The sequence below is a fragment of the Lutra lutra genome, chromosome 4, assembly GCF_902655055.1.
Source record: "Lutra lutra chromosome 4, mLutLut1.2, whole genome shotgun sequence".
Taxonomy (NCBI): domain Eukaryota; kingdom Metazoa; phylum Chordata; class Mammalia; order Carnivora; family Mustelidae; genus Lutra; species Lutra lutra.
Genome location: NC_062281.1, coordinates 130,892,081 through 130,964,169, shown reverse-complemented (window position 1 = coordinate 130,964,169; position 72,089 = coordinate 130,892,081).

Here is a 72,089-nt window from a genome sequence, read left to right as displayed (position 1 = left end):
AAAAAAATTAATTTAACTGCAAAGCTAAAGAATCATGGGCTAGAAAGCCATGAGTTCCATGCTTTGCTTTCTCCTCCTCTGGAATTCTGCCGCTCTCCTTGGTATTGAAACTACACTCCTTGGTAGGTGAACTTGGTCCTGGCTGGGTTTCTTGCTGATCTTCTGGGGGAGGGGCCTGTTGTAGTGATTCTCAAGCGTCTTTGCCCCAGGCGGAGTTGCACTGCCCTTACCCAGGGCCGTGCTGAGTAATCCGCTTGGGTTTGCTTTCGGGGCTTTTGTTCCCTGAGAGCTTTCCGTAGAGTTCTGGAGGGCGGGAATGAAGATGGCGGCCTCCCGGTCTCCGGCCCGGAGGAGCCGAGAGCCCGGGGCCCCACTCCTCAGTGCGCCCCCAGAGAACAGCGCCCAATGGCTCCCGCCACCCTGGCTTCCGGCCGGGCTCCGAGCTGACCGAGCCTGCGACCAGTTCAAGGTAACCCTGAGCTGAGAGTCACTCCTCGGCTCTGTCTCTGTAGCCGGCTTCCCCGTTCTAATACCTGTAAGCTCTGCGACACTCAGACACCTCCTATCCTTCTGTGACCCTGCAGGACCTGAGGCCACGCTGACCCCGCGTGGGCTTCACCCCGGTTAAGCCTCTGGAGCGATGTCCCTCAGCGGAACAGACTTTTAAAAGTCCCGATTTTGTGCTCCGTTGCTCCGCTGCTCGCGGGGAGCCGGCCCTTCCCCCCGCGGTCTATCTTCCCGTCGCTTTGGATTCACTTCTCCGCCAGTCCTACCTTGCAGAAAGTGGTTGATTTTCTGTTTCTAGAGTTGCTGTTCTTCTTCTCTTCGATCTCCCGTTGGATTTGTAGGTGTTTGTAATCTTTAGATAAGCTATCTAGCTGATCTCCCGCTACCTGAAGTAGTCTCAGCCTGCTACTTCTCTGCCATCTTGACTCCTCCTTCTATCCTTAATTTTTTAAAATAACACTTCTTTTCCCATTTTCTCTATTTTATATTTTTGAAATTACCTTTAGACATATATCTCACTTTCTTCTGTGTTTCAACCTTTCTTTCATGATAACATCCCCTTCTTTGGCCTGTGTTCTTGCTAATTTATTCACATGCATTTTCTAGGGCCTGATCTCTTCATCTCTGTTTCGCTGTTTAATCCATCTGCTGAATTTTTTATTTCAACCTTAATACCACTCATTTCTAGAATCCCCAATTTAGTTCTTTTCATTATCTTTTTATCTCTTTATTATCTCTTTATAATTGTCTATTTTCTGTGTTGATGTTTTAGTTTTATCTTTTATTTCTTAAAACATATTAAACATATTTCTTATATATTCTGCATTGGATACCTTTAGTTTCTTCAGTGCTTGAGGCTCTGCTTCTATTGTCTGTTGTTGCTACAGGTGGGGTTCTCTGAAAGCAGATGCTGAGATTGAGGCACCACTTTTTATTATGGATCAGTTTGTGTGAAGAGCAGGGAGAGGTGGTCAAATTGCAGTGCAGCCTCCATGCAAACATCTGCCAGCATGCTGAGTAGTTGGGGAGCAAACATGGTCCTTTGGGGTCAGCTTGGGCAGAAATGGCTGGGCCTTCATACCCCCACCTTGCTCCGTCACCAGATGTGAGCTGCTCAGGAAGGGTGTGCCTTTGCATAAGGCTACTCTCTGAAGCTAAGGCGGATCCTGCAAGAAGCTTCTGCCAACCTCCTCCTTTGCAACTGGGCAGCATGACACTCCTTCAGGGAGTTCTGGGCATCTCCCTGTCTTACCCATTTGTTTTGAGTATTTTTCACTCATGTTGCCTAGTGAATTTGTATTTTGTTATTTTTGACAGTGAATGGCCAGTTCCCTTGGATCTTTAAATGAAGGCATTATTTCAAGTGTGGGTGAAATTTCTTCAGTTCTACAGAAGTTATGTGCTTGCTTTTAGTAGTCACCCAGGTACACGAGCAACTTGGGACTATTTAGATTTTTGCCAAATCATAAAGTTTTCTCACATTTCCAATACAAAAACACATGAGCCCTGAATTTTGGTTATAATTTCCAGAGTAGATTATTTTTTTCCCTCCAACAAAGGGCATTGTTCTGATACTCCCTTGTGAATGGTAGGTTTCTCATTTATATTGTTTCCCTTTAGATTTGCAGATTTTATGAGATTGTCTCCCATAAGATTTTTTTACTTTCAATGGGCCTAACCTTTTAGTTTTCATTTTGTATCTCAGTGCCCCAAAGCTATCAAAGTGAGTTTAAATTATTTTGTGTTTATTTGAAATCCTCTACTTTCTTATTTTCACATAAATTCTGGCCCCTCCCTGTGTGTTTTCTTCCACACACCTCTCATTCTCCATTAGGAGAATCATTTAGGGAGAATCATCATTGACTCTAATGCTGGAAACAATATTATCTCTATACTCTTTTCAAATAAAGATTGGTATAGCTCAGATATTACAACTTAAAAACCCAAGATAATATAATTCTAAAGTGTCAAATATATGTTTCCCATAATTTTAATTCAATTAGTTAAGACAATAATAGATTTTGATTATGATAGCAATTTTCTAATCATATAAAGCTGCTTTATTTACAAATGACAACACATTTTTCACCAGGTCAACACCAGCTAATTGATGTAATTCCCAGTTTGGGCATTATTTTTCATCAGCTACCCTACTTTGAATTTTATCATTTCCATATCTCATCATTGAAACTATTTTCCTAACTCACTGAATTAGAGCATGTGTTTTATATTCTGTATGTTCTAAATATTTTTCCTATTGAGATCTTAACAGAGAGCTACCTGGTGGCTCTTTAATCAAAAGAAATCTTTAATCAAAATGTAAAAAGCCTGTGGTTTGTTTTCTATATGTTACACCTATATGATATGACAAAAATCACTCTACCACCTTAGAGCCTTATGCCACTTTTATTAAATAGGACTAATTGCACAGATGCATAGCTCATATTTTGCTCTAAAAGCTAGGTATTAGCTAATTTTGTGTATTATTAACTCTATTGGACAAATAACTGCAGATAGTAACCAAAGAAAGAGATAATGGCTAAGTAAATAATAAATATAGGTTACTCGGTGCCCTTCTGCAGAATGACATCACCTGCGAAATTGTGTTACCTGTGCATATCAATTGGCCTCTAGTCATGCCTGAGGTGTGTAAGATTCTGTATTATCCTTGTCCTCCCCCTCCTAACTTTATTGACTATTGTTTTCCTTTGCACTGAGTTGAAAGGACAGTAGCATCTGCCACCAATAAATATATTCAGCATTTCTTTTGTACTTACCAATTAGAGATAGAAGGGAGAAGTCTCAGAGTTTAATTTATTATTTTGCTGGCTGATTTCTCATTAGGCTTTTTTCCTTTTCGGGAAGTGTCTGGGTATAACTCAGTAGGTGGACTACTGACTTCTAGCATGGCTGGTAGCAGAGTATTATTATATTAATGCTATGAACAGTTTCCTGATTCTAGATATGAAGGGAAAAGAGGGATCACTTGTTGGTGTAAGGTTAAGGCAGGGGCATCACGGGCATATTGCTAAATTTAATGCAGAATATTTTGACTTTTGAAAAATCACTTAACCTCTGCTTTAGTTACTCTAGTTGTAAAGTGGGGTGTTGAAGAGGTTATATAATTAATATTTCTAAAGTATTCTTAAAATGAAAAATGCTATGCAGGTGTTAATTATCTTGTCATATTATTATTAATAGTAATTTAGGTAATACATTTTAAAACACAACCATCATGCCATTTTGCAGCCCAGTGAGCTGTTTTCCCTGAACAGCAGGCATATTAGTATAATACAGATTTTAACATTTATAAAACATCTCCTTTTTAATCTCTAGAGGTAATCATATCTAAACAAGTTGTAGGATTACATTACATTAAGAGGGGAAAAAAAACCCTAAAACAGATAATAATACATGCACTGTAAAAAACACACTGGAAGAAAATATGCTGACTATGTGTGTGCATGCACATATGTGTTCTGTGCCAGCCAAGACAGACAAGGGCTGGAGGAATTTTATCCTAATGAAGGGTACAGGTCAGTAATCTCCAGTTTGACAAATTCTACTTTCTTTTCACTTTTTTTTTTTAATTTTGACAAATTCTACTTTCTTCTGTCAATTCTCTTCCCCGGAGACCGAACAGGAAGAGAACTTCAAATAGCTTTACTGGTTTGTGCAGTCAATAAACAGAACATACGGGAAGATAATGCCACAGGGTATTAACAGCTCGTGGGTCACATAAAGAAGAAACTTCTATACATAACTCTTGCATTTGTGTTCTCCAGAGAAACAGAATCAACAGGATCCACACACATGCACACACAAACATATACATATATATATATACATATACACGGAGAGGAAGAGGGAACAGGAGAGGAAGAGGGAGAAGGAGAGAGAGAGAGATTTGTTTTAAGAATTGGCTTTCACTTACATAATTATGGAGGCCTAGTAGTCCAATGATGGATCTGTGTCCTTCTGGTACCTAGAAAACCAAGGAAGCTAGAGCGTAATTCAAAGTCCAAAGTTATGAGAAGCCAGAGTGCTGATTCCAGAGGACAAGAGATGTATGTCCCAGCTTAAACGAAACAGCAAACCTGCCCTTTCTCTGCCCTTTTATTCTATTCAGGCCCTCAGTGTATGCAATGATATCCACCCACACTGGTGAGGGTAATATTCTTTACTCCATCTATTGATTAAAATGTTAATCTCTTCCAGACACACCCATAGTTAAAGTTTGACCACTATCTGGGCATTCCTTAGTCCAATCAAGTTGACACATAAAATTAACCGTCACACTCTGTGTGTTATAGACATTAAGAAAAAATTAAAAGTAGCTAATATTCAGGGGAGTCATGTGCTTTCTGTATCTGAGAAGAAACACCCTTTGATCTAAGAAGAAATGCCCCCTCTTAGAATTCCTAAGGACATGTAGTGGGTAGGCTATGGGAGGACCTTGAAAAATTTACCAGACACTTCTCATCAGAAGGGTATAGATTTGTGTAGATTAAGATTTGTATAGGTTAAGATACACGGGTAAATACTTATGGAATGTCACTAGAACCAAATACAGAACCCAATACTTTAAGCTTCCCCTTAGATGAATTTTTGCCTTCTATGTCCTCATATAACATTTATTTGAAGCACAAATTTTTATTCCTAAGATCCTACTCTATGCTGCTAATCATGATTGTCCTTATGGAAAAATAAAAGATTATATGATATGGATCTTAGCCACAAGCTCCTTACTGCCTAGCAGTGGAGATGAAATATGTGGATAGATTATTGTGTGGTTCGGGGGCACCTGGGTGGCTCAGTTGTTAGGTGTCTGCCTTTGGCTCAGGTCATGATCCTATGGTCCTGGGATCGAGCCCCGCATCGGGCTCCCTGCTCAATGGGGAGCCTGGTTCTCCCTCTCCCACTTCCTCTGCTTGTGTTCCCTCTCTCACTGTGTCTCTCTCTGTCAAATAAATAAAATGTTTAAAAAAAAATTATTGTGTGGTTCGGATGCTTGTTTTCCAAACCTACCATATCAGGTAGCTTTTGTTGTATAATAAATTACCCCAAAATGCAGTGGCTTAAGATATCAGCCATTTATTTAACTCATAATTCCAAGGATTGAAAATTTTAGGCTAGATTTAGCTTATCTAGACCAAGGATAACTCATGCATCTGTAATTTGCTTTAACCTCAGTTCTTCTCCACAAGAAGTCTTGTCCTCCAGCTGGCTAGCCCAGTCTTTTTCATATGGTAGAGTGTTGCAGAAGCATAAAGAAAGAGACAAAATGAAAAGTGTTAAGCTCTCTTCAAGCCTATGGTTGTGTCACATTTGCTATTCTCCTATTGGCAAATATAAGCTAAATGGTCAACCAGATTCATCTCTTAATGCAAGGAGCCACGGTGTAACATTACAAGGGCATAAAGGAAGGTAGGGAGGAATCTGAAGCCATTATTTATAATTTACCAACACCGAGGGAGAAAAATTGACTCTCCTTGGAATGTCAGATGACATTGCCAAGAACTTTGCCCATCAAAAACATACTTGCATAAATTAATGTAATTCCTCTTCCTTAGATCCCTTTCTTCTTGAGATTACAAGAAATTTCCAGGGTGTATAATCATGGCACAAGGGTTATTTCTTGTTGATATCTCCAACAAGTTTTCTGGATTTGGAACTAAGTTGTACTTCCCTGAAGTTAGAGAGTGTCCACAATCTCTTTCTTCCAAAATAGGTGGCCTCCATCAACACTGAATACAGCTTCCACACACAAAGCTTCTCTTCCTTCCATGGGTTGACTTTTGGATTATATCATTGCAAGGTAGATAGAGATGAGCTCCCTGCTCTGAATGCTGTCTCTGTTTTTTGCTGCAAAATTCTTGAAGTTGCAGGTGAAAAGAGACCACTGTCTACGCTACTTCAGAAAAGGATGCTTAAATCTTAATTCCCAAATTGGTGTTTGTACTTCCAATGTTATAACATTTTATATTTACTTACACATGCATATCACCAGAAAGCAAACCTACTCTCTCAGAATTTCAGAGATATCATGACCTTTTTTTTTTTTTTTTTAACCATTAAAATTTCTAGCTAAAGTTCAGGAACATCATGATGGTTTTATCTAAAGTGTCCTATTGCTCTGACCTGTATCTAGACCTGGTATGGGATCATTCTGGGTCATCCTTATAGGTTGTTTGTTTGTTTGTTTGTTTGCTTGTTTCTCATTGACTGGCCTGAAAAAAACAGTATTTTAGGAATGACCAAAACTGGTTGATAATTAGAATGAAGACTTTGAACCCAAAGAAGAGTGTGTATCTGCAGGAAACCCTTCCAGCTACATTGAAGTCTGCTTTTTTAATAACTGAATTCAGAGATGATGTGGTCTTGTTCATTCTTCCCCAAATTTCCCCGGGGATTCCAAAGCCTGTTTTCCAGACCTTCCCAGTAGCTTCCATTTTGTCAGTATATCTCCCTATACCTCTTACAGCCACAAAACCAATTAATATAAATATCCACATGATTAACCACCCAATGCTATAAAAGTATAATGGGTTAAGTTGCAAAAGAACTCATAGCAGAGAAAATTGTTCATGGTAGAAATAGATTATTTGAGACGAGAAATCAGGAAAGAGTTCATGAAAATTGTTATTTCATTTGTTTTTGGCTTGGAGGATGAAGGGATGTATAATCTTTGGTTATTAAGGAAGAGGGAAAAGGGCATCCCTTGAGTAGGTAAGTTTAAGCTATTTGGGCAGAAGAAAGTTTTGGAATATTTTGGAATATATAGTTTTTAAAGGGATAAAGCAGGTGATAATTATTGCAGTATTACGTAGCAAAACCTCTTCTAGTACTTTGAGTGGTAGCCTAAGAAGCTGAACTTTTTCCAAAAGGAATGATGATGGCAACAAGATTAGAAATATAAATTTAGAAATAGCTTGAAGACTGTAGTGGACAAAACCTGTGGATGACATGGAACTGAGCTTTAGGAAAATTATAAAGATAATGCAGGCAAAAAACTTTTTGACTCCCTTATTTATTTAATGGGAAGAAGAATGTTTCCTTTACTTATCTTAAGTAGTGAATAAAATATTTTACTTCTGGCACCTAACATTGTGCTTGGCACTTAAAAGAGAAACTGTGATAAGGATAAGTTGCTACTTGAGGTTTCAAATTACCCTAAACAGAAGGCAAATCTTATTTCCAAAAAAGTCATTTAAATTTCTTTAAGGGAAACTCTTTCTTTGACCTTAAAGACTTCTTTTGCTTTTTGTCCTTTATTTTTGACAGAATTTTAAGTTCCTAGAAAATATTGGCTGAATGGAAATATGCACTCGTGTACCACACAATTTTTAAGCAAAAGTATCCATAATTTGACACCAATTCAGATTATTCCAATTGTGAGCAACATACACTTTAAATATTTTAATCTGTGCTACTATCTGGATTTTCTAAGGCCCTCCATTGTTGAAATAACCTCACAAATTTAGACAGTGGATAAAGTCAAAAGAAGTTCCTTAACTGCCTCATTCCAGCACTGAACCAAATTTCAGAGTCCATTGTAGTTTGTTTCATCCCAGGCCTTCTGCATAGGTTCAGCAGAAGTAAATTATCTGCAGGAAGTCAAAATATAACCCCACATCCTTCGGCACATGTCAAAAACTGGTCTGGCCTGTTTCTTTATGCTCTCTCATCTGCCCTGACTTTTGAGACCCTATTGATGCTTCTAATCTGTCTTGCTTCTTAGATCCTTGCTTAGGTGCACTTTTGTGACTTTGTCCTTGTTATGTCATTTGCATACCATTTGCTATTTGCTCTCTTTCTCTGAGCTTCACAACTATTATTCTTACTTCCTTTGGACACCCCAGATGCATATGCCCCTCACTGGTTGGAACAGTCCCATTGATCTTCTACATGGGGTAGCAGAATCAGAGACCATTAAAGATTTGGATCTGTGTTAGAGCAAGAAATAGGAGAAGTGCTAGAATTAAGAGTTGAGGCATTAGGCCACCATGGGTGCCAGTGGAACTTCTAGGTGGCAGGACACACTGACAGAAATAAGCTTGGCATTGGCGACATGCCTCAGAGGGTGTTGCTTATTGGTTTTGTATGCTCTGGGCACTGGATTGTTGATTGTGATCATAATTCAGAGCCTACCCATACTAAATATGGCTATCTTAGGTTTGTGTATGTAGTCCAAATGTTTAGCAAACTCATTTGCCTACAGAGACCATGCAGTTATCATCAATAAATGGGTATTGTGTCAGAGCAAATGGCAAGTGGAGAGCACTGAGATGAACCAAGAGGACAATGCCATGGAGAGCTGCCAGCCTCTACTCAGCTCCAGCTAAGTGTTCCACAAAGAAATATAAGTATAATATAATAATATAAATATAAATATAAGTATATTAGAATATACTTAATTTTTGAATTTCTCAAACTAAAATAAAAACCTGCCATTTCATATGCCTTAAGTATATTTAAGACACTGTAGGACCAGCATTCTTTATGAACTCTCATCCAAAATAATAAAGAAAAGGAGTGGGATTTTACAAAAAATGATACTCTATTAATAATTAGGGATATTAAAATTAAATTCTGTAGAATTTATTCAACAGTGTAAGCACGAATATATTTACAAAAATTATCAATATTATACTATGGAATTTGTTTTTAATGCCAATTATTTTATCCCATAATGGAATAATATTTGGGAAATGTTAATATAATTTATTTTTTTCCCTCCTAAATAGTTTTCCTCTGTGGTGTTCTCTTAAGGACAAGCCAAGAGGCTTAACTCTGGGAAAGATGGATATATCAATTAGAACAATGAAATTATTACTAGGTTTTGACTGTCAAATAAATCACTGAAGTCACTAAGAATTTCTGAATCCTTTGTGAGACAATATTCTGGAAAGCTAGGCATTACTGAGAGAAAAGAGGATTTGCTAAATTCCTTAAGCTCCCATTAACATATCAAGAGCCAGTTCTATAGAGTCAAGCTTGAATAGTTAGTTTTATTCTAAGTCACATAGAGAGAGAACTCTGGATATGATATAATAGAAATCCAACCTGCCAAAATAGGATGTGGGAAGTTGTCAGAGTAAGAAGTGAGAGAAATTCTGCTAAACTTTTAGTGAAGGGAAGTAGGAGCTAGTTTAACATTTTTCTTCTTCTTCTTTTTTTTAATTTTAAAAAGGTTTTATTCACTTCAGAAAGGGAGACAGAAAGAGAGAGCATAAGCAGAGGGAGAAGGAGAAGCAGGCTCCCCAGTCAGCTGGGAGCCCAAGCACGGGGCTCAACATGGGGCTCCACATGGAGCTTGACATAGGGCTCCATTTTTGGACCTGGAGATCATGACCTGAGCCGAAGGCAGACACTTAGCTCTCTGAGCCTCCCAAGTACCCCTTGTTTAACATTTTTCTAAGGGAATCCTCAAGATTATGAGTATATGAGAAAAATATGGATTAAGACAGAGGAATCTGAGAAAGGACAAAATCTTCCTTTAATAGTACCACATTATTTTGGTACCATATCTAACCTAGCAAAAATTTTGCAAAGGCTTATGTACTTCAGTAAATAATCAAAAAGTAGCATTCCAGTTTCCTCACAGACTGCATAGGTAGAATTTCAATATAGAATATGTAAGAGGATCAGAAGATTGATATCTTTTTGCGATCCAGATGAAGAATTCATGGTGTAAAAGGTTCATGAACAGAGGCAAATGGCCACCAACTTGAACTTCCACAGCAGATATCTGCAGAACATCACTCTTCTGCTGGCTGGCATCTTGGATAGTTTGGAGGGGATGAGGGAAAAAATCTTCAAAAGACTAAGCTTTTACCTACAACAAATGGAGTCTATCCAAAGAGACTGAGTTGACTGTTAAGAACTAGAGCTATTTTCACTTGGTAATTTTCAGTCTTAAGTCCTTTTGTCACTACCCAGTAGGTCTGGAACTTACAACCCCAATTAAATAGTTAAAGGTAGTAGTTATTTTCTTGTTCACCTTAAAAATTGTTAATTACTGACTTTACCATATCTTTAAGGGATTAGATAATTTAGGGTTAATGCAATTGTTTTTGGTGGGAAATCTGGTATATTCCTCCTTTTTTTTTTTTAACACCTGTTTGTCTTATGTTTTGCAGTTGTGCCCAATGCCAGTCTTACCTCATTTCTGCTTTGAGATACCAATTTCTAAAATCAAGGCATCTTGCACATAGCTATATGACAGGAGCATCAGCAGAACCTCATTTTGGTTGTTTTTTTTTTTTTTTAATTTGGAATGTGGAGAAAAACTTCACATACAAGACGGACTTAAAAGTCCCTGTTTAAAACTGAGGGTTGATGGGGGGAGGGGGTTGGGAGAGGGGGTGGGGTTATGGATATTGGGGAGGGTATGTGCTATGGTGAGTGTTGTGAAGTGTGTAAACCTGGCGATTCGCAGACCTGTACCCCTGGGGATAAAAATATATGTTTATAAAGCTGTAAAAAAAAAAAAAAGAAAAAAGAAAAAAGAAAGGATGAATACCCAAGTTTTGTAGCAACATGGACGGGACTGGAAGAGATTATGCTGAGTGAAATAAGTCAAGCAGAGAGAGTCAATTATCATATGGTTTCACTTATTTGTGGAGCATAACAAATAGCATGGAGGACAAGGGGAGATGGAGAGGAGAAGGGAGTTGAGGGAAATTGGAAGGGGAGGTGAACCATGAGAGACTATGGACTCTGAAAAACGATCTGAGAATTTTGAAGGGGTGGGGGGTGGGAGGTTGGGGGCACCAGGTGGTGGGTATTATAGAGGGCACGGATTGCATGGAGCACTGGGTGTGGTGCAAAAATAATGAATACTGTTATGCTGAAAAAAAAAAAAATTATAAAAAAAAAAAAAAAAAGAAAAAAAAAAAAAAAGTCCCTGTTTAGCGTTTTCCTTCACTTGACTCAACCAAAACAGTTTGGTCCTGATATATGGACATTATGATGCTTATATAGTGACAGTATGAAAAGATTCTCTTATAGTAATAGCAGATTAAGAAATTTCTATGTTGTCAATTCCTGACTACATTATGTAGTTGCTGTTAACATGACATGTGATTATGTTGAGCTTCGGGCTTGGGTGGGGAACAGTAGGATATTGGGATGTTTGAGAGAAGTGGCCCTTCAGAATTAGAAAATTGTCATAGTAGAGAAAATATGAGTGGGAGAAGAAAAAAAAAAACAAGCAATGGGCAACCTGTATGAACAGACACTTTACATAAAAGAACGTTAGAATGACCAAAGAAGGTGAAGAAAAAGACATTATTGGAACTAAAGTTGGTATGACAACTCTGAAGAGTGATTTTATGGAAAATAAGAGTGTGAATATGTGTGTACTCTATGTCACAAAATTTACATTGCCACCTACAGTACATATTTTAGAGACATTCACACATATGATTAGGGAGACATATACAACATATTTTCATAATTGTTTCTATTAATAAGAAATTGGGGGAATATTTTCAAATTATGAAATGGAAAACTAATGTAAAATTCTAGATAGATAGGTAAATAGATTACTTTTTCCATATATATATATGTCTATGAGTATTTGTGTATGTGTGAGTGTGATATATATGTGCATATATATGAAAATTTGACAAAATAGTAATAATTTCCAATTTTGAATTATTGGAACATGAGTGTAAATTATATAACTTTATTTAATATCTATTTTTTAATTCCTAAAGGTGATTGGTGGAATCAAATTTCTAATGTTTTTCAGCTTTGGAAAAAAAGAATAAATCAGGATTACATGCTTAGTATCTTCCATTTCTTTCTAAGGAAAATTAATCTTAAGATGTTTTTCAAGATGCGCCATAGTAACAATAATTCTACTATTTTTTGTCTTCTCTCCCAAAGAAACGTGTCCCAAATTCCTTAAAAAGCAAAGAAAATGAATGTGACGGCTTTATCTCCACACTTCATCGTAGGCTGGGGTAGCTGCTGGCATTCTCATTGGTCAGTAATTAGCTAAGGCAGCTCCTGCAAAGGTATATTCAAGTGACTGTGGTTCTGGATAAATGTAGTAGCCAGTCACCTCTCAATAGCTTTCAAAAAACCACTTGTCTCTATTTTTTAAAATGTATTTGCTCCTGTTTCCATGATGTCTGTAAACTCATTCAGAATTCAGAACACAAAAAAGAATATGGGTAAATGCCTTTTGGACAATAAAACTTTGAGAATTGTGCTCATGTGTCTATGTACTTCATACTTTAAAATACCTTAGAAATGTATGGAAGCAGTTGGTTTGCTAAGCTTCATGGGGTTGAGAACAGTGTATCCATCTAGTAGTGGTAGTTAATAAGTATTTGTGGAAAGAGGGAAAAATGGTAGGAAATTTATTGTGAATAAATGTGGAGGCTAAAGTTAGATGTAGTCCAGCTAGCCTCATGTACAAAAAATGAATTGCCTTGTAGCTTTAAAGTGTAGCACCTACCTTAGGCAGCCATCTTGAAAATTTGTGTTTAAATTACTCTCAAGGTATGGGCCTGGGAAAATTGGATGGGAGAGTGTTTGAAGGGAAAGTTGTTGGAAGAGATACAGAAGGGAGAAATGATCATCTGGAAGCTCCCATAAGGCCAGTTAATTTTCATTTCATCTTATATCACTTAGTTACGGCAGGTGGTGATCCTCTTTTCTTTAAAAGAAAAACAAATTTTGGTTGTACTCCCTAATGAATACATGTATGCACACGCACACACACACACACACACACAGATGTGGGGTTTTGGGTACATGGAGGACAAATGCCCTTATATTCAAGTGACATACCTCTCTAGGGACTGAACTTTCAATTCTTCTCATGTTGCGATTCATTGTCTTTGGATAGAAACCTAGGAAAGTCAAATGTGAAGCAGGGAGCATGGGTCCAAGGAAACATTATTTTAATGCTGTATAGAATTGTGACTTCCTAAGCAGAAGGTCTTGTGACTCACACAATATTGGGCCTGAGTCACAAGGTCCAGGGCTTGCACATAGAGATTTGTGGCTACAAGTGCATATAAAACTTATTTGCTGCTCCTCTCCAAATATTCCTGGGATGAAAACAAACAAACAAATGAACCAACATAAATGCGTTTCTTTAAAAGTAAGGTAATGCATTTTCCCATTGCATTGCTACAAGAACTTGGAATGTGATTAACTGCCTCAAGAGACCTGAGCATTCACAAATTCAAACTTCACAGCTCTGCTAATTTCTTCATTTTCATGTTTTCATCAGCATTATACTAAGGAGAAAAAAAACAGTTACCATTATCCATATGAATGTCACTTCATTTTCCCTATTATAACTTCTTACTTAGTCCCTAACCTGTCATTAAAGTGAACCGAAATTGCACATGAATATAAAATGATCAGAAATCTAGGTGTGAAAAATTGGATAAAGGTTATTTTTCTTTCTAAACTCGACTTTTCGAAATAATAATATTTTATATCTGTTTTTTCTCATGGTCCTTTTTCTTTTTGCTTGCTAGTTCAGTTAGTGGGCAGGCTGACAAACAATGGGGCTTTTCTGTCTGAAATATAGGAATATCCTGTGATTCCCAGTCACTGAGATTTGCCTGCTACACTGAGTTTTAAAGAGCAACTTACCTTGACAGTACCTGTTCCATATTAAATTTTATGTGTAACAATTAAATTCCCTTCTGAGCCATCTGGTTTATTGGTTCTTTGAATTGATATTTTTCAACTTGTCCTCCCAATTTACCCATAGTGGGATCAGATTCTCTCACTCAGTTTTTCATAAATGCCCTGCACATAACCAGTCCAGCAAACTCCCTGCTAATGGGACTGTAATGTGACTCATATGTTTAAAGCTAAATATCTGTACATTAGACCTCCCGAGGAAGCATGCACATCTCTAGTTCTGTTCACTCAAGTGAGTTGGGTCATCATACAATTTTCAGAAAAATTACGTTGCTGGAAATGAGCTTGACTTTGAAGTTAGTTCCTCCTGGGTTTTTTGGTTATAATGGTACTCTGATAAGAATCCTCTGCTCTACATGTTATAAATATCCTTCATTAAGTCTTTAAACTGAAGCTAGTCCTTTCATGTTTATTTATATAAAAAATAAAATCATTTTTAAATGGGTGATAGAAAGAAAATCGACATTTTCTTCAAGCTTTTATTTTAGGGGTTTCTTTAGGTCATCAAATTGAAGGAAAATATTCAAGTACAAAAACCAAAGTATTTTCTGATGAAATTTATATAATTTCTTATTCCTCATACACTTAAGCTAAATAATAGAATGCATAGCATAAATAATATATCAATTCAATTAAAAGGAAAGCTAGCTAGACCTTCATGTTAGTGAAACAACAGGTCGGAAGTTTAATATTTCATTAAAAATAACTTCAAAAAATAACTTCAGGTTTTAATTTTTGTGCCATGTAATTTAAATGCTAACAAAAGAAAATCAGTCCTATTCTACATAATTTATAGTCTTCAAATGTGTTATATTTTAGTTAATTCTTTTATGAAAATTTAAAACAATTATAAAATGCAAAGAAAAATAATCACTTATATTCACAGACTACCTGGAATTAACAATTGTGAATTCTGTGTCATATTTTCTTTCTGCTTTTAGTAAGATGTTACATATAATATAAATATAAATAATATATAATTTATATATACATATTATACATACATGTTGAGGCACTGTTGATGAATGACATCAACAAAAATCTTTTCCGTCTTGGGAATTATTTCTAGTAGGGAGGAGATGGAAAATAAGCAATAAGTGTAATAAATACATAAATTATATAGTATCCTAGAAGACTATAGATTCTATCAGATAAAAGGAGATGAGAAGAAGCGAGAAGGAGGAGGAGTGGTTTTGCTATTTTAGATGGGATGGGCAAGTGGTTGTAGGTCCATGATGTGAGAGAATAAGCCATGCAAGTAACTGGGGAAGAATGTTTCAGGAAGAACACATAGCTAGAAAGGGCCCAGAAGAGAGAGGATTGTGAACCAGGTAGAAGGAAAGTTATGTGTAGAGTTGGCCATTAGAGAGACATAGTAAATAGAGAAATAATGAGGGGCTCAGATCAGGTAAGATTTTATAAGCCTTTGTAAGAACTTTGGATTTTACTGTTAATGAAATGGAATGATAATGGTCTTACTTAGATACTAACACTATGCCTCGTGTCCCAGCTCCAGTCCCTTCCTCTTTTCTGAGGCAATCACAATAGTGATTTGTTGGTTGTATTTATCATTTCCATTTTTATTGTTTAAACATTTATATATCCTAAAACAGTATATAGAATTGTTTATAGTCTTATATACTTACACACAGAAAATTCACATTATTAACTCAGGCTTCTTACATAAGATCTGTCTGCATTAGTAGGGATAATCATAGTATCTACAATGTAGATATGGTGTAGTGTATAGAGACTGCTTGGACGAAGAATCTTAAAATTGTACTTTATGTGGGTTAAAGTTATGTGTGTTAGAGTTTGCATACATGTAAAATGCTTACAAGAATAGCATGTAAAAAAGAGTCAAAGAATATCAAGATTATGATATTACTAATAATATTAACATCATTGTATTATCATTATTATTACACTGAAGAGTCCACTTTCTAGGTCTTAGGTTATTTTCTGGGTAAGTTATGCAGTTGCTTCTATTGTACATTGCTTGCTCATATGCTTTGCCCATTTCCTATTTGAATGTTTCTTATTTGTATTTATTAGAGTCACACATTTTGTCAATATCTTCTAGTCTTTTGTCATTTAAATTAAAATATGGCTCAAAGGGGCACATTCAACTCAATGTTTACAGCATTATTATCACAATAGCTGAATTATGGAAAGAGCCCAAATGTCCACTGACTGATGCATGGAGGAGGAAGATGTGATATATACACAATAGAATATTACTCAGTCATAAAAAATAATGAACTCTTACCATTTGCAGTGATGTGGATGGAACTGGAGAGCATTATGCTAAGTGAAATAAGTCAGAGAAAGACAAATACCATATGATTTCACTTATATGTGGGATTTAAGAAACAGAACAAATGAACATAGGGGAAAGAAAAAAAAAGAAAGGAGGAAAACCATAAAAGAGATTCTTAACTACAGAAAACAAACTGAGGTTGATGGAGGGGAGGGAAGTAGGAGGATGAACTAAATGGGTGATGGCTGAGCACTTGCCTGATGAGCACTGGGTATTATATGTAAGTCAAGATTCACTAAATTTTACTCCTAAAACAAATGTTACACCATATGGTAACTAACTAGAATTTAAATAAAAACCTGAAACATAATAAATATATAAATAAATAAATACACATCATTATAACATCTTTATCTTTCTTATATAATCTTTTGTTATGCTGCTACAGTGCATTTAAACAAGTTTTCCTTTTAAATAATCTTTATATCTTATTTAAAACATTCTTCTTATTCTAAGGTTAAAAAAATTTTTGACTTAGTGTTCTAAAAGTTTTGAATTTTCTTCCTCACTTAGATCGTTAATTCAGGAGAAAATTTCTTTTCTTCCTCTGTGGAAAGCTCATTTTTGTAACCAGTTATTGAAAGATCCTTTCCTTAATGATTTGCAAGACCACTCCTCATTTACTCAGGTAGCTCTTTTTTTTTGTAAACAAACCGTCCCTTTTGTTTATGAAGCTTTTGTGGGCAGAGAATATTAATCTATCTTTCTATCCATAGTGGTTGCCTGGGCCAGTTAGCAATGAAATATTTTAAAAAGAGATGTCATTTAAAATGGATCTTGACAGAAAACTTATAATTTATGAAGACAAAATGTCTAGGACATATATTTTCACTAAAACTGGTTCACTAAATGTGTCTGAAAGTCAATACAAAAATGTGAACTGTTGTCTTTTCCTTTCTAAATTTCTTTAAGTACTTAATTTTGCTATTTTATGTGTGAATAACTTTTAGGCATGCAACCTATAATGTTGTATATCACATGTTAAAGATGATTTTCAAGTATTTACTTATTTAAAAAAATTATCCAGTGCTAATCTACGATGAGCTGTAACTCAAGACATAGGATATAAAAACAGTCAGGTCGTATTACCTGCTGTCACACAACTCAGTCTATCCAGGAGGCAAACACATGAGAACATAACTTTGATATAATTAATACTATAGGAGGGGCACATATGAAGGGCAATGGAATGCAGTCAAAGAAGGATGAATTTTGCAATAAGGAGTCAGAGAAGTCTTCACCAAATTGATCATGTGAGTTGAATCTTGGTAAGAAAATTTAAGTTCACTAAGCAGAAAAAAGAAATGTGATTTCTTCCTAGTAGGAGTGATAAGCACAAAGGCACAAAGGCATGATGGAGAATGGCATGTTCAGGAAATAGCAGCTGACCTTTTACAACTAAGACAAAAACATCAGGAGTGCAGAAAGGAGTTGGAGATTAATCTGGAAAAATATATTGGGGTCAAACTTTGGAGAGATTGATAGGAAGAGGTTCAACATAATTCTGTAGGCAAGGAATAACCATTGAAATTTTGAAATGGGCAAGTCACGTGATCAAACTTGTAGTCCAGAAAAGAACTGATGTCAGGCAGAAGGATGGACTGAATGGCGTGTAGACCAAGACTTACTAAAGTTTATTTTCATAGATCAAACAAGAAATGGATTTCTAGGTTTTTGTAATAAACTCTTAAACTGGTCTTCTTGCTCTGTATTTGCCTCCTGTAATATAATCACAACACAGCAGCCAGAGCCATTCTTTAAAAAAAAAAAAAAAAAAAAAAAAAAAAATCGGGTCATGCCATTTCTCTGCTCAACTCTTGTAACTGGTTCTTCAAATCATTCAGAGTAAAATCCTTGTGATGCATAGTTTACAAGTTCGTATCACCTGCCTGTCCTCCCTCACTACTCTTCCCTAGGCTCTCACCATTCCAGCCCCCCAGCCTCTTTGCTGATCCTCACACATACTGGACATATTCCCATCTTAGGACCTTCGCCCCACAAATGCAGGGTTAAGTTCTCTACAGCTTTTAAATCTTGGCTCAAGTGTCATTTTCTTATTGAGGACTTTTCTGGTCACCCTCTTTAAAATTGTAAACATCTGTCTTAACCTAGCAATCACAGCCTTCTGTATCCTGCTCCATTTGTGTGCCCCAAAGCATTTGTCATTCTCAAACATTTATATATATTATATATTATATATATATATATAGTATATTTATGATTTATTTTATTATGCTTGTTCTTCTCTCTTGCTAGAATTTAGGGCATAGATCTGCTCTTTTGTTCAATACCGTAACCGAAAGTGCCTAGAACATTGGCACATAGCAGGCTCTCAATAACTAAAATTTGTAATGAATGAAATGATGACAGCCCTAAGACAGTAAGATGTCTACAGGGGAATAGTTGGAGTGAACAGTGCCAAAGTGAATTTAGTGGAATTTGAATGAGACTGGTTTAATATGGCCATTAAGAGAGGCACAAGATTAGAATCTGACTCCTATTTCTCTTGTTTGAATCAGTGGATCATAGTGCTATTAGCCTACGTTCTTCTCTTATTTCTAGTATTAATTTTAAAACCATGTGGGGATTCTGTAGAAATAAATTAGGGACAAGTTCAAACTTAGAAAAAACTCTTATAATCTCTAGTTATTAAAATATACATTGTTGTGGGGTTATGGACATTGGGGAGGGTATGTGCTATGGTGGGTGCTATGAAATGTGTAAACCTGGAGATTCACAGACCTGTACTCCTGGGGATAAAAATACATTATATGTTTATAAAAAATTTAAAAGAAAATAAAAAATATACATTTTTTTTCTTTAAGGTCTGATAAATATTTCACCTTGAAAGAAAAGAGAGAGAATGAGAGAGCAAATGAGAGAGGGGCTTTCAAATTATCATCACCTTCTTTAACTATTATGTCAAGGAATGGGGAAATTAGATCATTTTCGAATTTATCTCTAATTTAAATTACCCTCCAGTGCTTGTGTTTCCTTTTCTTTATATGGGACTATTGTCCTCTTGATACTGGTTGCATTGATTCAGAGCTCTTATACAGGTGCAGTTACTTGCTCTGGCCATAGTCTGGTGTCCTCCAAGAGCATAGAATCATGACTGTTATACTCTGAATAGTGTCCCCCTGTGGGGAGAAAAGGGGGGAAAAAAACCACCAAAAAACAAAAGCAAGTATGCTCAGGCTTAGACTGAGTAGAACTGTTTTCTTTTGTTGTTGTTGTTTTGTTTTGTTTTTAATTTTAAAAACCTAATGATAGAAGGGCAATGTTTAATCCACTTGACTGTGATTTATAGGCATGAAACCAGCTTGGTACCCAGTGAAGGAGCTGTGAAAGGAGACTCATATCGCTGAGCAGAGCTCCATGGTTCTTGTTTCTGGGTTTACTTGCTTCCCTAATAGCAGTTAGAGAATAGGTGGGTTGACTTTTCTGTTGAATACACACGTATTATCTTGTTAATTAAATTTTTGCTCTATTTGGCTGTATGGGGCCAATGACAAGAGAATTTGAGCCAAACAAAGACTGCCCAAAGAACAAAATAACCAAAGGGAAATATGGAAAATTGTGTTTAAAAAATCCATCTGTAAATAATTTTATAATCTAAGTAGAACTGTTTTTAAGTTCCAACGTTGTTAATGTATAAACAATGTGTCTGAAATAAATTATTGAACCTCATTAAGAATCATTCCCTTCACCAGTAAAAATTATACTGTCTTACAGTATTGTGTGGAAATGAAATGCAGTGTTTTTCAAAATTGTGAGGTTCAATAAAAGTGTCATATGTAGTCACCATTCTGAAGAGCATGGTATCCAGTGGAGAAATTCATGACAAGGTGTCAAGTAGAGAAATTCATGTTACTTGGTCTCCATAAAACTAGCTGGTGAAAGGAAAATTAGTTTTACAAATTCTTTTTTTTTTCCCCCTAACCAAACTTGTTCCTAGGGTATAGAGGGTTTTTGTTTTGTTTTGTTTTGTTTTCCCCTACTAAACAGCCAGAGACCGTGTTATCACATTTATATTTTTGTTTCACAACTTGCCTTGGAGTATGATGACTTAGAGACCCTTCTTAACTTCATGTGAGTTCATACTAGGATATTTCCTGTGTAAATACACTGCCCAGTGAGCATCTCTAAAGGAGTTAAGTGTTTTAAAATTTATCAGCGACTCTAATTTCACCTTCAGAGTATTTTCCAGAATCTGATAATGTGTAGTCACTAATATAACTTCATACTACTTATTATTAAATCTAAGATTTGAGTTTTCCATCTTGATTACATGCTGGAAGATTTCCATACTTGGTAATCACTTCATTTTTTCCCCTGCAATTTTCATTGCTAAAGTCCTTCCCACATTACATAAGTTAAAGTCAATGGCAATTTTTTCTCTTTTTTTGTACTTAGAAAATTTAATAATTGGAGTGATAAAATATTACAGGCAAGAGAGGACTATTTTGACCCTCAAAGAACAGGGTATTAATGCATGACAGTTTAATGTAGGAGTAAGAACACTGAAATGAATCACCAAAGATTAAAATTTGGTTCTGAATCTGTCATTAGGTCCTAGGCTAATCATTTTACTTTTCTTTTCTTTTCTTTTTTTTTTTTTAAGATTTTATTTATTTATTTGACAGAGAGAGAGATCACAAGTAGGAAAAGAGACAGAGAGTGGGTGGAGGGGGGTCCGGAAGCAGGTCCCTGCTGAGCAGAGACGCCCCCCCCCCCCCATGCAGGACTCCATCCCAGGACCCTTGGGATCATGACCAGAGCTGAAGGCAGAGGCTTAACCCATTGAGCCACCTAGGCACCTCATTTTACTTTTCTATACCTAAACTCTCTTACCTAAAAATTATGAAAATAAACCACATAATTTTTCAATATCTTTTAGATACAAAATTCAATGCATATTCTATGAATATCTGATGTCCTCCTGGAATTAGATGACAATTAGTGTGAAAGGGGTTTTTTAAAAAATCTGCTGATGAAAAATTAGCCAGAGATGCATGGCACAGACATCATCCTGGTTATTTGTAGTCATTAGAGAAGACACTATTTCTTAGTTGTAACAGAACTCAAAATATGAGCTTAGAGAACCAATTCAATTATGTTTACAGTATTCCCTGTGTACGTAGTAAAGAGTCTAGTAGCCAGCAATATTCAACAGCATGCATTTCCACTGGATTCCTCGTGAAACTACTTTTGATTGTTTGTCAGATGAGAATTGTTGCGCTTTATATACTTTGTTTATATTTTGTTTATATTTACTTTGTTTATAATTTGTTTATACATGTATAAACTTTGTTTATAATTACTTTGCCCATTTCAATGTTCCTGAACAAGTCTTTACAAAACTACAATGAAAGTTTTACAAAACTTTCCACATCTATTCCTCAAGGTTGTTCTGTTTATTCTGAACCAAAGAAAAAATCTGATATCTCACTCAATAATAACAATGCAGGCAATGTATTAATTATTCATCAGAACATCAGAGAGTTTTGAATAACCAGGCAATAAAAGCAATATATCAAGGAAAGATGAGAAAAGTAACAGCAATTTCATTTTGTACCAATTCTGCTAATGTTATTATTCTTTCTGGAAAAGCTACCTCACCAAAGATTGCATACTGAGGCATTCTGGCAGAAATAAAGTGGATGGCAGGTACAGTTAAAAAGTTGCTAAGCCCATTTTTTTCCCTAGGACACCAAAACAATTCCCACACTAATAGCTGTCAGTCTGACTTGTGAATAAAAACATGAACAAAAAAATCAGAGTGACAGTGTGGGTTGTTTGTATTTTCTTTTATAGGGTCATTGTTTCATTCAGGAAACATCTATTGACAACTTGCTACGTATCAGGTATGGCGCTCTAACTTGGATCTCTTCATAAGTTTGATCTGGTTTATTACTTTAAAGGCTGCTCAGTACTTTTACCTAAAAAGAATCACCATTTCCCCGGCTTCTTCACTTCAGCAAGTGCTATCTATCTATTGCTGTTTATTTCTTGATGGTGACTCCATGTAATGTCAACTTTATGCTGTACTTCTCATAAACTGAAAACATTTATTGATTCCATCTTGCTTATTACCAACACATAAGCTCTCCACGTATTTTGCTATTATATATTGTTTCCGATTTGTCCAGAGCTTTATATCTGAGATGCCGTAAGCACAGTTTCATAGCTTGCGGACTTGTCACACTCCTAGGATTAATTGTAAATTATTCTACCTTGTCAGGTGATATTAATTACAACTCACAGTGGGTGTTGGAGACATTGCTCAGGAAGTAGAAGTGCTTAATAAAACTCCTCTGAAAAAAAGATTGGGAGTTTAGAGGTGAATTGACCTCACAATTTACAATTGCATGAAAAAAGTCTTTTAGCCCCAGCTTTCTGTTTTGACAAATTTCAAACCAAGAGCAAAGTTGAAAGAATAGTATGATATGAACACCCATATATTCTCCAGCTACCTCTACTAAATTGTTAACATTTATCACTTTAATTCTCTTTTCACACACAAACATACCTACATACAGAAACACGCACACATTTTTACTGGACCATTTTTAAGTAAGTTGCATAAATCATGACTCTAAATGCTTCTGTATATAGAAAAACTTGAATTAAAAAAGCATGAGAATACTTTTCCACATAAACACAATAATTGCATAATTAGAACTCTCAAAGATTTTCAAATTGATAAAACAATATTATCTTATGTGCAACCCATTAGCAGATAGCCTCAGTTTTCCCAATAATGTCCTTTAAATCTACTTTGTTGTTGTGTTGAGCCAAAGTCGACTGAGGATTCCATGTTGCAGTTGACTGATAACTCTTTATCCATTTCATCTAAAATAGTGCTAGTAATACTAGTCTTTAAAAAAAATCACTTATAGTGTTGAAGCTTATGAAGAATATAAACCAGTTGCTTTTGTGATATAAAATTTGTTTTTGTATAATTGTTGTCTTATGATTTAATTCAAATTAAACATTTGTGGTTTGAATGTTACACATCACATGTAGCTCAGTGTAACTTACTAGAGGACACGTAACGTCAGTTCAATCTATTGTTTTTTCAAGATTTTATTTATTTATTTGACAGAGAGAGATCACAAGTAGGCAGAGAGGCAGGCAGAGAGAGAGGAGGAGGAAGCAGGTTCCCCACTGAGCAGAGAGCTTGATGCAGGACTTGATCCCAGGACCCTGAGTCAAATGCAGAGGCTTAACCCACTGAGCCACCCAGGTGCCCCCAGTTCGATCTATTGATGATGTTTTTTATCTACTGTAAAGGCATTTATTCTCATTGTAAATATTTTTAAAAAATTATGTTTAAATTCAATTGCACTACTGGGTATTTACCCTAAAGATACACATATAGTGATCCAAAGGGGAATGTGCACCCCAATGTTTATAACAGCAGGGCCCACAATAGCCAAACTATGGAAAGATCCTAAATGTCCATCAACATATGAATGGATAAAGAAGATGAGGTGTATATATACAATGGAATACTACACAGCCATCAAAACCCCAAAATCTTGCCATTTGCAATGACATGGATGGAACTAGAGACTATTATGCTAAGCAAAATAAGTCAGTCAGAGAAAGCCAATTATCATATGATCTCACCGATATGAGGAATTTGAGAAACAAGACTGAGGATCATAGGGGAAGAGAGGAAAAAGTGAAACAAGATAAAACCAGAGAGGAAGACAAACCATAAAAGACTCTTTTTTTTTTAACCTCCATTCTTTATTCTATGTTTTTTTTAAAATTTTAATTTATTTTTTCAGTGTTCCAAGATTCATTGTTTATGCACCACACTCAGTGCCCCATGATGTGCCCTCCTCAATACCTACCACCAGGCTCATAAGAGATTCTTTTTTTTTTTTTTTAAAGATTTTATTTATTTATTTTACAGAGAGAGATCACAAGTAGACGGAGAGGCAGGCAGAGAGAGAGAGAGAGAGAGGGAAGCAGGCACCCTGCTGAGCAGAGAGCCCGATGCGGGACTTGATCCCAGGACCCTGAGATCATGACCTGAGCCGAAGGCAGCGGCTTAATCCACTGAGCCACCCAGGCGCCCCTCATAAGAGATTCTTAATCTCAGGAAATAAACGGAGGGTTCGTCAAGGAGGGTTTGTGGGAAGGAGGGGGTGGGGGGGTGATGGTCACTGGGGAGGGTATGTGCTATGGCAAATGCTGTGAAATGTATAAGACTGATGAATCATAGACCTGTACCCCTGAAACAAATAATATATTATATGTTAATTTTATAAAAAGGAAAAAAATAAATTTTGTTGTTTCTTTTTGAAAATTTAATAATGGTTTAGAGAAAAAGTTGGTGACTTCTTTGCAATCTTGAGACTCTTTGTATCTAGATATATTCATTACTCCTCTTGCACTGGGCAATTAGTTACCAGTAAGTCTGTTCTTCCATGGTTCTAGGTAGACCCCAATAATTTTTGGATATGCAGTTGTGGAATCACTTTAAACTTTTGATTGAATGTAATATCTATTGAATTTTCTTTTCTTTTTTTTCTTCTATTGAGTTTTCTTATAGTGATTACTTCAAGCTGGTAAAAATCAAGCTAGGATGAATTACTCATAATTCAGCAACACTGAATTGGAAAGTAGTTGATACTATATTACTAATTCTAAATATATCTGCTACATGATACAAAATTTAAGCATATTTCCCAATTCTTTTTTGGGGAATTAAATCTTAGTAACAAACAAACCCAGGACAGCTTTAATAGAGAGAATAAAGAGGCAATATGATTATCTGATGCTTTCCTTTTTTTTTTTTTTTTTTTTTAAAGATCTTATTTATTTGACAGAGAGATCAGAAGCAGGCAGAGAAGCAGGCAGAGAGAGAGGGGGAAGCAGGCTCCCCGCTGAGCAGAGAGCCCGACGTGGGGCTGGATCCCAGGCCCCTGAGATCACGACCCGAGCCGAAGGCAGAGGCTTAACCCACTGAGCCACCCAGGTGCCCCTATCTGATGCTTTCTTAAGTGGTACTCTTTCTGACCTGCTAGTGTTGTAATTTCTAAGTTGTTCAGCTCAAATATCTTTTTAGGGCGAGACAACGTATTATTCAGTAGGTTCTACACATTCTTTTCTTATTTCTCAAGTTATTAGTGATTAAATGGAACTTGAGTTTTGTTTTGTTTTGTTTTGTTTTCTTTCCAGACTTTTGTTTGCTTGTTTGTTTTTGTTTTTTTAAGTGAAGACTTTAAGGAGTTGTTTTGTTAACACATTATCTTTCTCTTTAAGCCAGCTTTCAAAGCCTGGGAGCATGCCTGGGAGTTTACCATACTTTACTGCTCTGACCAAAAGAACAACATCTAGAAATAGGTTACAGTATTACAAATAAAATAATAGAAATACAATAGGTATTCTCTTTTCTGTAAACATTCTCTATTTTGCCAAGAACTTCATTATACTAGGAGAAAATATAATGAAAAGATTTCTGAAAATCCTTGTTCCTTAAAGGCATTCTCTTCTTGTCCATGAAGATGAACTATTTTCTTTCTTTTTTTTTTTTTTTAATTTGGGAAGATGGCCAAATGCCCTACTCGGTTTGATGCTCTCTATTCCAGAGAATTATCTGGCTTCAGGAGGCCAAATTGACCATTTAATATGTCTTCCTTTGATAAACAGATTATAATCATGGATTATATAAATTTACTTCTTCAGCTTTAAGGTGGGGAATATATCTTATTTAATTAAGAATAAAAACAAAATTTATACCACCTAATTTAATCATGATATATGGTGGAACAATTTTCCTAAAGGACAGGGGATATTAATAAGAAATGGTACAATGTGTACAGATCAACATGAGGTCCATGCTTTAATATGATTCCTCACCATTTGATATTTGTTGTTTTTGAATTAACAATCTCCAGAAATGACTAATTTGACCAAGTTTATGATATTTCTCAAGTAATCAAATCACAGCCAGAGTTAAATTTCTATACTGTACTGGTATTGATAGTGAATTGTTATCTTGAAACAGTGAAAAGTAAGACGTATTTCAGATGCACTCAAGTGATCTAGGATTAATAGACCAGGAGACCTGCTTCTATTCTGTGCCTCTTCGGTATCAGTAATTTATAAGCTTGATCAAATGACCTGTGAGTTTTGGTTAAGACACTCAGTGTATGAAACATAAAAGATTCCATACACTTTGTGTTCTAGGGTTTAGTAAAAAATAGGCAAATTTGCTTGGGGCTAATCATCTATCCCCATTATTGGGGATAGATGTATGTTTGTCCCGTAGAGAATAAAAGACCCAAATAGAAAACCATCATGGTTATAGGGAAGATTGTTCCAGAGTCTGTATGACCGGTGCTCTGTGAGAAATCAAACTCACCTGTACCAGTGAAAAGTGTTGGCTCCCACCTGCTATTGTATCATTCAGGGACACTTTATAAAAGCAATTCATGACTAAACATAAATAAGTGTTATTACTTCTGTCCTATCCAGGTAAAATTATGTAGTGAGACATGCTATGACAGTTCTCTCTTTTGCCCACATACTTTGCTTTGAAAACATTTTTCTTAGTCACTTTTCTGTGTTAGATTCTTTAGTTCTTTATGGGAGCACTCTGAGTGGTTCACTAAATGAAAAGGATTTGTAGGAAGGGGCATTATAATGTTAAGTATAATGGGAAATCACTCTTTAAAATGTTAAAGGGTAAAATTTTAGGATTTTCTATCCTATATTTATATCCCTCAACTAAACAGCTAATACTACCAGTTCCTGAGTCTGTTATTAACAGGATTTCTTTTTGATATGTTCTTTTCTTTCTTTTCCTTTCTTTCTCTCTTTATAAATACAATACAGGGTCTCTACCTAAAACAAAAATGGGTAAATCATAAATATGAAATATTTTCCCCAGCCATGAACTTCAAAAGCTACCAGTGTTCACTACAGAGGCTGAAGTTTTTATATTTTAGGAGCACTTGAAGTTAATGATATTTGAGCAGCTCTGAATAATTTGAGCTAGTATTTTTTACTAATTGTTTAATGTCCCATAAATGAACTATTGATTAAAATAATGTCATGCTCACTTCTAATTTTTAAATAATTTTTGCATGGATGATGCTTGTAATTTAAACAATATTATATAAATTAACAATCTGGGGGCTAAAACACTTTTCAACCATTTGTTAACATCTCTGTTACGGATGTTAAAATAATTCTACCTTTTTTAGATGAGGCTTACACAGCAATAACAGAATATCATTTTATTTTTTCTTGAAGATAGAAAACTGACAGATTGAGAATAGTTTGCAACTGTATTGAAAGGCTATTTATCTTTTTCAAAGAAAGTAATATGAATTCCATTATACTCCATAGGCCTTGTTAAACTATTCAACAGAGGACCAAGGACATTTTTTTTTTTAAAGAAAATACAAAGAACACCAAGAGTACTGTCATTAGGAGTCCAAAATGTTGTACACTTTTTTTAGATCATTAGGCAACTTGTAGTAAGATTAAAAAAAAAAAAAGTCTGAAACAATTTGTCCGTAGTTATAAGACTACATCCGTGGTATTAAAAGCTCCTTAGTGGGCAGGGTAGTTTCAGAATTCCCATGTGATATATAGCACTGCAGACAAGGTACTATGAAAATTTCTACAGATGGCTGCTTACTGTGTAAATTAATGTGACTCAGTAAGGATCATGCCAGTCACTGGCAGCTATAATTATAGATCAGAATAAAATCTTGCTCTACAAATTTGTTCAACCAGAGAACTGTCGCATAGACACAAATTTATTTAAATACTTTAATTATTTACTGTCAGAATTTGTGACACATCTGTGATTCAACTTGCAAATACTAATAGGAATGACATAGCACCATGTTACTAGCATAAAACAAGCAAGGTAATTAAAAATAAAATTCAGGAAAGAAACACCACAAAGCAACAAAACCAAACATCCATTTCCAAATACAATGGATTTTTCAAAGCAAATGGATCAAATAACAGACCAGTCAGCGTGGGCATTTTGAAGGATCCAATTAAATATGAAGCTGATACTTCTTTACATTTTTATGACCTTAAAATTAAAATTAAAATCTAAGTTACTCCAATCAAGCCCTTATTAACTAGTTGAACTCAGAAGTCTATTTCAACTTCAAGGTAACAGCTGAAAGTTTACTTAAGACAAGCATATTTACACTTAATGAGATTCATATGAATTTTCAGCTTTTATTTGAAGAGTTTAGAAAGCACCAACCTTGAAAAGCACATCTGTTCCTGTTACTAGTCCTAGAAAACAATCCCCTTCCTCTTATTAACTACAAGAAACAGAATTCTCTGGGAAAAAAATACATGGTAATTGATAAAGAATCTTTTATTTTTTTCCCCCAAGGTAAGCTTTAATCCTGTCCTTACTCAATTAAAGTAAATCCTAATTAAAATAAACTAATCTGAAGCTCTCATTCATTCACAATGAAGGAAAAAGGGGTAGACTAAGATGAGATCTGCTGTGATAATTTCAAAGTCACCAGTGTTCTCTTTGACAGAGAGGGTAACACTAGCCAAACCCTCTGCCCAATGTTAAGAAATGTGGCCTTCTCTCTTTTCATGCCAGCCTGTCAATGGAGAGATGATTAAACTATACACATCTTTCTTCACATTCATTAAGAAGTTGGGTAGCACGATGTAAGGAACACAAGGCTAGAAGTCATGACCTTGATTTCTGCTAGAATAAATGATTGTCAGCAAAGCACTTAACCTTGGTGAACCTCAGTTACCTCATGGATAAAATGAGAGGGTTGGCCCACAACATCGAAGATGTCTCTTTCAGTTCTAATAGTCATTCTATAAAACATGTATATAAGAACGAAGAGAACTGACTCGTTTCTCCAGATAATTCTGGCCATTTAAACAAAGCTTATCTCAAAGGTAGGGATGCATCAAGCAAAATATTCTGCCTTACTTTTCCATTTCACTTTAAAGACACATAAAACCGTACTTCTAGCTAGAAGAGGTATGTGTCTTTGTGGTGTGCTTTGAGGCACCAGGGAAATCTCTATAACTCACTAAAGGAAATTTTCGGCTTTAGAGTTACTCTTTCATGTTTAGATGGCAACATTTTTCTGTAGGTTTTGAACTTGAAGTTGGTTCACTGTTGGTTTGTCAAACTGGAAAAGTGAATGTTCATTGCAAAGGTCACTACAAAAATGCAAGTACAGATTTCAAGTCATCTGACAGGGAACTGTGTTTTGGGGTCCCATAGAGAAGGATTCAGATGAAGAGGGCAGGGAATATTACCCTAGGAAATAAGACTCATTAGGAACACAGCATTAGGCATGACTGGACATTAACCCAGAAAAGCAGAGATAGGAACTCTGTGTTTCAAGATATTGGAGGTACACACAAAATGATGATATCCTATTGGGGTATGGGTTATCAACCTAGTCTGAGGAAAACTTAATTTTCTCTGCTGATTGAATCATAAGCTTCTAGCAGGATTTGATTGTACTCCATTCTCTAGTCTTCTAATTAAAGCAATGGTAGAAAACTGAAATGTGACCGACGTAAATGTTTTAGCAGTAAGGATTTTTTTAAGAAAACAATAAAGCCAGAGGAAAAAGGGGGTTGATGATTGCCACCTAACACTTGGGTTTGGCATAAGGAAGAAAGCAGATTAATGGAGACAATGGCAAATGACTCATTTAAAAGGGGCTATTTGGGTCTTCAGTTTCAGCTAATGGACCCACATGATTGCTGGTTCAATGCTGCCATGTCTTCTGAATTTTCACAGGAAACCTTAAATCCAGACTTTCATAAGCAACCCTCCATTTTTTCCCTCCTTTTTTTTTTTTTTTAAATTTTGGCAGCTATTTCAAAAAAAGAAAATGTTTGAAATACTTGAAGGTTAAACAAAACACATCCTAGGCTGCATTTGGCCCAAAGGCCAGCAGTTTTCAACTTTTGAACTAGAGCTCTATCAAACTTATATGTATATATTGCTAAGACACCAATACTTCTCATTTAGTAGAAAAGAAGTCTAATGCCCAAGTCAAAAATTGCCTAAGGGCACACAGTAGGATATCATAGCCTAATAATTCCCTGGGTTTTGGACCGGTACTTAATTCACTGTGACAGGCTTTCACCAGTTAAGAATTTTTTAATTAATAATATGAACAGAAAAGTATATACAAATTATAGAATCCAAGTTCACTCATTAATACGAATAAAACATAAGACATGTTAATAGAGAAAATGCCATACCCTCAAACATTTAAATATGGGTATTTGAATATTTAAAAAATACTATCACGCATTGTGCCTTGCTAATATGTGCCATACGACTAAATTCTTAAATATATTTGGAGGTTAATTAGTGGTTTCTTTCTAAGCCAGATAATAATAAGGTTTTAATTTTTGTTCATCTTCTTCTCATCAGCCATAACGGGGAGGTATTTGGCATATATTTTCTTTTGCAGATTGCCACGAGACAGATAACATTAAGTCTGATTATGCCATTGCTCTGTAGCTGCTCTAAAATCAAACCACAAGAAGAAAGAAAATAGAATTTAATTAACTCATAACTCCTAACGGCATCAATAATGTGGAAAAAATTTCAATACTCTTAAAACGCCCCTAAATCAAGTGTGTTGAGTAAGGGATATTACTCCTTAGTTTTCATATTCTTTCATCTGTCTCATAGAATCTGTGTATACCTAAACTAATACTATAGGGTAGTGGCACCCAAATATATTTGCCTAGTTTCCCATAACTAAAAAATACACAACTTAAAAAATATATTATTATGTATCTATATGTATATTTATTGAACAATTATTTGCATAGCACCTAGCACAGGTCAGACCACAGTTAAGTAAGATAATTATACCATCTTCTGTCATGGATTTCATAATTGGGTGATTGATATAAGCATTAAACAAATAATTGTTGAAAGACTTGTTAACTGCAGAAATTGGTAATTAGGAAAGAAAGAGACAATAATACAGGGTTAACCATGTGCCCATTAGGGTAAGGGCTAGCAATTGGGGCAATAGAAGGCTTCCCTGAGAAAGAGGCATTTCTGTTAAACCTAGAAGAGAGAAATGCTAGCCAGAGCAGGGACTGATAGCAGGGCATCCCTAACAACCATAAACCAGAGATGGGATTCTGAATAATTATTCATTAATGTGGCCCTATTCAGTATCCTCTCAGGCCTATCAACAATACCCCATTCTACTATTGCTCTGCAAAATGACAGAGCAAATGAGCAAAACCTTGAGCTGTAAAAACTGGGTTCAATTCTACTCCCTGTATAAACATAAAAATTGTGTAAAGTCCCTAAATCTGGTTTTCCTGTTTATAAAAAGAAGGCATAAAACCTTATTCCTTCTCCAGAAATTTTTAGGATTAAATTAAGTAAAATACACTCAGTGGCTCAACTTTGATATATAATAATTGTTAGTATCTCACATATTCTTTCCCATAAAGATGAAAAACCCTATAAAGTAAGACATTTGTTAAAATAATGCTGATAGACAATGAAATAAAGTTAGAAAATTTTCAATACAATGGGATTTTATCCTTAAGGCATTTGTAAACTCTGACTGTCCTGTTTTGTCCTTAGAAAGGAAATCTGCTGAGAAAAACAAAAGCCATCATTTATTTATCGAAAGACATTGTACTGGGCAATTTCAGAAATTTCATTTAGTCTACCAGACTGGATGTTAGGTATCCTTGCTTCCATTTTACAGATGAAGAAACTGAGATTACTGATGTTAAGTAATCTGCCCAACGTCAAAATCTAATCAAATAGCAGAGGGAGATTTAAATTTAGGTTGCCTATACCAAAGGCCATATTCTTAAAAGTCTGGGCTCTATTTCATGAAGCAAATATTTTAATTTTGTGTGCGTGTGTATATAAGTTGAAAAAGCCTAATAAGTTTTACAGTTGAATTTTATATTTGAAATATAAAAAATATTTATTTTTATGATATAAACCTTAGACACTACAATTCAAAAAATATTTTCTCAGCTCAGTATCAGTATTTCCTCAAGGAAGGTTTGGAAGAGCTGAGTTTCAAGGTTTTTGTTTGTTGCTTTAAAGAGGATATTTATTTATTTATTTTTAAAGATTTTATTTATTTATTTGACAGACAGAGATCACAAGCAGGCAGAGAGGCAGGCAGAGAGAGAGAGAGAGGAGGAAGCAGGCTTCCTGCTGAGCAGAGAGCCCGATGCGGGGCTCCATCCCAGGACCCTGAGATCATGACCTGAGCCGAAGGCGGAGGCTTAACCCACTGAGCCATCCAGGTGCCCTGGGGATATATATTTAAAAAGGAAATGAATTTGAGGAACACTGACATGGAGGTTTTCCTCAAAAACAGAGTAGGAATTAAGACAACAGTATGTATTTATTAATACATACAAATTTATTAATTTTTTTACTATTCCTGCCTCTTGAGCTAGCAAATTCTTTGAAATATAATAATATCTGCAGCTAAATAAATTGAAGTGAAATTTATTTCCCATTGTTTAAATAAATTAAAATTATTTTTCTAAATGTTCTTGGAAATACATCTCAAGAAATATAACAACATTGAGAACATTTGCTTTAAGAATTCTTCTTTCATCACTCAAAAAGAAATGATAGAAAATGTGAAAAGAGTTACATACATGAAGATTTTTTTTCAATATTATTTATAAAAGTGAGCAACTGGAGTCAACACACACACACACACAACAAATAAATGATTGAATGACATATAACTAATTCATTGAAATGGATATCAATTATTTAGTCATTTAAAATGATAGTCCTGGGGCGCCTGGATGGCTCAGTGGGTTAAAGCCTCTGCCTTCGGCTCAGGTCATGATCTCAGGGTCCTGGGATCGAGCCCCGCATCGGGCTCTCTGCTCAGCAGGGAGCCTGCTTCCTCCCCTCTCTCTGCCTGCCTCTCTGCCTACTTGTGATCGCTCTGTCTGTGTCAAATAAATAAATAAAATCTTTTAAAAAAATTAAAATAAAATGATAGTCCTAAAGCTACTGGCAAAATAGGTAATACTTAATATATAGTTTTTTGGGGGGAGGGTGAGGAAGCAGGCTATAGAAGTACATGTATTAAGATTTAACTATATAGAAATAGAAGAGCAATAAGCTGTCAACAAAATAATAAACAGTTGTACTGTTGGATGAATATATAGGCACTTAAATAACTTTTTAATTTTTTATAAAGTAGCCAAATTACCTTTAAAATTTTAAAACTACTTAAACAAAAAGCCCACAGCGAATCTTAGGTATACAGAGCAATAAGGTCTCCAAAATTGCCTATCAGTTGTTTAGTTATCTATCAAGCTGCTCTTTCTCCTTTTACATATATCTAGACAGTAGGATTGTCTTATTTCAATACATTTATCTATGTGTCTAGTTCAGATCCCAGCCTATTGGCTAATTAAGAGCTGGGGTTGTATCATAGCCATCTTTGTACACTCAGTGCTTAGCACAGTGCCCTCCATTTAATAAGATTTCAATGCATTCTGTTTAATAAATGAATGAATTACTATATCTTAATGGCATGCATATGTTCTCTAGTGTAGATACAAGGGCTCAGTGACAAAAAGTAAGTTTTCTATGTAGTGGAAAATTAAGTTTACTGAATATTTTGCCCCTAACAAAATAATGGATTCAGGCAATGATTATCAATCAGTAGCTAACAAACACAAGAAAAGGCAAGGAGGTAGATCTTATTTATCTCCTAATGATAGTATACACCTTCAACAAAGCATTCCTTCCTTAAAGTTGAACCTGAAACAGATAAAATCTCAAGACCGAATTACCAGAAATATAAAGAATGAAAGCACATTAAACAACATCATAGGGATTCAATTACCAAAATCCAGAACATAAGAACTCTATAGGAGAAACGACAAGTTTCCCCAACAAATAAATTGCAGAATAAAGAAAATCAGTGGAATGTGTAGATTAAAAGAGAGCTAAGAGACAAATCAATCAAATGCAGACCGAAGAGTTTGGATCCTTTTTCAAGCAAACAAACAAGTAGACGAATAAAATGAAAAGGGGCAATTTGAAAAAGTAATCTGATAATATTAAAAGAGTAATGCTAATAATTGTAATTGTAATTATAATTGTAATAATTGAGTCATGGTTCCCTTAATAATTTTGGTTTATTCTTCTCTTTTAGAGATGCACATGGACATATTTATGGATGATATGATGTCTTGAGTTGGTGGGAGAAGGTGGGAGGTTATGCATGAAACAACATAGACCATGAATTCCTGGTCACTGAATATGGGTTATGGCTATGGGAGGATTTGTTAAACTATTCTTCACTGAGACATAGTTGAAATTTTTATAATAAAAGGTTAAAAATGGTTTTAAAACAATTCAAAATAAAACAAAACAAAACATCCTAAAAAAAAAAAAAAGCTGGCTTAGATGGGAGTAACTAATTGATTCATCCAATGAGTTTATTGCTTCCCAATAAACTGGCTGATAAAAACAGTTTTGTATATGATTAATATATTTCCATCTGATGATTATGATTTCTTTCAATGATTTAGCGCACTTAGGAAGAGTGCAGAATATATCCATACGAGTGTGCAAATGAATGGATAACTGTTAAAGAATCACTGGTCTTAATATCACAGATTCCTCTTCTTAGGAAAGAACTAACACTTTGATTTCTTTGGTATTCAATTATTTGCTGCTCATCTGCCTCTTTAGGTCCTCAAAATTTATTCAAAAGATTCCCCAAAGGCTTCCTGTAGAACAGTCATATCTGGAGTAGAGTGCAGAGTTAATTAGGTGAGCCAAACAGAAGACAGAGATTAGCATAAAGTACAGTTAACCATGTCTACTATATGGCTAGTTGTGTTTTCTTACCACATATGAAGAAATGATTATATAGTAAGTTCATGTTCAGTTGTACTATAATTTACAGAAGGGCCACAATGCAAATGGTGTTAGCCTTGACAATATTTTATTTTGTATTTCAGCTTGGCTGGGCCACAGTGCCCAGATATGTGGTCAAACATTCTTATGGATGTTTCTGGGAGGATATTTTTGGATAAGACCTACATTTAAATTGATGGACTCTGAGTAAAGTAGATTGTACCCCATAACCCCATAAGGCCTCATTCAATCAGCTGAAGGCCTGAATAGAACAAAAGATTGACCTGTGCCGAGCAAGAGGGAATTCTGCAGCAGACACCCTTCAGACTTGAGCTACAGTATCAGCTCTTTCCTGGGATTCCAGCCTGCCAGCCCAGTCTGCAGATTTTGGACTCGTCAGCCTCCATAGTCCCATGAGCCAATTTCTTAAAATAAATTTCTTTATATATACATAGATATAGCCAATTGGTTTTATTTTTCTGGATTGCCTTGACTAACACAGCTTCAGACAAAATTTCAGACATAATGGAAGTTACAGTTTATGACTAAACATATTAAACATTTTCACAATAGGAATCAGTAAGATAATTTTAGCTGTAGACTGTAGCAGCTCTATATTATAGAATTCCTACCTTCCCTTTAATAAATCTTACTTCTCATTCTCTTCTGAAATATTATAGTGCCCCATGATTATTACTTAGTCTACAGATTTTTCTATTTTTGTTATGTTGGTTTTTTTTTTTTTTTTGGATTATATTCTTTTTAAAGCAAGTCGCATTTTGTCCATTATGAATTGTTAAAAATACTTAAGATTTGATGTACTCTTAAGATATGCAAGTTTAAAGACTGGAGCAAGTAAGGCACAGTAATAGCTCACAAATGCAAAATTTAGAGGATTACAGTTTTTGAGTCAATCTATGTAATTTATTTAAAGAATATAATTAGCTTAAATACCTGATATATGTATATATGTATATACATGTATATGTATTTATATAAAGGCCATCTTAGTCAGTTCAGGCTGCTATAACAAAATACCATAAACTGGAGTGGCCTGAACAATAAGCATCTATTTCTCACAGTTCTGGAGGTTAGGAAATCCAAGATCAAAGTGCTGACAGATCTGTGAGGATGTTCTTCCTGGTTTGCAGATGGCCTTCTTTTTGTTTGTTCTCATATGATCCTTGGTGCATGCTCAAGAGAGGAGAAAGAGAGAGAGACAGATCTCCTGTCTTTTCCTCTTTTTATGGTCTCATTAATTTCATTGAAGTTCCTACCTCCAACTAACATAATTTTGGGGATTAGGGCTTCAACCTGTGAATTTTGGGGAAACACAAACTTTCAGTCCAGAGAGAAGGTAAATAAAAATTCAAAGCAATCAACATAGATCAGTAACTTTCAAATATATACTAATTATACTAATTTCTTATCTCATGAGACACTTTAATGCTTATATGATGGTACTAGATAGATAATAACACACACACACACACACACACACACACACACACACGGAAGAGAGCCTTCATTCATCCATGCTGGTATCCTGATCTGGAAATTACAGGCTCAGAACAGAGCAGCTGAGAAAGATTTACACTTACCTCTTCCCATCTTTTATGAGAAATAAATAAATAAACAAAATATTATTTTGTTATCTGGGCTCCTACCACCATCCAGTCCTTTATGATCTCTTAGCTGATTAGAGTAAGTTGCCTTCATAAGTGAAATTCTGGTGCTAGGTGTTAAGATACTGATTTCACCTCATTACTCAAATGATGATAAAACTACTTATGTCATAGAATTTTTGTATTTTTTGATGAGATAGTGCTTGTAAGGACTTCAGCACTAACCATGATAGAGTAAGTTCTTTGTATATGTTAATTATTTTTTCTATTAATACTATTACTATATAGATAAATAACCGTGGTTACATCCAGAATGGAAGCCTTCCTGGTGAGAGAGAAAGAGAGACAAAGAGAACTGAGAGAATGCGAAGCTAGGTCTTATGCAGTAAAGAGATAAACATCAGAATACCAGGCTTTAATTACTTAGCTCAAGGTTGTGTATGACTCAGCTCTTTGTCTTTGAAACCAGGAATATCATTAATTCTTATTTCTTAGTACTCTTGAAAGAAAGATTTTTTCAATATGCATTAAAATTACTGAAGAGGCACAGACGCTGTGTATGACTGGAGAAACAAATTTATTTCCAAAGTATTTCTTGCAGCCTTTCAGGAAGGTGGTGGGTGGTAATTGGGTCAGCGGGTAGAGCGGTAAGAACCTTGACTGAACTCAGTCAGTAAGCTAATTTTACTAGGTGGGTAAAATATGCAATCACTTTATTTAACTCATGAAGAAATAGAGGCTATTTTCCTCCTTTCCAGACTCCTTCCCATCCTTCCTCTCTTCATTCCTTTCACCTCCACCTCAGCCACCTTTCTCATGAAACGAGTGTCATATATGTCAAACAATAATAGGAACCAAAAATACACATGATGAATTCTTTATCTTCAGAGCTTGCTATCTAGAGGTAATCATATGCAAGGAAAAATTATATCCAGAAGTGAGAATTATAATGGAATTATGCACACAGTACCAAAATTGCACATGGCAAAGCACCTGCATTAGCAGAAGTTAATAAGCCATTCCTTCGAGGAGGTGATGTTGAGCTGAGCTGTGATGTGGAAATGAGCGAGGTCGGATGGGAGAAGAAACAAGAAGCGGTTTCCAAGCAGAGGGGGCTAGCTGAGCAGTTCCACCCCATCAAGGGAAGTCACTTTGCACAGTGGAGGGTGTAAAAAAAAAAGAGTTCTACAGACTGATTTGATGAGTATGAGAGAAAAGGGAGGATTTGAAGCTAGAAGATTGGACGGGGAAAAAGGGAAGATCGAAGGTAAGGGCTGGCCCTTCAAAGGTCTTCCATGCTGCACGAATAAGCTTAGAACTTACCTTGTAAGTAATGGGAATTTAAATAAATATTTAAGAAGGAATGTGTCATATTTTGTATTTCTGAAAGACTGTTCGTTGTACAAGAGAGAGAATGTTAAGACAGAACAGACCTAGAATCAGGAAGAATTACTAGAGTGCAGATACTGTAACCAAGATGAGAAACGATGAGAGAGTGCATCTGAACAGGGAGACTGGGGGCCAACACTGAAAAGGAGGATGACATCTCTGTTGTTTCTCAGTCAGATGGCATTTTTACTGGATATATATTATTCTATTCACTGACAGGGGAAGAAAAAAGCAGGGGAAGAATTGACTGGAGGGGACGATAACTGTATTTTTGAGGACATTTTGAAAAAATTATTTATTTTTGAGAGAGAGAGAGAGAAAGAGAGAGAGCACAAATGAGTGGAAGGTCAAAGGGAGAAGCAGACTCTCCACTGAACAGGGAGCCTGATGTGAGGATGTGGGCTCCATCCCAGGGTCCTGGGATCGTGACCCAAGCCAAAGGCAGACACGCTTAACTGACTGAGCCACCCAGGTGCCTGAGGACATTTTGAATTTAAGGAACGTGCAGAGTTGTCTGGGGGTACAGTTAAAGGTCTGAATACGACACAGATTTAGAGCTTTTACCTCACCCAACTTATATTATTTTTCATCTGATTATTTGCAAATACTTATTGAGTGATTACTAGATATGAGTTACTTTTCTCTGGCTCATGTCCAGTGCCAGTGTATATAGTGCCTTGATATTAGTGTAACGACCTAAACATTAGAGAGTTAAAGTAGAATAGTCCTCCACAGAGGATAACATAAATAAGTCTATAATAAAAGTACTGATTGAAGGCAGTAAGAATTATTTATTCATTTATTCCATTCCCAGATGTATTTTTGAAAATGTCTTTTCTGTTTCACTGTATTTTCCAAATACTTGCTTAAATTTCATTGTTTCACAGCTGAATTATAAAAGCAAGTGGATATCCTAGATCTAAATTGTAAACTTTCTGGCTCATCTTTTAGTATCTATTGAATTTTATGTAGAGAAAATGGGATGTAAAATAATTGAGAGAAAGAAAAAGGAAAAATAAATGAATAGTAAGAAGCCTGATTATCAGAGACCATATTTCTATACCATCACTTGATTTCTCTCTCTTCCCTCCTTATTTTCAATAATTCTACGATCTCGAGTAAGTGCAAAATGATAATATTCATTTCATTATCTGTCTGAGTACATGACCCCAATTTATAACAGCATCCAAATTTGCCATCCATACGCTTTTTTTTTTTTAAGAGATGCAAGCCAAACATTTCTCTTTATAGGTTAATGCAAGTAGTCCATTTATACAAAAGGAGCTTTACAAGTCCTCGAGGAAACCCATTAAAGAGGTCCAGGGATATTACACTGCAGCTTCCTTCAAACACTGAATTTCCATTGGCACTATTACCCTGACAATAGTTTTAAAAATGTCTTATGCAGCCCCAGAGACCTTCCAACATACTTAATAAATGAGCTAAATAATGGTTAGAATGTTTTAACTAAATAAATACCTGACAGGTGCTCTTTACTCATTGGCAAGGATCCACAAGTCTAGTACTGAGTACAACAGAAAGCCAAATCTCCCATTAATCCCCCACACTACCTATGTTTTCTCAGAGTTTTCATTAAAATGAACACTTTTAAAAGTTAAACCTTGCAGCTCTTACCTCTATGGTTTGTAGAAATGATTCTTTTATTTATGGGAGATCAAGGAAGGTTATATAACACCAGTCATGCTGTCACAAGGGCTTTTGAAGTTTAGTTATATTTTTAGGCTTCTGTTTCTTTTCTTGAAAACGCTAAGTTTCCAATAGCATGTAGTATATTTCTTAGAGCTGCATGAATTATTTTTCTTTTAGGAAGGATAATACCCTCATTATATCTGCTTTCTTTCATGAAGAGATACTGAAATTATATATATTTTAAGAGCACACTTAAAGTGAGAAAAGAAAGAAAAATAGAGATTCTTCTAGATCCTTAATGTTTTCAGTGTTTCATCATTTTATCTTGCAAAGTTGGTAGAGGGATGCTCAGGAAAAGCCAAGTGTTATATTGTGTGTGTGTGTGTGTGTGTGTGTGTGGTATGCATAAAAACAAATAAAATGTAGTAAATATTGTCTTCAGAAGAACTGATCTAGTAATTATCAACAAAACTTAGGAAACATATGAAAAAGAAATAAATTATTTCAGGTAACTCTTGGGCAGAAATCAGTGTGCTTGGTATCTCCAGTTGGTTAAAACTTTCCTTTCACACATTCAATCTGTCAAAGGCACCTGTCGTCAGTATGGACTCCGCTGTGAGTCAAGCATCTTACTTGAAGTCCTGGGGCGAATTTACTTTACTTTAGAGAAGTGTGATACCTTGGTATTATTTTGACTTGCTCCTGTATAAATGACGGATGCCTTGCCAAGTTGTTATCAGAACCTGCAAGATTCTCTAGAGGCATAGGCGAAAGTTAATATCTATTGAAAATCAATCCAGTTAACTTTTCTGAATAATACAGAAGAAACGGCTCATTGCTTTTCTAGGTTCAAAAGACAAGAAACCATGGTTAGAAGCCAGAGGCAAAAGTTATAAGCCTTCTCCTCAGAATGTTTTCAAAGACTTCACATTTCATTTTCTTGAAGGTCTCCAAGCAGCTCCCCAAAAATTAGCTATTCTTTTTAAATACCAGTTTTAATTGATGTGTCCTTTCATCCAAAGAATCCAAGGAAAGAGAAAAGCAATATCAAAATCACTTACCTTCATTTGAGCCCAGTTCTAGGGAATGCTTGATAAAATTGGAGAGTAGATGATAGAGTAGCAAGCTGAAATAAAGATGAAACAAATATTTTTGACTAAAGTATGAAAGACAACTGTAAAAACACAAAAACCTAGGTTTTAAAGATTTCTCAGAAAGGTATCCAAGTATATCAAAAAGAGGTAATGTTTTTGTAGCTCGCACAGAACTATAGTCAGATTATAAAAACACATCTCACTTTAATATAATTCTTTTCACATTGGACATCTCAGCATGCAACAGCAAAAATAATACATTTTATGTAAATATATAGTGGATTCATGCTTTTCATACACTTTGCCTTATTTTAGACAGAGTGCTAAATGTCAGCAGTGTTGGTAATTCTCTGTGTTTGCTGATTGAGTCTCATCTATGAGGCTTTCCTTGTAACATGAAAAGCATACCATGTGAGTTGCTGGTATTTTGGACCAATGGCCATAAACTCAAATGCCTATAGGAGTCAGAAAAGGAATTATGATAAGACTGTGTGTTCTGTGCCACTTATCAGTTTATGGCCTCTCGGTTCTAAATCCACCTTCTGCAGCCCTTCCTTGGTGTTCTCCACTCAATTTGCCACGGTCACACCCTCTGCAATAGGAAATCTGGTTGGTGGGGGTACGAGTGCTCTCTCCCAAACTTGTTTCTTCTCTGGGTACTCTGTCTCAGTCCTGGGATACTGGTTGCTGCATACATTTGCTATTCCCATATCCTTGAGGCTTCCCTTCTCCACCTCTTAGTAGTTTATCCCTGGTTACTTGCTAATAATTTCCATATTAAAGTCTTCTTGGGCAAACAACTGTTATGGTTCTTCTCCTCGGACTTGCCCCTTAAAGATACAAGCTGCATCACCTCCAATTAACTGTTGCCTGGGTAGGACACACGTTAGCAGATAATCAGATTTTTCACAGAAGCTGGGATGTTTTCTGTGAAATCTTTTAATTGAGTATATTGGCAACTCATGCAAAAATCACCATGTGGACAAAATATTTTGTAAATTTGACAAGTTTCTGATCTTACTACAGATAGATGAGGAAACAGATAGATGGACGTAGAGTATGAGATAGGCAAAGCATTGGTAAGGATGAAGGGAAGGTTCAGAGAAACTAAATGGTATCCCATAAGAAGGATCTATTAAAACAGAGACTGGGAAGACCAGGCTTTTAAAGAGGATATTAGGAAGGAAGATTTCTTTCACACAAAATTACTGCCACTTAAAATATCGGTAGGAAAGAGCTCCACAAGATGTGTGTGTGTGCGCACGAATGCGCGCACGCGCGCGCGCACACACACACACACACACACACAATATTAAACCATATAGGGAGTTGAAGTTGAGTCATTTGAGGCTTGAATGGAAATGATATCCCATTTCACTTTAACACGAGGAGAATCTTGAGACTGCCTAGTTTTAAAAGAGCAAATTGGCACTTTTCTGCAGACAAGAATTTTAAAGATGGGAAGGTCTAGAAGGGGGAAAGTATAAGCCATTTTAAAAAAATGCATGTATTATTTTTGGACTACTACAATTAAATGCGATATGATTTTGTCACTTTTACAGTGATCTAATTGCATATTCAGGAATGCAAGCCAGTTGCAAGGATTTGTTCTAATTTTAGAACTCTCTTTCTTCACATTAAAAACGGAGAACAAAAGGGACAGCCAGGTGAATAGTGTCCGCTAATCTAGATACTGGCCACTCAACCTTGGCATAATGGTTAACACACGCACACTGAATATTTGAACAGTTTAGCATACAGAAGCATAGGGTCAATGCATCTTTATTTTTCATCTAGGCAGCTGGGCAGAAAATTAGCCAATTGAACTCCATCTGTCTCTATCTTTTCTCATTAGGTTTTTGAGGAAACATAACATTTTGCAACGTATATATGCTCCTTTGGTTTTTTAAAAAGTGTATGAATTATCCTAATGCAAAGGTATGGTGAAAAATATTTTATGTCATGTCAGGAGGTTTGGGTATTTTCTACTAACGCTTGATTTATAGTGATCTCTCCCACAATAACATAGACAAGCTGCTAAGAAGAAAATGCTATTTTCATGATACAATATGAATAACATTAACAGTAATTTGCAAAAGCGTTAAAAAAAAGGTTTAATAATAAACATATTTGGGACTTACTATGGAAAGGAAATAAAAAGCATGTAATCATTAGGAAGACAAGGTCCCTGCATTTAAAGGGCTCTGCTTACTGGAGCTGACAAACAAGTATCTGATAAATTTTAATTCTTAACTAGATTGTTGTGTTATAAGAGAAGAATAAGCAAACTGCTAGGCACCTGGATGGCAAAGATGATAAATTCTTCTCAAGCATACAAAAAGGATGGATTGTGATGTGAAAAATGATTAGGTTTTCCGATGTATAGAAGGTAGCAGTTGTTACCCATTCAAAGGAAATTGTCTGTGAAAAATATAGAATATTTGGAGATAGCCAACGGTCTAGTTGAGCTAGAACATGAAGTATTGAAGAAATACAATAAATGGGGCAAAAAATAAAGGGATTGGTGCCTTGCTAAGGAATTTAGATGTCATTATCTGTAAAATACTATCACCAAAAATGTTTTCCAGCATCTGAGTGGTTATATCGCTGTATCTGTGTTTTAAAAGAATAATGCTAACAATATAAAGAAAGTATTCTGGAGATAGAATGAACTAGTTTCTGGAGGCTTCGCAGATAGCCCCTTGGAATAATTTAGGGCATTTGACAATTAGAACTTGAACAACAGAAGGAATGGTGTAGATGGAGCATAGAGGACAAATTCCAAAGACATTTCAAAGATAAATTTGAGAGGATTTGGTTGATTCGATTTAAGGGGTCAGGAGAGGTCGCAGTCAAAGATGATGGAAGTTTGCTAGCCTGTGTGACTGGGAGGAGAGGGGCCCCATTACTGGAGCAAGGGAACACAGAGGAGCAGTGCTCTAGGGCGGGGGTGGAGAGATAATGAGTCCAATTTGGAACATCTTGGGTTTTGAGTGTCTGTGGGCCAGGCGTGCCTTGTATTTTCTAAATATGAAAGGGCTTTGGGGGCAATCATCTAAAATAATTGTAATATTAAAATATAATTTATAAATGTCACCCTGATGTAAAAATATTTAGCAATGCACATCATTAGCTCACAAACCATGCTATTTCCCAGAGGCCTATGTATACACATTAGGTCTAAGGTGTAAAAGTCTATCCATTAGAGAATGAGGCCCAGACAATTACATTTGATTTGACCTACCTCCTTGTACATTTCGGAGACATAGATTAAAGAAAGAAAATATTTTTTCTTTTATTTTCAATCAAATATTTTGGATATCTCTTATCTATAGATAATTGGCTTTTTAAAAATAAGATTTAGACAATAAGGGACCAAGAAGAGAATCCAGTGGCTTTAACTAATGGAAATAGAATGAGCTATGTATTTAGTCAAGACTATTCCTTTTAAAATGTCTAAAACCAAAGTGCTCAGAAATCTTTTCCATTAAATTACTGTATTCCACCTTCTAATCGACTCCTAAGTATTTGGATTGGATTGCAGAACAGAAAAAACAATAGGATGAATACTAAATTACAAGTCCATTTTATATAGTATTATTGGATTTGATTAAATCAAGGGTGCTTTAGCAATTAGTAAAAGGACATATAAGATGTTACTAGGCAAACAGTCTGTAAAGCATACTAGCAGGCTCTTAAAACTGGGAGCTAGAGTAAAAATTAGCTGTTAGTTATTTAAAGTCTCTTTTCTCACATGCTCTTCACTTCACCCAAATAAAAAACTGTCTAGAATATTCGACCAGTTTGGTACACATAGTAATTGGCTCATCACCAACTGATCAGTACTTTCTACTTTATTAAAACTTTGTCATTCACATAGAATGCTTGGGGAGCCTCATTCACCAGCCCTCCTGTTATATGCTTGTCAGGTGACTGGCTCATCCCAGTGCCTAAGATTTAGAAGAATTTAAAACTGGAATCTAAATTGGCCATAAATAGTGATTTCTTCCTCCTTTACAAATCCCATAATTCCTCCCTAATACCCCATCACCATTTTTACACATATTTTCAGTGACAAATAGCAATGCATATCTCTTATGTGTCATCACAGTTCAAAAAGATTTTTATGTATTTTTCTCATATGATACCTTCAATGGCCCCAAAGAGTTATCTGAGAGGCATTATTTGACCATATTTACAGAAGAGGAAATAGTATCCATAATTTGCTTAAGTTCATGTTGTTAGCAAATGATAGAAATAACCCCAGAAATCAGAACCTCAAGTTATTTTCCTTATCTAAAATATACTTCATCAGGGTGTGATGAAGCTTGGGTGGCTCAGTCAGTGAGCTTAGGTCATAATCCCAGGGTCCCGGGATCAAGTCCCACATCAGGCTCCTTGCTCAGTAGGGAGTCTGCTTCTCCCTCTGCCTACCTCTCCTTTTGCTTGTGTGTGTTCTTTCTGGAGCACGCTCTCTCTTACAAATAAATAAATAAAATCTTTAAAAAATAACATAAACTATACATCTCGGATTTAGAGAATCCATAGACTGCCTGAGTGAGGGGATAGCTGGGAATGTCAGTTACAGAGAAACTTTCCTCCGTGGAGGTTTGTTTGTCCTTGCTATTGTAGGCGGAACAGCTCTCTCTCTCCAATAAACTTAAGGCAGAAGATTCCTAGTCCAACAGCTGAAAGATGCTTGGCTCCTGGAGCACTCTAAAATAATATTCTCCCTGTATAAGTAAGCGTAGCTTATCTGTGTAGATTAAGTCTTGTTTATACTCAATGTTTAAACTCATTACAAAAGAGACTTGAACTCTCTAAAAAGCCATTTCTGTCAGCAAAGAAAGTTTGTCTAGGTGTCAGCATGTCTGAGCAGAGGGAAATAACGACTCCGGATATGTCCTCCAGACCATCTCCGGGAGCATCGCAGGGCAAAGAGCAGGACTTTGACAGATGCAAAGGAATGGACTCACATGGGTATCCCCAGCCAGCTCCATTTTGCATGAACTAGAGTCCTGGGGATCAAAGTGGGCAGAAAATAATCATCTCTCTATTTACTTCTTTTTGTTTGGCTTTCCTGTGTGCTCTCACTTTCAGTGAGAAACTAGTAGGGAAAAGAAACAGGACACATTCTGCCTCATCAACAGTGTTCAGTGTAAATAGTGAAAGCACACTGGATATAATACTGCAGCTTAATTAAAAAGCTTTTACAGAAAACTCTGAAATTCCTATGGAAAGTCGTGACAGTGGCACAGCCAGTTCTCTTAGAAAGCTTTTAACGGAAGGAGATATGCTTCTATAAAATGAAGAAGGTGGTTGTCATTGTTCTGCCTTTGTTGACAGATTGGGGTCTCTCCTCAGTAAAAATGTACAAGACTCTTAGTGTACCACCTCTGTAATTATTGCCAAATCTCACAGGTCTTTCTTTTTTTTTCTTTTTTTCTTTTTTTTAATTTAATTTAATTTTTTTTCAGAGTTCCAAAATTCATTTTTTATGTGCCACACCCAGTGCTCCTATTTATTTATTTGACAGAGAGAGAAAGCGTGTGCACAAGCAGGGGGAGCAGCAGGCAGAGGGAGAGGGAGAAGCAGGCTCCCCGCTAAGCAGTGAGCTGGCCACCTAGCTTGATTCCAGGACCCCGGGATCATGACCTGAGCCCAAGGCAGATAGATGCTTAATCGAATGAGCCACCCAGTTACCCCTCATAGGCCTTTCTTTATCTGTTTTTAATGCTTTATTTTTGTTTGGCAAAACATATGTGAAAACGTATGAAACCATGTAGCCTGTATTTTTGATCTGGATTCAAATTTCAACTCCTTTCCTTTCTAGTTGTAAAATTTCAGCTACTTGTTTAACCTTCTCAGCTTCGGTTTACTGATCTCTAAAGAAGCATGACCGGCGTACCTACCTCACAGGGCTACGATGAGTATTCCATGAAATGAGCTCTGTAAACTACTTAGCATGCTGAGATAGAGTTCCTTTGTCAGTGTTATCATTCCTTTTATTTACATCCATCTCGTGGTTATTCTGTGATCTCTCGGGAATGCAGCAGTAGGTCAATGCTGACTCTTCACTTAGACCACAGCTACCCACTGTTGTCATTGACTTCTGGGGACCTGTGTGCTCACATGTCCAGAAGATGCTAACTGTGACACAGATTCCTAAAACATCAACAAAAGTTTGTTTTGTTTTGTTTACCTTTCAAATTCACTGCTACAAAGGGCTCCACGAAAAGGGACAGTCATTTGCACTTTGATCCATTATTTCTGAATTCGACTCAAGGATTGTAGGGAAGTGCAAAGACTGAAAAGACAAATATTGGAATCAACTTATATTTCCTTTTGCTTACTACCCTTCCCACTCCCTCGAGCCATCAAGGGAAGGCAGAAAGGAGAGCTGTCTGTGGATCAATCTGACGGGCAGAGGTGTGGTTTCCTAGCTCTTGCTGTGTCCTGGGCAACACATTTCCCTTTCTTCTAGCCAGTCCGGCCAAACGGTGGGTGGGGGGAGGGGAAGAACACACCTCCACATTGGGCAGGAGGCTGTACAGGGGCTGTCTCTGAATCCTGACAAGTTAATCACTGCCAGGGAAAGGACACTTATTGAATTTATGGGACTTTTGTAATTAGTTGAAATTGTTTTACTATGTTCAGTTATTAATTTTATCATATATAAGCCATGATCCTATTACATTTAAGTACTACTGTAAATGGCAGAGCCGTTAATTTTGAACTTGGGTATATTGTTTTATTGCTGAGTCCTCTCTGTTTGCCATATTCAAAGATACTTTTATAATTTATTCAGTTAAATATTTTGTTTATTCGAAATCAAATCTAATAAAAATTTCTGATTTGTTCAATCAAAATATTGATTCAGTGCCTACGTGAACTCAGCAAAAGGAAAGACTCATAACTAGCGAGATGGGCCTCTTTTTTGGACTGTGGTATCCATAAGGTGCAGTTCTCCAATAAACACCTGTTATTTTGGTAGAGGAAATGGCATTTTATTAGGTTCATTAAACCATGGGAGCACTACTTATTGAAAAATTAACTATGAATTTTATGAAATAATCCATAAGGATAAGTAATATGGAAGGTTCAGATTTACCCACATGTGCCAATTTGGTCCTTTTGTTTTTTGTATTTTGGCAAAAATAAAGTGATTTGCTAAAATAATAAAAAAAAATTGACCTGCCCTTTTATCTTCCCAATAATATTTTTTAATTAAGAGTTCAACAGATACATACATTTTATACTTAAATAAACTGTCTCACCTTCACCCATTTGGTGTAGCATGAAGTTAAGTAGCACCATAGTCAAGGTTAGATAGGGCTACTGTCCCATTTTTGTACTCCAGAGTACACTTAGTTTTTGCATGGCTTTGTGTATGAAGCTAAATTCTCTACACCTCATTCATCTCATCTGTCTAAAGGGATCCTACCAAAATAGGATTGTTGTGAAGAGGAGATAGGATAAATGCAGTAAATAATTCAGTACCGAGCTCGGCACATAATGATCAGTCAAAAATATGAACTGTTGTTATTAAATGTGTACTCATTTACTAGTGAGTACATATCAGGAGTGGTTGTTCTCATCTGCATATTCTCATAAAAACCAAAGTTCCACCAGTAGGTAATTTCTTGGGGGAGTCATTAAACACCAATTGCTTTAAAAATGTGCTAAAGGATCATATTGGTGCCATGTGGTTTTGTTCTTGATTTTGAAAGCTGTTTCATTTAAGGGAGAGGAGGACGAGAGAGAAGGAGAACAGAAAGATGAGAAAGATGGGAAAAAAGAGAAGCATTTTCTGTTCCTTCTTGGGTACAATGTTAATTTTGGAGAACAGTTTGAAAGATGGGAAACCTTCTTTGCTGTCCTTTTACGTCAACTTTTCATGAAAGTTCACAAAGCAAGCTTTTCAGATCTGTACCATGGACATTCTCTAAAAAAAATCTTAAGATTTTTCACAGTAATTCTATTACAGTAGTAGAAACATCAGGGAGCAATAAAATAGAGAAGTAAGAAGGCTTGTTTATTTATTCTTTGCTTGAACTTATTTCTAACCTGAATGTTGCTTTTACATGGCATGTTTTTACATTGGAGACTTTCTGTACTTAAATTTATAAAGTTGTATGCACAATGTATATTTGTGTGTGTTTTATATTTCAAGAGTGTTGCAAGGTCCTAATAAGAAAGGTATCCTGAAGTCATTTTTATCAATAAAGGTTATAATAAAGCTATCTGGAATATACTTAAATGGAGAAAATATATTCGCTAAGGTGGATGTTGAATTATTTTTATAAAAATTTCACGGGGAGTTTTTCCTCTATTAATCTGCTGGCACACAAAGGATAAAAACCAGTGACTTACAAATTGAATGCAGAGAAGAACCCATGCAAAATGAGAATAGAAGTTGCAGACCTGGATAGTAGCCCTATACATAGGGAGTTAGTGCTGTCCTGAAATGTTGTCCAGAGCATGAATTTCTCCACATTGAAACCCTTTATCTTTCGTTCTGTTTACTGGACTGAATGCATTTTGCCAGGGGCTGGGAAAAAGCCATAAAGAAAACAGATCCTGGTTTAGTTCATGATGTCAATTCCCTACTCATCACCCAATCTACTTCCTAATATCCCTCCTCTTCTTCCTTAAATGGACACCCTGGGGGTAATGCCCTTCAAAGAGATGGCAAAGGGTTTCCAGAGAAACTTCTGGAAGAGCCTCCAGCCTAATTAGGATGAAGATAATTTCTTGTCCTGGCCCTGTTTTCTTTCCTATCCTCAACCTAGTTTCCATCTGTGTCTTTCCAGAGATCCCGAGAGACTTTTGTCTCTCCCCTACAGCGAATTCTCCTTTATTTCCTATATTCCCGGGAGTGGGTATAACACTCTTGCAGCTGAAATTTACCTAGGAACTGTTCATTTAGAAACAGAAAGAGCAGCAAGGCTATTCTGCTAGTGGGCATCGAAGCTTAGAGTTTCTGTTCCCTTGAAGATCATTCATTTGGCCCTAGGAAACATTCCACAAATGCAGAGTTGGGGTAATGCATGCCTGAAACTACACTCTTGATTTATAAATCCCATAACACAAAATGCTGTACACAAGGTCATGAAGCAAAAATCCTACATGGACACATAAAATATTCTGGCTTTATTTATTTAAAGAATTAACCTTTCTCTCACAGACAGCTGGAATTTCTATCAGTTCTACTTAACTAAGGTATTTTGTATGTAATTGCCACATTGCCCCACTCAAATAAGAGACACTATCAATTCCCTCTGTAGCCTCCAGTTGTTTCTGTCACAAAAATAGGACCCTTGGCTGCTTTTGCTTCATTTTAACAAGTATTTGTTAATTTTTATAATTTGCAGAGTTTAAAGAACAGCAGTTCTGTTTGTGTAAATCACAAGATTTAATTAGAGAAGCGGAATCCAAATGGTGCAAATAAAAGTCTGTGCATAATAAAATATTAATTGCCTTTAAAAATACAATAGCGCTCCAGTATTCTATTACACTCTGGCGGGAAGTGCTACAAGCACCAGAGCACGGGGCCGCAGCCTGGCTGTGATCATGGCGGCCTTGGAAAGCCTTTGGGGACCCAGAAGGGCTGTGCCAACAACCAACTGCCTTTGTTGCATCATGGATGAGGGTGCCTGAAGTCTCACTCTTGTTGGGGTGTGGGACATGTCCCGTGTCCTCGTTGTACAGTCTTCTTATCTTTCTTGCCTCTTCCTGCACATTTCTGAAATCTGGTTCTGGGAAGAATTTAATGTCTTAGGGTTTTGCTAGGTAAGAATTGGTTGGAGGAAAGGAAGCAAAGCGAAAGACACAGAGAGGAGTTATTATTTCAGTCCTGCCATAGAGGGTTTGCCTCACTCACGGGCCCTGTGACCTCGGGTGCATAGCTTCCCCTCACCAGCCCTCTGAGTCTTCACCGGTACAGTGGAGAAAGGGAAGACCTCAAAGTCCCTTTGGTGTTTGAATCATTCTAGTATTCTAGTGAGTGTCTTCTTTCGTGGTGTTTTCAGGGGAAGGTCAATGTAGAATAAAAATAAATAATATGTTATCTGACAATAAAATGTACTTTCCAAATAGAGTGTACAATAAATATATGTAAGATCTAAAGTAATACCTTGTAATTTAGCATCACGTTTTATCGTTTCAAAGATTGGTTTCATGTATATTATTTATTTGATTATAGCAATTGTTCTAAAAATCTCATAGGATTAAGTAATATTCCGTGTAAGAGGAACTTGTAAAGTTTAATGCTGAATAAGTATCACTAGTATTATTATTAAAGCCAACAGATTTAGTTTTTTAAGGAAGATTAGCACAGAGAAATGTCAGTTAAAAGCTGAAATCTGTATTAGATTCCTATATTATATCGTAAGTTTATTTTAACTTACACCATCTGAGCAAACTTTAAGCTTATAGGATGGCCAATGGTTCCTTGCAATAAATTCCTTCTCATTTTGCCTTGGTATGTGGGGGGTGAAGGGTAGGGATCTATTCGACCCCACTCTCTGCTTGTTCTCCTCAAAGTGGAGCTGACATACATTCGCAGCCTACACTGAGTCCTAAAACTGATTTGGAGGGTCCAGGCAGAATTCCTCACTTAGGAAAAAGACCCGCCTATCAGAGGTAAAAACAGAGGAGACTCAAAACAGCAGCGTGCCCTTCTGTCTTCAAGATGAATGAAAGACAAAGATCACTAAGCATTTGGGGGAAAACAAGCAACACAGAAAAGAGAAACAGCAAATAAACAACAGGAAAATTTGCTTCACAGGCCACAGATAATTCATAGCACCAGAACTTTTAGAGATTCCTTACTTATATTCTCAGAGATCTTGAAGAAGTTATGAAGCTACTAAAAAAGATTAAAAAAACATGAACCAGCTCTTAAGAGATTAAAATATGAAAGCTGAAATTAAAATAAGCTAATAGAAGTAGAAAATATTAATAGACAATATTCACATAGCATTGGCCTTGTGCAGGCCCTGTTTTATGCACTTTACACCTATTAAGTTATTTAATCCTCACAACACTGAGATGGGTATACTTTTACAGCTGAGAAACCTTAGTGCTTAAGTAACACATTTTTCCCAGCCAGTAAATGACAGAATTGAGATACAAGCCCAAGTAACAACAACAACAACAAAAAACCTGCTTCCAAAACCTGGCAGTTTAGTGGGCAACTCTATTTCTTGCCAGAAGGTATTGGCGGGGGGGCGGGATAAGGAAAATTTTCCAGAGGGAGAGAGAAGCAAAAAGTCATTCACAGGTTAGTAAAAACCAGAGAGGTATCAGACTTCTTTTCAATCTTGCTATGAGCCAGAAAGCAATAAGGCACTTACATCCTGCAATCGAATGATTTTCAGTTCAGATTTTATATCAAAGCAAGCAATCAACCCCATGTGAGGGCAGAATAAAGGCCTTTGATGACATTCATGAACTGGAAAACTTGATCTCTCCAAAACTTCTCTCAGGAAGTACCTGGAGATGTGCCACATGAAGAAGTAAAACAAAAAAAGAGGGGTATATCTGACACATAGGCTCAAGGAAACATCTGACACAACTCAGGGGAGGAAAAGGAAGAAAGAAAGGAACTCCCGGGAGGCTTTATGCAGCAGTCTATGAAATTAAGTAGTTTCAATAGGAGCAGGAAGTAAGAGGCTCTGGATAGTGATGAACAGGAAAAAAAAGAAAAAAGTAAGAAAACAAAAAGTGGAGTTGTTTCAGAAAAAGCGAAAATACGAAGAAGGTATAAAATGTTATAAAATAAAAATCATTTTAGCAGCCCTTCAAAATAGCAGAAATGGGTTCAATGTGTTTGAAATACACACTAAACTGAAAAGTGGCATAGTTCTTAGAAACAGAAGGAGTGTAAGAAAGGGAATACATTGGGTATTGATCTTCAGAACATTCCCTTTACAATAGCCCATGGGCGATGGCATTGGGCCGCTGATCTGAGAGCACCATTGCCTGAGCCAATAGTGGACAAGATACACACAGCCAGAGTTGTGTCCGTACTGATTCTCAAATTTTGAGTCAATCAGCACTCACGGAAGACCTCCATGTATTTTCAGTGTAGACTGTAAATATGACCAGCATTGATCCATAGCACAAATGTTATGTGTAGTATCATGTGTTATCATAAAAGTTATCAGGTGTAGTGAAAAACAGCATTGGGAGAAGTGCAGGAAAAATTAGAAGTGTTAAAATACTTACCTGACAAAATGGAGAATCAAGAGACACTTTTCAAAGTCATTGAAACTAGCAATGGGGGTTTTAAAGGTAACTAATAGGGGAATTAAAAATAAAACTGATAATTATCAATCATAAAGAGAAGGAGAGGACAAACGAATTACATCTTCCTGTATAAGAGGAAGTGTATAGACCCTTGCTGGTTTGGTGTTTACAGAAGTTAGCACTAAAAGAGCTAAGAAGGGGCGCCTGGGTGGCTCAGTGGGTTAAAGCCTCTGCCTTCGGCTCGTGTCATGATCCCAGCATCCTGGGATCAAGCCCCACGTTGGGTTGTCTGCTCAGCGGGGAGCCTCTTCCACCCCCCTTTATCTCTGCCTGCCTCTCTGCCTACTTGTGATCTCTGTCTGTCAAATAAATAAATAAGATCTTTAAGAAAAAATAAAAGAGCTAAGAAGGGTATCTTTAAAGAGTTATAGGGAGTGGAACAACAGGTGGTAAGAGAGGTAATAAGGACATTAATTTCCACCATAAGCTTCTGTACTCTTTGTTACCCTGTGCAGGTGTTATTCTGATAAAAGGAAAGATTTTAAATATTATAGTATTTTTGAAATGATAAGATATGCTACTTCTCATTTTCCAGTTTCCTAAATCTAAGCACTTTTTATGTGTCAATTTGCGATCAGGTGTAAAAATGGAATAGGAAATGTATTTGCATCAATGTAGCCAGAAGGTCCTATTCCTTTGTGAGCTGGCTCCTGGATCCCATGGATAAATTCCCAAGATAACACGAGATGATGGGGCCACTGTCTCTTTATGACGTGAGTCAGTGTGTTGTCAGTATTGCTTGATAAGAATGACACATAATTCCGTGCATAGTACATTAACTAAAAAGGAAGTTTTTAATCTTCCCAACAAGTATCAGATATAAAGAAAAGGCTGAAATTTTCCAGTTGAAGGCATTTACTTCCTTTAATTTTGATGTGTGCTCACATGTGATGTGAAGAGGATGTGGCAAAAGGAATCTTCAGCAAAGAATTAGAAGACACGGAACATGACTGATCACCATGTCGTGTTAGACAAGTCTACCATTTTTGTGATGCAGTTTTCTCATCCACATTAAAAAGGAAGAGAAGAAGAAAAGAAAGCAGGTAGGAAAAGAAGAAGAGTGGGGGATGGGAAGGCACAAGAAAAAGAAGAAAGAAGGAAAGTAGGTAGGTAAGAGGGAAAGAGAATTTGACTGGATTGGCTCCAAAGTCCTATTATCTTAAGTGAGAAAGATAGTGTATTTTGAACTGAGATGATTGTGTCAGTGCGGAGACAGGAGGGGAACTTAGAAAACTTGGAGCCAGACAGTTTGGGACATGTATTTCAGTCATGGAGCTTCAGGGAGTAGGAAGTCCCTAAAGGCTTAAGAAGTATGTGATGGGATTAAATCAGTTACTAATTAGAGTCAAGAGAAACAAAGCAGAGGATGACTGAATGCCTTGGAAATTTATTAATACATCAAAACTGTATTAAGTTACATTCAAAGAACTTTCCTGAAGCGTTAAATGTTCCAAAAGGCATATAAGGTATGAGCCCTAACTTAGACATTTACACCTAGATAAGGAGATAAGGTTCTCTGTAAGATAAACGTACAAGCAATCAACTATATTTGCCAAGTATGTTGCAGACAACTTTCACCTGCTGTAATGAGATAAGATTTTACAGGGGCATAAGGAGCTAGAGATGGAGTTTCAGGGAGGAAGAGAAGAGAAGGTCTGTGGTGAGGTAAGAGCAGTTAATGAGGTAGAGATCACTATATATTTTTTTTAAATATTATTTATTTATTTGAGAGAGAGAGAGACAGTGAGAGAGAGCATGAGCGAGGAGAAGGTCAGAGGGAGAAGCAGACTCCTGTGGAGCCAGGAGCCCGATGTGGGACTCGATCTCAGGACTCCAGGATCATGACCTGAGCTGAAGGCAGTCACTTAACCAACTGAGCCGCCTAGATGCCCCGAGATCACTATATTTTATCCTACCTTCAGAACTCCCTGTGAGGTTGACAGAAACTCTATTGAGACTTCATAGAAACTCAGCTTTGCAACCTCTCTCTTTCATTCTCTCTTTCTGTCTCTCTCTGTGTCTCTCAAAGAGTCTTCTTGAAACAGTAGACTTAAGTGGGAAGGGACAAGCCTTAACATGATCTTTCAGGGAAAGCTGAGTCACTTTGTTTACCTGAGAAACAATACTAGATTTTTGTCACTAAAGAGTTTTTTCAATCGGGGCCTTAACTGTATGGGGTCTAGAAGGAGATGGGTTTTCCAAATCCATAACGCTTCTGATCTTTGGCCCTCCATTTTTTTTTTTTTTTTCTTATCTCATTCTTTAAATAGCTTGTTCAACCCTGCAAGAGGGGCCAACACTCTGGCCCTTTCCAACACCTCTCCCTGACCTACTCATTCAACAGGCAAGGCATGCTATCAAGTTATCAGAGCAATTTTGCCAGATATTTTTTACCGTACAGCCAAGATCTATAGTTTTTCGGTCTCAGCTATCCGTTTTACCGCCACCTGCCCCCTGATTGCTTTTTTTTTCTCTGGCAGCTCTGGCTTCTGGTTACCCTTTCTACAATACATTTGGCCACACTGGGAATATCTCCATTCCAACCTCCAGGGGAATCGTATGTAAGTGGTATTTTGGCGTCATTTCTAAATATACTGCACATCCTTTCTACTACACTCCGATAGTTAGAACTGCCACGTGGTCATTCCTAACTATGGGGAGGTTCTCAAGGGAAATCCAGCTGTGTGCCCAGGAGGAAAGGAAAATCCATTCAAGGGTCCAGGTAGCGGTATCCGGCACAAATGGCGGCAGTGCTGTGATTGGACAGTGCCTGCCACGGATGAAGGGATTGTGTCACGTGTCTTCCATCTTTGTATTCATCGATGCAATGAGAGACACTGGTTAACCCAATATCCATATAGATGTGTAAATTGTTCTTCTGTTTTAGTTATACAAACAGATTAGTTTCTAAGTAGTCTAATTTTCCTTTTTTCTTAATAACCCTCCTAATAACCCTTTCCAAATAAATTTTGGCTCAACCTGACAGTTTAAAATTTAAAATAGGCACGAAAGCATCTTTTATTAAAAAAAAAAAAGCCCAGTTTTAGAAGATCCCTCGCTTTAAAATTCTGCTGTCTGTTCTCTAATTCCACAGTGCCCAAATATTTCAGAAGCAATATAATCTTCAGTTTATTTCAAATTTCTAAGCTTTCCCTAGGGCACCTGTCTCTCTATAGGGCATGAATAACTAGGAACTTTGGTCTGATGCTATCCACTTGGTTAAAGTTCACAGAGAGGAGAAATTGCCCACGTAGAAGCTGCAGTTCCAATACTTGTCGCTGAACATAAAATAACTCAGGCCTCCAGGGTTAATGGTAACATTAGAATCACTTGAGGCTCAGGTAAGAAAATTGTAATTAAAAAGGAAATAGAGTTTGAGATATAGCTGAACTTTATTATATAAAAGTACAGCGTAGCATTTCCTTCCTAACCTTGGAGCTGAGTCTCTGAAGGTGCTGGAGTTTTTGATACCTAAAAAATGCCTTGATGAGGAAAGGGGAGAAGGAGGGGGAGTTAAGTAGACCACTGGCAGAGTTCTGCCCTGAATTCTACCGAATAATTAAAGCCTGTTTGCTGCCTATTTTAAGTTTCCCTATTTTTGTTTCACCCTTCGCTTGATTTTGCTCACCCCAGTACCTGGGCAAGGGGGTCCGGCCTCCGTCCCATGGCAACTGAGCCATCACCTGGCCCGAACCCTACTGAGTTCTTCCCAATCCCCTCATTTAGGAGTTGAGCCAACTAGGCAGAATATCCTTAGTTTGGGTTTTCCTTCTGTTTTACGGTCATAACTAAAATTGCACGGCCTAGGAGCTGTGTTTTCCTATCTCTTCCCTGTGACAGACAGAAGTAAATCTAGCACCACCTGATAAAGGTCAGCTTGGAAACACGGCTGCCTTTCGTGCTCCCAGAGTAGGCTGCAGTGCACCCTAAACCTTTCCTGCCTACTAATACAATTTAAAATCCAATTAAAACCCTTTGCCTCCTCTTTAGATCCTGAAGGGCTTAGGGACCCAGCCTTCTCAGAAACAGCCCACTGAAGTCATCTTCCCCTTCCTCTTTCCATCACCACTTGCTCTCAGCAGTTGTTTACTTCTAGGATTAAATTGAAAAGACCTCAACGAAGTCATTTTGGAAACAAAAACCCGAGAGCATAGACCTCTCACTTCCCGTTTATCCACTTGGGTCTTGCTGTAATAATTCACAACGTGGCACGCGAAGCTCCTTCTCTCAACAGGCTCATTGGCTTGGAATCCAAAGTCTGACGCTGCCTGGTATTTCCCCACTTGTATTCACATGGTTTGAAAGGAGTAGCGCCCGGGAGATCTTGAGTTCCCTCTGTTGCATTACACTTCCAAGTTTCTCTGATCTCATAGCTACGTCGAGTGCCTAGCAATAGGACAATTATAATAAACACGGCGCTGTTCTGTCTAGCATGCGTGCAGTCGGGAAAGGTAGGGACCTTTGAATTCATCTGCGATTAGTCCCTTTGACAAGAGGACATTTGTTGTCTCGCACCTGCCGCGGGTACTAAGGTCCTCAGTAGCGACATGCCTTCACGGGCAAACTCCCTCACAGCCCTGCTTTGCATTTCTCTTTGTTGAACTTCCGTCCCACTTGATACCTCAGTTATGCTCCATTCACTGGGCCAGAACCACTTGTTCTTTGTGTTTATGCACACGGTGTTAAGGGATCAAAACACGGGGAGGAATATTTACCCTTTAGGAAGTAACGTCTTGGAGGGGTACACTGCTCTGAAGCAGTGCATGACTTTAATGGTGGTGCGGGGGTTTCTTTCACTCTGATGGCCTGGGAGCTGGAGAATCACAAATGTGGCTCCAACCCTTGACTCAGTATCTATTGTGGCAACTGTCCTCTCTGGGCTATTGTTTGATGGCTGATGTACAGAGCAATCCCTCCGCAGAAAATTTACATGTATAGAAATTTTGCAAGCACTGAGAAGAGTTTCAAGTCCTCTCAGAGAGTCCACAGGGTTCAGTGAAAATAGAATCTAATCAACCTGTAAAAATTGAAATCCCACATCTATTGCACGACTTGATTTGATTTGAGGTAACTTCTTTTTGATCCCCGAGCAATAAAATGAGTTGACTGTCTCTCAGAACTTTATGTGTGTCTGCTTTTCTCAGCCTTTCCTCTTCATTCTTTGCCTTCTTCTTCCAGGCTTCGCTTTCTAAAAGCTTCCTAGCTGTTCTTTGGTCCAGGGATAATCCGTCCTTACTCTGGTGGTAGTGGCTTGTCTGCTGACTAAAAACAAAAGAAAACCAGTCCTCATTGCTTCCCTCCTATTTATGATGGACACTTCTTGGCCCAACCCCCTTTTTTGCATGTGCGTTCCTTGCCTGAGTTTCATAATTCCCCCCAATTCCCAAGGTTTTATGAGGACTTTGTGAATAACCATTTCTTAATCAATCAAATTTGAATCAGAGCAATTTCAAAATTCTATGTGGTGTTTGGGCAAGAATCCCCTGTGCTCACAACACACCAGGCTGGAGGGAAATTTATGTTTAAGTAAATCTTCTACTAAGGGTTTCAGGATAGGGATGCCTCTAATGGGGGGAATCAACAGTGGTTGGCTGGTTAAGGCAAATAATCAAAGCCACGTAGATTCAATTTTGAGGAGAGTGTTTTGAAGGGAGTTACACTATATGGTAAGAGTCAAGACGCACCTATGATGGGACAGAGGGCCCTACCTAGGTTGTGATTTGGATGGGGAAATAACTATTACAGATGTTTGGGGGGATAAATTTTTTTCTACAATTTTTACTTCAGTTTTTATGCAGAAAACAATGTTTGCATACATTATGTTAATCCAACTTTGCAATACTTTGTAAAAACCTGTTGATTCATGAGTTACATTAGCTTCTGCTTCATGAGACATGTTTTCCCCAATACCTTGTCCTACTTCAGTCCCCAAAGCATATATTTAATTTGGTATATGACACCATGTTCCTTTACAGATGAATACAAACAGTTCCTCATTCAGAGAAATGCTAAGGCTGTCCTTAATGCATTAGTTCATCGTAGGGATAAAAAAATTTTTTTTTCAGTCAGGAATGTATGACTATAACAGAGAACTCATCAGAATTTCACGATAGAGTCCAGATACCCAAAACTATTCTAAAACCATTGCATGGGAATATTATAGAACATGGTTTAGAGTCACTTTGCCTAGCCAGTACCTGAAGCAAGGGTGCCTTCTGGCCAAGTGTGAGTAGCGGGTTCAGCTGCAAATGAGGAGCGCCTCTGTGAATTGGTCCTGCTTTTCCATTGTCTACTCCTAGAGTCATCTCCCCCCACCCCGTCACACCCTCAGTGCTCTGTGTTGTTCACCTGCTGAGCACTTGCAAGATCCCAACCTGGAATGAGAAAGCTGGAGTTCATGTTGACGCGTGCATTCAACAATAGGGGAGGGATAGGCGTGGGTGATTTGCCCAGCTCTGGAAGCATTTCTGGAGGAGAAAGATTATTGAGGCCAACAGACTTGACCTGTTTGGCCTTCAGTTTCCATCTGCCTTGAAACTCAGGTTCATCCCCCGCCCCCTTTTTTAAATTGCCCTAACCAGTGGTAGGAACCACAAGGAGAATAGTCAAAGCTGGTCTGTGTATGCGTGTGGCCGCTGAGTGTATTTGGGTGTTACGGTGTGCATATGTGTATGTCTGGCATTACATTAATAAACGAATCCCATTTTAGAACTCTAAAACCTAAGATCACTGGGGCGGCTGAGTGGCTCAGTCATTTAAGTGTCTGTCTTTGGCTCAAGTCATGATCCCAGGATCCTGGGATTAAGCCTCAGGTCCTTGGGCTCCCTCCTCAGTGGGGAGTCTGCTTCTCCTACTTCCTCTGTCCCTCTCTCTTTGTGCATGCTCTCTCTCTCTCTCTCTCTCAAATAAATAAGTAAAATCTTTGAAAAAAAAACTAAAAATAAATAAAATCTAATATTACTTGTTTGAGCACTTTTCATTTTTTTCCTGTCTGTGCTCATATACCCTAGCATACCTCATCTATCCTATAATATGAGGAAAGAAAATAGGAGTCAATTTCCACATTGCTTATCTCTGCTTTAATTACAACATATTGCATGGGAGACATTATTTTCAAATGATTTCCTTTTCTCTCGGTCCTGACTGTTTCTCATCCCACAGCAAATATTTGCTTAAACGGTGTAAGCCATCTGTAGTTTATAAAACACCTTTAAGCTATTGTTTTAAAGTTTCATACCTTTTAATGTTTTCCTATTTATTTCCTGCTGATACCAACATATACCCTGCCAAAACCAATCTTTGGTGGATACTAACATATTCATATCGAACATTTGATCCAGAAAGTTTGCAGATAATAAGCAGAGTGAACATCTGCGAGGGCTAGATAATTTTTAATATTTATGGAGAGTTCACTTCTGTGTTGTAACCCTTATGATGAGTTCAGTTATCCAAGACATTGTACAGTGTGAGTCCTTGCAGTGGATTGCTTAGTGGGAGAGGTTTGAGGATTGAGGACTACATTGTTTATTAATTGGGATTTCAACTGTGTAAGAGAATATTACTTGTACGAGCACCATGCGAGGTATCTATGGGAAGGAGTTGATCTCACACATTTTAAAATGGTACATGCCAATTGCATTATGGAAAAATGTTTCTATTTTAGAGAGAAATGACCCAAAATAAAGCAAATTTATTTTAGTAGTAAGGCAATTAATGTTTTGTTTTTGGTTTTATTTATTTATTTATTTATTTATTTATTTATTTTGACTATGAACAAGATGTCTTGGTGCTTGGCTAACCCCGTGGAAAAAAGAAAAGTAAATGATAACTGTGGAATTAGAACAATATCTCATTAGTGTATTCCACTCTTTGTAAAGTGTTAGTGCCTGGAAACAATTAGTCACAGGTTCAAGATTCATACCAATGCATTTTATGGCCAGGAAACTGGTCCAAGGTTTTGCTTTTTTTTTTTAAGAAAGTATTTTAATACATTCTCTACCCCCTCTCTGAGGCAGTTCCCATAAAATCAGATAAGGTGAACTGGCTGCCACAGTAAGATGGTAAAATGATATACGTTGTTCTGATCTGGTAAATAAATTAGCAATAAAATTTAGATTCAGAGATCTGAAGAGTAGTTTTAGAGATCATGGGGTTTATCCATTTGTTAAACTAAGCCCTGAATAAATTAAAAATAAAATGAAACAATAACAACAACAACAACAACAACCCCAAATGGCCCAAATGGGTAGAAATATTAACCTGCAGTGACTCTCCCAGCTTATGAGCTCCTGCTTAGGAATCTCCGTTTGTCTCGTGCACATTACTATTGCTGAGAAAGCCTATCCCCAAGTTGTTTAAATCTGTTGGCAAAATCATGGTGTGCCAGAGAGCACTATTTATAGGAAGAGGGGCTTCAAGCTTTTTATCCTCCAACTCTCTTCTAGTCTCTTTTTCTGCCTTGCAATTTCCATTCAGATTTTGAAATGAATACTGAAGATAATTTATCTTGGAGTTTAAGAAGTACCCTTCTCCTCTTACCTGGTAACAGCTGGAAAATAATTGAAGAAGGAATCAGAAGATTGGCAGAGCACCATTATTTTGTTTTGTGTTGTTTGAATCTGCCTGCATATATAAATTTGATCAATTATTAATTGACCAGAATGAGGCTATCAATTTCCATTGTAAATTTCACTTTGTGCCCCACAGGAAAAAAAAAAAAATACAGGTTACCTTTTGTTGAATTTGGAGGTAATGATCTTGCTAAAAGTATTAATGAAATATAGATCTCTCAAAATTCCTCAGCACAGGAGTGTGGTGTGGTCCAAAAAATTCTGCATAACTATACATCTGATAAGCAAATAAGTATTTCATCTCATGGGACTATATAGTTTTCACCAAGATGAAAAGTAATTTAAGAGCTTATGCGAGGGCTTGATATAAACAAGAGGTGCAAAGAATAGATCTGTAGAATAAAGAAATCATCTGGATGAATAAAAATCAGTATGTTACAATCTGTAATGTGATCAAGTAGTCCAAGGCTATCTGTGGATCTAAGAAGCAGTGACCTATGTCCCTGCATTGTCAACTGCCACGGAATGCCTGACCCATGCTTGTTATGTAGTAAACTGTTGTTGTAGTAATTAGCTGATCAGCTAATCTGTTATTCACTAGGAAGAAGGCTGTTGGGGCACGTGGGTGGCTCAGTCAGTTAAGCAGTTAAGCGTCTGACTTCACCTCAGGTCATGATCCTAGGTCCTGGGATGGAGCACTGCATCAGGCTGCTGGCTCAGTGGGGAGCCTGCTCCTGTCCCTTTCTCTCCCCCTACCTCCAGTCATGCTCCCTTGCTCTCTCTCCTTCTCTCTTGCTCTGCACTCTCTTTCTCTCAAATAAATAAATTAAAAAAAAAAGAGGCTGTTTTTCTCTTCTTTTCTGAATAATCTGTATGCATCAAATAAAATAATTAAAGTGGGTGTAGTTAAGTGATTTGGTGATATGACCCCTAGTAATTCAAACAAATCAATCAATCTAGAGAAGAAGGTAAGGTGGGTTCTCATCTAGCTGAGAGAATTGAGTATGGAGGACCATCTTTCAGGTATGTAATGCTTCCCCAAAGCTTGTGTAGTATAAACAAAAGTTTCTTAACTGACTTGTTTTCCTACTCACTTGACTCTTCAAAACTGGTTTAATAATAATTTTGCACACTGCTTTCTATCTATTCAGGACAACACAGGACAGGCTATGATTTCACATATAATGGAAGTCTGCAAAGGTAAAATGCTAAATGTAATTGGGCTATGTACTTGAGCTTTATGCTTCTCTTGAACGAAACACCAGCATCCCTCAAGACTTGCTGACAGATGTTATCTATAAGGTCACTTATGCAAACCTCTGTTAACTCAGGCTGCGAAGACACGAAAGAGTTTATAGAAAAAACATTTCAGGAGTAGTGGCATTATTTCCCTTCTACTATGAGTCTTTACAATTCTAACTCAGATGTTTGAAAAATGCATTCTTCATTTCTTTCTTCATTTAACCTTAATCCAGGGGGTGTAATGCAGACTTCCTCAGTGACATGTTATGAGGGTACATATTATTGTATCAGAACAGTGATCTAGGCAGCGGGGCAGATGACATAAACTTGTCACGATCCATCACCCAGGTCTTCCTTTCCAGGCCTTACCCCCTCACCATGCTGCTGCTGTATTATTCTGATAAGCGTAACTCCGCAGCCCAGTGGCCCCAGGACGTAAGGCTTTCTGAGGTCTAGGCGAATGTTGACATACAGATAAACCACGGATGCAAGCAGTTATCAAATGTTACAGTTTGGAGACAGATCTGATTATGTCGTTTCCCTACTTCCCTGATTCTTTGTGGAACTATTCCAGTACCATTCCCTTACTTGGGCTTCTTTAGATTTGTAAAAATTAGTTGAATTCAACAAATTTTTGATGAATGCCTTCTGTGGGTCAAGCACTAAACTTTGAGAATGGATAATGGACGTTTCTGCCCATGGCGAATTTACCATCTATTATCCTTTAAAAAACATCAAATTAACAGGTGTGCTTTTTGCTTCCCTCACTCCGAGGCCTACCGCCAACTGCTGCTTATCAGCACACTTGCACGACCCTTACCCAGCTCTGAGGAAAGTGAAACACCCCTCGTAGACTTATCTCTATCACAAGTGAGAAAATAACTTGCCGCGCCCAAGATGTTTATTTGTGGAGGAAAGAATATTCCTATGGATCTAATTTACAAACAAGTGTTTCAGGATCATGACTTAAATCACCTTACCTTTCACCTTCACTTGGGTTCTTTATCTGGCCCATAGGCATTTGGGTTTGTGATTATATATCCGTTGTTTACTGGCTACTTCTAACTTTTGCTGACAGTCCTGCCACAGATGGTATATAATCTTTGATAACTTCTTTCTTTACCTTTTGTCTACTTTTTTCTTTCCTGTCTCTTCTGTTTTTTTTTCTTTCAACTATTTTGTTTTTTGTTTTTTTTTGAAAGGGCTGAATTTTCAAAGATCTCATTAAGCAATAAGAGTATTTCTTTTCTTGGCAGGCAAATTAATGATAGCATCTTCACTATAATCCCTTTGATTCTGTAATTGTCATTTGTTTACAACATATTTGTCAGTAGTGATTGGGTTGCGAGGCTAAGTACTATAAAAAAATAATCCTTTTGTCTTGTTCATTTGTTTGAACTCTTCCATTCAAGCAAAGATCATATCATGAAGTGAGACAGTCACATTTTATATTCCACCCAATGAAATAGTCATAGGTGTAACTATTCCATATACGAAAGTGAATATTTTTGTAAATGAAATAGCTTATGCTTTTAGTTTATCATTTTTGTCCGAGCATGTTTGATCTTCTTCTAGATCTCCATATTATAAAGATCCCAAGACAGCTGTTGTCCTGAGTCTTTACAGAGGCTATCTGACCCCTCCACATAGGAGAAACTAGAAAGGACTGCTTATAGACACATTCAGAACATCTATTTAATCAGTGACAAGAAAACATACAATTAGCTTTAAAGGGAAGCCGCAACGCAACAGCACACTTCAGAGGACAAAGCCCTCATGACATTTTCTGTCCTTGGCTGAATGCAAACTTAAACACCCCCACTTACACCAAAATAGCTGTCTATAAAATGCCATCTGTGAAGCTGGATGTTTTGGGGGCGGGGGAGGAGGAGAGAAATAATGCAAGGTAAACCGACATGGGGCGGACGTCAGCAAAAGCGGGGACATTCAGAAACGCAAACCTCATCCGCGAGTCCTGTGGTACAAACAGCAGTGATGTTAAAAATTGCCCAAAGAAAACATAGAGACATCTTTCTATAAACACAGAACAAAAGTGTCTTCAACTAAATGTATTTCTGTAGTGTCTGAAAAGGCAAAGCTGTGTAGTATTACTGTAATTATCACAAGCACAATTTTCCTGGGAGTGAGAAGGTTGTTTTGTTTTCTTAGGTTATTGTGAAGTGCACATTAGTGAGTAACGGCAGTCCCTTTAGGTAAACACCAATCTCATCTTGTGTGTGTAAACATAGATTTAGGCATTTTAAAAAGTTCGTTTATTAACCAGTTAAATAGGGAGTTTGCTGTTTCTCTTAGAAAAGAGGGAAGAGAAGTATGTATTCAGAGTATGAATCAGGAGTATCGGGAGGTTTGGGATAAATAAAATAGGCAGCAGGGAGATACTCCTTTTGTAGGATCTATGTAGTGTGAACTTCTGAAAAATATCCCAGTTCTGAATTGGACTAGAAGTGCCACGGTTCTCTCTTTACTCTCACAAAACAAAAACACACAACAACAACAACAAAAACAAACAAATAAACAAACAGAAAAACATGCTAAATTTGAACTCTGCTTTATGATTTTTATTCCTTACACATGAAAAAAAAAAGAACAACACTGATACTGCATTAGCAGTGGCACTCAACCCTGGAAGAGGTGCATACTTAGAATCAATTCATTTAACTTATTTATATTCAAAAGTAATGAGTACCGAAGTTCATTACAATTATCCTGAATCGAAAGGTCATGCCCTGCAATACTAGGGCTTCATCTTGTGGGAATAAGATCAGAAGAAGGCAAAGACAGGGAGAGCTCTTTATGCCAGAATATGGTATATGAACCCAAAAGGAAAAAATGAAGAAAGGAAGGGAATTGTTAGTGGTTTTTTTTTTTTTTTATGTTAAAAAAATGTTTTAAAAGATTTTAGCAATGAGACCAGGGGTGTAAAAGAATTGAAATATGGTGCTGAGGTCATGGAAGACAAACTTTTAGATGAAAAGAATCTAGAGTCGAAAATAAAAATAAAATTCTCACTTTCTGTCCTTGGCATGCCTTTGAAATTCAGAGCACTATTCTGGTAGACGAGAATATTAACAATTGGAATGCAAACTGAATTGGTATAATAAGAAATATCAAAACTCTCATTTTAGTAATCAGAGTCTGAGTCACAGAGGACAGCCCTGCTTGAAGCCCATTAACACATCATAATAACAACCACCTGATGTAATGAAAACAAATGAATTCCAAAGAAATAGAAAATATAAGATTGGGTCATTATCGCACCAGCTAATGAGGAACAGACTTTACCTGTTGTCTTGGCTCCCAAAGAAATTTTTCAGTCCACTGAGGGCATTTTACACCAGGAAATATTTCATTCTGTTTTGGAATTTCTCCTTGGAACATGTTACAGAACCATTTTCTTGCCTTCAGCCTTCTTGTTTTAGTTTAGCTAAGCTGAAATCCCTGTCTGTTGCTCATTACTTTATTTGTAATTTTGCAGAAAATGAGGAGGTGAGAGAGCTGGGACAGAAAGGGGGAGTGATTGAAATATTAGTGTTCGAACTCAAAATGCCCTGGTGATCCCCGGACAAAGCCAATGCTGAAAGGGTCCTTCTCACTTTTATTTGTCATATTCCAATGCTTGATTTACAGTTTAGTCATTGCTTCTGACAACCGTTCCTGGTATAGTGAAAGGGATGAGCACCAGCTTTGGAATTTATGTGACTTTTGGTAACTCGGGATTCTAATCCATAATATGTGTTGAATAGTAATAATTCATGCACTAATTCCCTATCTGTTATGGGGATGAAATTGTGTGTCTTCCTATACATTTCTGCCCAGCTACCAACACCCTAGGTATCTTAGAGCAGTTCACACATGAACCGCATCAAAGGCCTCCTGCCTTCTCTCCTTACTTCCTTCTTTTCTCAATCCAGCCCACCCTTCACACTATGCTGGAGACATCTTCCTCATATTGAAAATTTAGAGCTTGTTTTTGTTATTTATTTATTTATTTTTCTTTTTTTCTCTTCTGATCCATTACCCAACCATTTCTCAGCTAAGGGAAAATTCTCGCATGAATTACATGTCTCTATTGTTTTTTAGACTGAATATAGGCAAACTCAGCTACAAGTAATGAATACTTCTTCTCATCTGATTGTAATTCCACTCTTTCTTCAGTAGATTTAATTCTGTTTTAGCGTCTGCAGTGCCTAGGTTAATACCTCAAGCCTAGTAGATGCTTAAAAGTTAGGATAATAAATTAATAAAAGTCATATAGAAATCCTAAAATGCTATATGAATGTTAGCTGTCCTTTTTTTTTTTAAGATTTTATTTATTTATTTGACAGACAGAGATCACAAGTAGACAGAGAGGCAGGCAGAGAGAGAGAGGAAAGCAGGTTCCCTGCTGAGCAGAGAGTCCGATATGGGGCTCTATCCCAGGACCCTGGGATCATGACCTGAGCCGAAGGCAGAGGTTTTAACCCACTGAGCCACCCAGGTGCCCCTAAATGTTAGCTGTCTTGCTGTTGTTATCCAATGCTGACACCCTGGAATGTTGCAAGCACATACTTCTGAATAGATATGGATTCGAATTTGAATTCCCCCACTTATTAAGTTTATGTCCTTGGACAAGTTATGGAACCTCTCTCAAACTTGGTTTTCTGAGCTATAAAATGGAGACAGTAGTACCTACTTAACAAGGTGATAATGCCCACAACCTCATAAGAATGCTGTCAGAACTCACTGTGTAGTACCTAGTGTTGTATCTGGCTCACAGTAGATACTTAATCCAACTTCTTGTCTAACTAGTTTAGTCTGTGGACAAATCTGGGGGGACCATGAAATTTTTTTTCACATGGCTTGCTGAGTTTATGTCATGCATTCCATTGTATGGCTATATTCTGAATGAACCTTAGCTGTAAACAAATTATATATGAAGGCAATAGCACAGTGAGATTTAAAACTATATAACAGAGTTACCAACCTGTTCAAAACATGCCCCATTGGCTTGCCATGATGTCAAAAAAAAAAAAAAAAAAAAAGGAAGAAAGAAAGAAAAATCCCACAGTTGCCTGCCTATAAGTCTTTTTGTTTTGCAAATATACTCAGGAATGTAAATTATTAAACTGTTATTGATATGTTAATGTTAAGAAACAATGCAAAATAATCTCAGAGTTGGAAGATAACCCTAAATATAGGTGGAACATATAATCTCCTTTGCTTAAGATAGTTCCAGTTTGTGCCTATTTTTTTTTAGCACAACTGTTAATGGTACTCCTTTTCACTCTGGTCTGGGTTTGAAAGATAAATTTATGGTCACCCTACCTAAAGATATTTGTCCGATCTCTATCTTATGCTTGAGATCTTTCTGCTATGTCCCTTTCATGTGGCTATCAGTTGGTTTAAACTATTTTTCCAACGAGGAACTTACTACCTCTTGAGGCAGCCAAATATGCTGTGGTTTGGTTCTGATAGATCTTCCTTAAAATACACCAAATTAGGTCTAGTTTTTTGCTTCCACCCACTGGTTCTCACTATGCCTTAGGGTTATACAGAACAACTGTAATGCTTCTCCCACATGACAGCCCTTCAAATATTTGAAGACAGCAATCATGTCCTGCCCGAGGGTGTTCATTTCTTGGTTATGCGTCCTCACTGCTTAGTTCGATTTTTGCCCATATAACTTAACAAAGAATTTTATAACTATTCTGATTGTTCTCTCAATGCATTACAGTTTATCTTTATCCCTATCTAACTGAATTGCCCAGAACACAACAAAATACAATTGTGGATTGACTGACATCAAGAAAAACAAGACTGGAACCACTGTCTTCGGGTACTTTGCTTCTAGTAACAAAACCAAAAATTTAGTAGTTGTTCTGCTCACCACCTTAAACTATTTTGTTTTGTTTTTCCCAGAACTTATTTTCTAAAAACAAAGGCATGTTTCCCTCATTCCAGTGTTTGTACCATTGCATTTTCATATTCAGACTGCAGCATGAAGAGCAACCTCCAAAGAAACAGAGCGTAGAGCAAACACAATTGCTTGGGAGAGAATATTGTCACTTCAGGTTGTTATCCAGGAAGGGAAGGTCTGGATGTTATCTTCAAGGACTGGAGTGTAGTAGAAGAACCAAAGCCAAGAGAGTACAGGATTCTTGATGTGGGAAACATTATTAACACAGTAATACTTCTGATATATTCCCTTTCCAGGGCTAATGGAAGATTAAATTTCACAACTCCCTATGCCATTAAGCAGGGTCAAATGATTAGTGATGGTCAATGGGTTTTCACAACAGTGATGAATATCAGGTATAAGTTGGTGGACCAAAGTGGAGGTATATAACTTTCCATGCTTCCTTATGGTGCCAAGGATAATTCTGAAGCTACGTTTTGAAGAGAAGTATTAGAATATTAACATAGCCTGAACACTTAACTACCACTTGGGGAAGCTTCCATGGAGTATCATCAATTTTTACAGTTTCTTTTTTTTTTTTTTAAAGATTTTATTTATTTATTTGACAGACAGAGATCACAAGTAGGTAGAGAGGCAGGCTGAGAGAGAGGAAGGGAAGCAGGCTCCCTGCTGAGCAGAGAGCCCGATGCGGGACTCGATCCCAGGACCCTGAGATCATGACCTGAGCCGAAGGCAGCGGCTTAACCCACTGAGCCACCCAGGCGCCCCAATTTTTACAGTTTCTAAGGCCTGTACTGACTGTGTACTTCACAGGGGAGTCTGAGTCTATAAACATTGAAGAACCAGTGGAGAAATGATTCTTCACTTCCATTTAATAATCACTTACTATAGGATAAGGACCATGCTGAGCACTAGATTTTCTCAATCTGTCTTTCCAATGGTCCCATGAGTTAGTATGGGCTTTAATGTACATATGAAGAATAGAGATGAAGTTATTTCTCAAGGTGTTAGATGGTTAGTTTTTGTTTATTTGTTTAAGATTTTATTTATTTGAGAGAGAACACAAATGTGGGGAGGGCAGATGGAGGAGCAGACTGCCCGCTGAGTATGGAGCCTGCCACAGGGCTCCATCCCAAGGACCCCAAGATCATGATCTGAGCCAAAGTCAGTCGCTTAACTGACTGAGTCACCCTGGTGCCCTGTTTGTTAGTTTTTTTAACATGGATTTTTATGGCTTCAAGTCTGTGTTCTTGCTACTTTACTAGGCTTCTTTTACTATGCATATCTAGGTATTTAATTTTGGTGTACCTGTTGTCCAGTGAAAAATTATTATTCTAAGTTTAAAAGAAAATATTTTAATAATTCACTCAACTATTCAGCCTTTCTTTCAATAAGATTTTCTTGAGCAAAGATATTCAACCAAGTGCTGGTATTAGTTATTAAAACGATTAAGACAGGCCTCTGGCCTCCCAATTCTCTCCTTACTCCCTTTTTCTTGCTTTTTATTATGAGAGAATTCTTCCCTATTCTTAAAATTTCCTTCCAGTGAAAAAAGTTCAATTGATGTAAGTCTGGGTCTCTAATGTTTTACTTGCTATGCCTCTGGGGAGAGGGAATGATGTTGCTTATTAGCCAATTTAGGAAAAATAGCTAAAAGTTCAGACTAATTCCACCTTTCTTCTTTCGAGGGGATCTGACTTCTGTGAGCTCAGTTTATTCTCTGCTGTTCTTTCCTGAGTTTCTCTTCTGTGAAAATTTCCCTTCTTTGAAAAAGGAAGGCTTGCTCCAGCCCAATGTTGCCTGTGCCAGAGTTAGCAAATCACTCTAATTTGGGGATCAGTGATCAAGTCCATTTGGCATTCACATTAGTCAAACTTCACCAACATAATGTCTACCAATACTAAAAGTGGTATATTTGCCTTTCTATTAGTTTCCTGTTAATGTGTAATAAATCACTACAAACACAGAGATGGAAAACACACATACTCATTCTCTCATGGTTTTTGTAAGTGAGACGTCTGCTTAGGATCTCACCAAAATCCAAATGTTGGCCTGTGTCATGGTTGTCATCTGTGCTTGGAGTGCTCACTCTTGCTAACTACTTGTAGGGAAAATTTATTTCCTTGCTGCTGTAGGACTGAGGGCCCTGTTTCCTTGCTGGCTTTCTACTGGGTGCTGCTCTCAGCTCATATAGGCCATCTGCACTCCTTGACATATGACCTCCTCTATCTTCAAGCCAGGAATGGCAAATCAAATCCTTCTTCTACTTTGAATGTCTGACTTCTGTGACCAGCCAGAACTTTTTGCTTTCACAGGGCTCATTTTATTATGTCAGGCCTCCTAGATAATCTTCCTATTTTAAGGTCAGCTGTGCCATATTACAAAACCTAGTCATGGGAGTAAAATCCATCATAGTCACAGCCCCAGAAATTATGCAGTACATGTACACTATGGGAGGAGAGTACAGGAGATCTTACTGGCCATCTTAGAATTCTGCCCACTAGAGCCTCCATCTTGATTTTTCATTTTATCTGTCCAATTGTCAAGAAGTGATAGAAGAGGGATAGAAATGTTTATCAGAGACCTTTCAATGTTTTCAATAGTTTCTTCCTTCCCTTATCTCAGGGGTGTGTGTGTGTGTGCGATCTTTTTGACTATAGAAAACAATAGATAAAAGAAACTGGGAACACATATATAAAATATGCATACACACATGCGCGCACACACACACACACACTGCTTTCTATCTCGTATTCTAGTTTCTAGGAGAGAAAATCCTAAAGGTTAATGAGTACTAAAGCAAGGGGTAGGAGTGGAGAGAAGTAGGAGGAGAATCACAGAGAAAATTTTTTTTTCCCCAGATTGTCAACCTTCTCCTT